This window comes from Telmatherina bonti (assembly GCF_933228915.1).
Source record: "Telmatherina bonti genome assembly, chromosome: 20".
NCBI classification, from domain to species: domain Eukaryota; kingdom Metazoa; phylum Chordata; class Actinopteri; order Atheriniformes; family Telmatherinidae; genus Telmatherina; species Telmatherina bonti.
In genome coordinates, this window is record NC_136618.1 from 19,279,239 (window position 1) to 19,351,327 (window position 72,089).

Sequence of the window (72,089 nt, forward strand, 5' to 3'; positions counted from 1 at the left end):
CTGAATGGTAATCATTTTCTGCTGGTGGGATTCCTGACAGCTATATCCTGAGTGGAGTAGAAATTACCGTCAGTGTCTTAAAAGCCCTACTTCAACACATGACAACAAGCTCCTCTTATCCCTGCTGTGATGCGGCAACATCCTGCAAGTGCTTTACATCTGATATATTCATCTTTGCCATTTCCACAGTTCATAACAATATGGAAAGAAAGAAGCGAATGATGTTTGGTGATGTGATGTAAATGCTTTTTTGGGGGAAATGTCAATAAGAAAAACAACACATATATTTTTCGAATGAAAAAAAAGCCTGACTGTGCTGACTTGTACTCAGACCATAGTTGGACAGTAAGTCACCAGAAACTCAGGTGTTTTAATAAAGCATCTTTTTTTTTTTTACTTGGTTTGGTTCCTTAAGTGTGTAAAACCCAAAACTTCAACACACTCAAACAGACTCAAGTGACTGACTTTGTTTTTCTATGTTTACTTGAGGAGTAGTTTTTGGCCTTGAAATTATTGATAAAAAAAAAAAAAAAAATTGAAATAAAAAGGAAGCAAATGCAGAATTACAGGGCAGCTTCAGCCAGAATGTTTGTGAGTTTGCTGGTTTTTAGGCAAGTATTCTGCCAGATTATGGTTATTAATATAAATACACTGCTGAATCATAAGAACATACAATATTTTATTAAATCACTGAGAGTCTGACAGCTTCAGAAGAGCACTAAATGTGTTTGAACTTTCTCGAGACGTGCAATACCTGCATGAATGTTAGAACCTTGTTTTCTATACGCTCAGGTGATTTTGCTATTCTTATATTCATGAACTGCTTTGCATGATTTTTTTCCTTCTGCTAAAAAAACTGTCAGTGTAAAGATATTCACATGCAGCCACAACCAGTAGTGAAGCAAACTTCTCATATAGTATGCACATGATCACACGCCTGCTGTCTACTCTCCCTCCCAAAAATCTCCCATTTTACATAAAAATGCGGGAAAACCAAAAGCTTTTCTACCTGCAGATCAAAACAAAACACCTGACGAATACCTTCCAGTTAATCACGGATGTAGAATACACCTACAGCATAAAGGAACAAAGACTGCATTTCCAGAACTTTCTCTCCAGTACTGAGTCTCAACTTTCCTGCCGTTCCACCAAAGATAGCAACAACAGTGGATAGAGTTTCCTTACTTTTGCTGTCACAGAATCTTCCTTCATACACTCTCAGTACTTAATATCACTTGCTAATCATTTGCTAATGAGCAAAACAAACCAAAATAACAACAGTGTTATTAAGTCCAGCTTAACCTGAAGTCATTGCACATGCATCTGCTGGGGGTTTCACAGGACTGGCAGACACCAGCTCAGTTTCACAGCAGAGGGGTATGTGAAGCGAGTGTGACATATAGAGGGCAGGTGGTGCCAGTCATGTGGAGTACATGAGTGCAGTTCCAATCTGTAGTGTCTGAACTCTGTAATTGGTTCTTTTTCTTCAGCTATCTCCAAATTATGTCATCAGGCCTTACAGAGAACTCATTATTCAATGCAGCAAACAAACTGGAAATAGCACTCAATTCTATGGAGACCTGAGAAATGCATTCCAGGGAGGGACGTGAATCGCTGTGTGAAACCAACAAGAACCAACATGACACCTGGCATTTTACAGCTAAAGTGGATTGTTGCACACTACTGAACACAAAGGCGAGACACGCTTCTTAATTGTACAGGTTTGCGTATACTGAGAATAGAAGAAAATCACATATGGTTGTCAACAGTGGGCTAACTTTTTTAAGAAGCTGGTATTTCACTGAAAATGCTTTGGGCATTTTAAATGCTCATCTGCACTTCAAATAAATTTTCAAAAAGCTTTCTAAAGTAAAAAAAAATATATAAGAAAAAACTAAACAATCCTTCACTTGGAAAAGAAAATAACCAAAATCTCACATGCACAGGCAAAAAAAAAAAAAATCCTAAAAAGAATTTGATTCAGCTGAAGAATTAAGAAGTCATTTAAACACATATTAAGTTTGACACTGTCTAAAACTTTGAAAAGTGCTATGAGGGCTGCCTTTTGTTTTGGCACAAGTCACAGAAAAAACTCTTCTTTTTAGGGCAACAACTGCTATTAGTGCTGCTTTCCTGTCATCTTAGAGGTGTGGAGAAATATTCACAACAATCTGTTCAGAAGTCTAAGACATCCAGGTTCAAAGGCATCCACTGTGATGTGCAAGGTGACTGAATAAAACACAATATCTTGAGATGCACTACTGGCAGGCTGGACTTTACACTGCAGAATAATTTTAATGGATGCAAATGTTTGTTCAAAAAACAAAATTTGTAATTTTCTTCAATATTAAATAAAAAGAAAAAAAAACGATGGGATCTTGCTAAAAAAGTTACGACTATTATTAAAAATTGGTGTATCAAAGTCCTTAAAAAGGGGCGTTAACACCTGCATGGAAATACAGCGTGAACTTTCATGTACTTAGTTAAAGTTTGCACAAATATTTTAAAGACCGTAATTAATTAATAGTTAAAGGCCACAATGATTTAGTATTGAATATAAAAGGACTCAAAGGAATACAATCTGGAAATGGGGTGGTACCATTCACATCACAGTCGGATTCCAGAGGTTATATGCCTAAGTCCTGTTAAGAGCATCAAAAGGCCAAATGCTGAACACTGAGCACTTCTGCATGACTATTTAGAAACACAGCCAGAGTTTAAGCACACAAACATGAAAAATATCAATTTCACATTTGGTTTAACACTTTCACACTTTGTGTCATTGACACCCAGAGAGCAGGGTGGTGGAAGACAAAACACAGCTCCTGGATAAGGATCATGTTAATGCCTATCAATTAGGATCAAAAAGGGATTAACCGGCATGGTTGCAGCGGTGGGATGGGAGCCCATGCAAAGCCACTGAATACTAGGGGTCGCACCCCCGACTTCATTAGGCCTGACCTTTCCACGCCATTGTGTGACAAGAGAGATCCTTCAGTCTGTGGATGCAGTCTTAGCCACCTTAGAAGGCTTGTGGAGAGTCAAATATGAGACATGCAGAAAAGCTGTTAGAGATCAGTGAAATATGAAATATTCACTTTCAAAGTCCAGAGAGACTTATTAGGTTACGGCAACTTGGTGCAGGTGGGTATTTACTCATCAACCCCCCCGTTCCCTGCAAAGGAAATCATTTTCTTTTTCACCTTAGAGAGAAGTGAGATTTACTAATTAGTCATGGTGCAGCCTCCCCTCACTATGATGTACTGCAGGGTTGACGAGTTTTAACTCTGCCTTGCTGTCTTAATTCACAAAAGGTCAAATGGCAAAGTGAAAGCAGGTATTCAAGGTGTGTTAGAATAAGCCCCAATTAAGGAAAAATGCAAGTACGCCCTCAAGTCTTATATATCCCACTTTGGGGGAAACTTTTTGCAAAGCTCCACTGCTGGGAAAATTGTAAGGAGACAGCACGTTAGGAGCACTTCTCCAAACTATTCAAAACATTTTTAAAGTGATATGAAGTCAATGAATCAAGTTACAAATTTTCCAAGCATTTTTACATCTTAGCAGCTTCAAGAATAAAAATAATGGCAAAATAACACCATTTGCCTTTAACATCAGCCAATGAATCTGATACAATCCCAGCTCCACATTAAAATTGCCACATAGGTTCAGAAAAGCACTTTGTGCTTCAAGTTCAACCTTTCTTTTTAGGTGTTAAACATTTTTTTGCCATGTGTAAATCCCTAGTAGAGCAGGGTGGACCTATGTTAGAAAACTTACAGGGATCAATTAACTACAACAATAAAAACGATCTTTTTTTTTTTTTTTTTTACAAAGAGGCCCAAATAGCAATGCATTGCATGCAAATTTTAAACATTCTGGTCTCATGAACAACACTGTGCAGTGGGCTTAAACAGGGGTTAGGTGGGAAATCATAACTCAGACCACATTATTCGTCTGCACTGGCAATGCTTCAATCCAGAAGTGAGCATTCACGTCAAAAGTGTCGAGGAACTCAGTGAAACTCAGAGTTAAATGTGCTGAAGTTCTTCCCAGGTAGAAGTTTCTTCCCAGAAGGTAAGTACCTGTTCAGGCTGCTGCTCAGATCAAACAGGGATGCAGCATCAGACTGCAGTCAAACAGTGGTCACCCTGACCCTCTTTGTACCATTTATTAGGGAGATATAGATGAGCACACCCCATGTAAAAGTCAGCAAAGGATTTGCAGTCAAATGAAAACAGGAAGTACTGCTGAAGCTGTCACTGCTAAGCTGCTGGCTGGGAACGGACATGCAACATGTGCACATCTGAAGACTGGCTGGATCTCAAACAGTTAGGAACAAATGCAGGCAACTACGCAACATTTATACTCCCACAGACGAGAGCACTGGCCTTTCATAAAGCTCAAAAATAACAACTGACATTTACATTATATTCAAAGTGGATTTTTGGGCAGCCCTGTTTAAATGAGGACCTACTATTCATGTGATGATGTGGCTTCAGTTTACATTCAAAACCTGTGCTTAGTTTGTGGCGATAAAAAATGCCTATTACATCCCAAAAATGATGTTAAAATGTACAAAAAATACATTTTAGAACACCGAAAAGAACATTTTACAAAAAAAAAACAAAAAACCCAAAACTACATGTGTGAATCCAGATGATGATCAAATGCTATTTTTAATTCATTATGGCTTCATGAACAGAATGTAAACAGTGATTAGTTGATTAAGACAAAAAGCATAAACGATTATCACCATATAACTAGAAAATATTTGTGTTTGGACAAATTGTCAAATTTAATTAAACTATAAAGTTGCAAAACAATTTAAATTTTTTACTTTAAGTAATCTAAAGTGTAACTACAAAGTTAAACTGCTCCCACAAGCAAAAGCAAATGTGAAGAAGTTAACTTGTGTCTTTTCGCCAAAAGTCAACAGGTTCGAGTGTGAAATAATAGGAGAAAAAAAATCTACTCAGTCTGACATTAATCTATAGGTTTGGCAATTCCAACCTGCCTCCTTTCCTCATGACACCATAACACATACATAAACCCAAAGGTTCCTTTTTCCCCGGCAACAGAGCAGAGGCCCAGCTTAATGTTACTGACAGCTACTGTTGTGTTACGCGGAATCAGAACATTATCTGGCTTTCACATGAGGTCTTAACAGTGAAGGAAAACAAGTATTCAAGTAGGCAAATGTTACTTAAACCTCTCCATGACCCAAACTAGTAGTCCTATGTCACAAAATGCTCTACTATTAAATAAATGTTGCAATGGGTTGTCTTATATCAATGTGTATTTACAGCGAGTACGCTTTCATTAAGGTTTAAATTGCAATTTTCAATTCATGTAACTTAAAATCATTTTAATTATAAATAAACACAATATTAAATGAATATTTTGTAATATTTTCTCGCTTATTTATATAGTTTACGGTGTAAAAAAAACTGTCACACACGAACAATTAATATAACTAAGAATTAATGTAGATATATGGTCACACAAATCGGGAAAATAAATATTTGAATATTGACTTTGTTAAACAATTAAATATTGCAAAATTTATTTAGTATTAAGGTTTCGGACGCATTCGTTGAAATACATTATTATTGACGATGAAAATATATTTTTTTAAATATTAGATTTAGATTCAGGAAATAAAAGAATTTAACGCAACCAAAACTATTTCTTTTTTCCAAAAGCATATTCCCTAAAAAAATGTAAAAGACAAAATATGTGTCAAATGCTAAAAATGTATTCTTATTAATGAATTTATGTCGTAATTTCGAATTTGTATTGATTTGTAACAATAAAAAGTACAAACTGCGCGTCACACACTATTTCAAAAAGCACAATTTGATATTCAAACGTTATGTTATTGTAATATTTTTCAATTCAATAAATGCTTCGTTTTCTTAATTTACATTTTATCATTCCTATGCCTGTCAAAAAACAACTTCAAAACCCTAAGGACAATCTTAAAAACAGTATCACTAACGAATATTATTAAAATAAAATAAAATACTAAATAGAAAATAAAAATACACTTCAACGCTACGGTGACAGTAAATTAACCAATAAATTACGTTACAATTGTAACCTCTTGCATCCTTTTTGTGCATAATAATTTTCTAATTTCTGCCACAAAAAAAGTTTGCCGACTCTGAAAAAGTTTTGTCTTTTTCTTACAGGAATTAAGCTAAAATCAGATTATCTTTACTATAAACTAGAGTACAAATCTTTCCTGTTTCTAAAACCTAAAATGGATGCTGATGGCTTTAAGTTTTTGATGGCTAAGCCCAGCTAAGGGTCACAGCTGTGCAGCTGTGCTCTCGGGGAACGAGCAAGTGGGTCCATGTTTTGGCAGGCAGCCAGGAGACATTTTAAAATACAGGGAAAGCCTTGATTAAAAATATGGCGCACCAGTGGCAAATAAAACTGTGTCATTACGCAGCAACGACTGCTGAAATAAACATCCCTCCATTTACAGCTGACAGAAGCAGGTGCTGCTGTTGTTTCGAGCAAGGCTTTGAAGCCCGCTCAGATTTTGTCTTGCATTTGCTAAGAAACAGATCCAAAAATCTTTTCATTAAAGCCAAGGAAGCATTAGAAGCTAGACACAAGCCTGATTTTACCAGGCACCATCATGATGCTACACCCTGTGACCTCACTGTGGGTGGAGACAATGGACCAATAGAAATACAGAATGGATATTTCAGAGTGTCTCTTGCATCAGCATTTACAAGCTAAGCCTCAAGTGAAAGTTATGACTTCAATACCATGATTATGTTATGAAGAGATCAAAAATCAGCGTTAATAAAATATGATTGCAGCTGAGTGAGTGAGTGACAACGGTGAATTTGATTAGCCAATTCTCAACATCACATCATGCAGAACTAGCATTTCAAGCTGGAGCTCAACCTATGTAAATACTGCTGCGTGTGGTGGAGTGATATTTCCCTCAGGCAATCACATTCACTCACTAGAGCATCTTAAAGCATTCCTAGAATTGCTTTTCTCAACTTTAAACGAGTCCAAATGTGCTTTAATGAACAGGTCAACACAGTTCTTACCATTTGGGTGGGTATGTTCCTGGACTGAAGACATGAAGGCATGACAGGCTACAACAAACCCCGAATCTCCTGTGAGAATGAAAAGAGAAATGTATGAGCAAACAACTGTGAGTCTCAGTAACAGCACTGTATGTTGCAAAGAATTCAAACTGTCTTGTTTAAATAGTCAAAATTTATACATAAATCAAGTCTTGTATAGGCTACAAGTATTACTGAAATATTTTCAAGTCAAAATGGAAATTTTTAGCGGAAGTTAACGATCCCAAAAATGGCTTTAAAACAACGGAGCTGCAGTTGGTTGCTCAGATATTCATAACTGAAACACATGCTTTAGGTATAATTATATAATTAGATTTTAGAATAGATTTAAGTAATATGTCATTTTAACCGATCATCTGCATAAGGCTATCTTAGACCATCTAAATCCTCAATTAGTTTGTGGTCATGATTACAAGTATTAAGTATTATATTTAAATAAATAAGCCGCACATATGTAAAACATAAAATAGATTCTATAATTTAAAAATAATGGTCAGAGGAAAAACAAGCTGCTTACTGCTGTGTACATTAACAAATACATTTAATAATGTTACTGTATTTGCATCTTTATTGTCAGAAAAACAAAGTTAATTTAAAAGCCTTAAATTCTCCTTTTGCATGCATTTCTTACCTTCCTAATTGCAATTCTTGTCATATTTGTAAGAGAATGGATCAGGTTTTGGACAGGCCTGCAAAAACACTGCATGTTTTAATTATTGCACGACTCAGTTAACGTACAATCAACAACCTCTCAAAAATCATTAGTTAAAAAGACAAGATGAGATTAAAAGAGTAGTATGACAGCAGGCAAGTTTGCACCGAGTAGGTGATAATGAAGAGATCTGTCTAGGCTGGTCAATGATTTGGCAAACAGATAAACATCACAGACTTATTGAGTGGAAGTAACTTATAATGTCAGAGTGAAGCTTGGGGCACTTTTAAAAGCCAAAGTTAATTTTATCTACTACCTTGTTCATGCAAAAAGGTGGAAAACTTATTAAAGCTGATTTTATTTTACCTATTTATAATTATAATTATGTAAAAATCTAATATCTTGTTACTATAGGCAGCTATTTACTGTTTACAAAAGCAAATTTGCACTGTAACTAAAGCAATGTTCCACTAATTAGAAACTTGCCGCTTATATACCAAGACTTTATCTGTGAATAAGTAATTTTGTTTTAATCACACTGCATATCATTGCACATTGGTAATCGTGCTGTAAAGATAAATGTCACTGGTTTTTACAATAGTAATGAATAAGATCTAAATCAATCAGCTGCAAAGCATCATAACACCTAAACTTAAATTAGTAACAGGTTGCCTCTATGTACTAGTAATACATTCTAATAGACTAGATTCTAATTCAATTATATTTAAATAGAACTCCAAAAGTATGTAAATAGGTATACACAGAAAATTATAAAGCAGGTGGTTTGATGATGTCTCAAAATATAATTGAAAATGCTGAAAATTTTATTCCTAGTTGTGGCTTGTTAGCTTTACTTTTTCTTTTGTATATCCTGCAAAGTAGTACAGATACTCACTGTACGTATGAGTACAGTTAGTTAATGAAAATTATTCGACAGATGTAGCTGTCAAAACAGGCTGTTTTTTCAACTGATGACTTCTTAAAATACATACAAATATATCATAAAAACATAAAGCTGAAGCCATGCATCTAAGATGCAAAAATGATGTGGGTCTTCAAGTTGTGTCATGTCCTGCAAGCTTCTGACTTTGATGAATCAGACAAAATGGCTACCAAATGTTCCAAGAACATACAGATATGTACCACTTGAGAAATCCAGACCAAACACAAAATAAATATGTAGAAAATCTCTATGTAAGACTGTTTGGTAACAGTGTTACAATTACTAAGGGATGCTAACTGCTGAAAATAGGCCTACTCATAGCAAATTTAGGCTAGAAAAAGTTATAAAAAAAGACTTCACATTTACTATGTATACTTTTTTATGGGGGGAGGGGGGGGCTCTAATTGCTTAGGCATTTGATGTCCTTAACATTCCTTTTATATACAGTGTATCACCATCGTTCCCAAGTTTCTTTGCTCCTCATTTTATAATATACGTCATGGCAATAGCATTTTAGCAGCCATCTTGTCCCAAAAGAGCAGACACTGGAAGGAGGGAGGAAGGCTCTCCAAGTCATATGACTGCACTGTCTGCAGACAACTGCAGTGACAAGGCAAAGCATCTAGACAAGTCTGTGGCAGCAGCAAATCAGGTACACCGACACAGTCGCACACAGCTTATTTTGATTTGTGTTAAATCCTTATTAACATATGTTTTTAAATGTGTTCACTTTAGACTGAAACGTAAAGCATTTTATATACAAATTGAACACTGTATGACGATTAACATCGTCAGCCATGGACAGGCATTGTTCAAACCAGACTCATTATATATTCCAAGCTAGAAGAAAAGGTGTAAATGGTTTACAAAATACTATTTGTTTGATGATCCAGAGTTGTGAGTGAAATATGTAAAGTTTGTTTTGTGTGTGTTTTAATACGAAAACACTTTATAAGATAGAGCTAAATTCCTGTTATAATTTCACAGAAAGTGTTTTACTTTAAAGTTATGCCAAGAGAAGTTAAAAGATGTACAGTATATAAAATTTAAACCATAAAGAAACTCCATAGCAATGGCATATATTGAGGACACAACCAGTCATTAAATCCAGTTCCTTCATTCTAACCAACATTACTTTAATTTCAATCTTCCACAACAAACCTTTCTTTTATATGTTGTCTTCTGGAAGGTGCACTGTTGGACTCCAGTGATGAAGGACAATTTCCTACAGAGCATAAACACGAATAGGAAAAGAAAATAATGAGACACATAATTCATAGGCTACACCATAAAAATGCGTTTGTTTAGTAGCCTAAACTTGAATTGTGCTTGCTTTACATGACTCTCCGATGCTTTGTTATCAATGTGATAGTGTGACTTTAAAATGGTTCCATTGAATGCAGGTTTTAACCCCCAAGTGTTTGCTGAGTTAACAAATTGCTTAAGCGTGCGTGGGGTTTAAAAAAAACTTGGCGTCAGCAAAGGTGCGTCACCTGCGCATCTTCCTGAAGTAGTGCGAGGTCAAGTCCATCGGCTATGCTAATATTTGAAATGTTTACACAAAAAAACGCCTCAGTCAAATACAGCATAAATAATTTAAATAACAAATAAAAACATCATCATTCATACAGTTTGTTGACAGGAGCAATTATTAGCCATATAATTATTTTTTGCAGCACAGCAAACATTTACAAATAAACACCATTAAAAACAGTGTAATGCAGCAGTATCCACTGGCTACACGTTACCATGGCGCTTGCCTTGCCTACCTGTGCATAAAGAGCTGTCTGCTGATAGACTGCAGAAGAAAAAACTTTCACAGCGTTTATAAAAAAATAAAAATATATATATATATATATATATATATAAAGACATATATATAGATTTCGCCTGAGCGTAGCAATTCGTGGGCGAGGACGTCTGAGGAGGAGAGCGAAGATCCCATTTCCCACCAGGCGTGTTCCTTGTAAATGCGCAGAGCCATGTAAAAAACTCCATTTCCAATTTTATCAATTTCAGACAGACTCCAGACAGTCTCCTAACGGTTACGTGCCTGGTTCCCCTGCGCGTGCACGCCGAATGGCGCGGGAAGCGGTGATTACTGATCCGGAGTGACAGCGCCAGCGACCAATAGAAAAGAGGATTCGATGGTAGCAACCAATCACCGTAGCCGATAAATATGCTGTCCCACCCCACCTCCTCCTCTTCGCCCGTCTGTTGACAGTGAGTGCACTGAATAAAACAACAGTCTGAGTTAAGCAGTTCATTGCACTGAGATGTGGGTCACTGACTGCAGCTTATTCACTATGGGAAAACAGCAGAGGCGAATGGTATTATATGTTAGTGAGAAATCACATAATGTTTGCTCCATTCAAGGTGAATGCAATTTAACGTCACCAATATACTTAAATGTACAATTTATATTGCACAATTACTTGGCTGTAAGATAGATAGATAGATAGATAGATAGATAGATTATTGAAGTAACTGATACCATTTGAAAGATGGATGTATGTTGAACTAAACAGCTGCACCTCATTGCATTCATTTTTCTAATGGAGCATCTTAATAACTGTTCAAACTCCAACCCCAAGTCTGACAGAGTTCATTTATCTGTACCATACAAAAGGTATTTACTTCTCCAAAAATAAAGTTTTTCATTAACAAAAAATTTGTTGCAGACACTTGCGCTCCCACTCCTTCATTCTCACATTGCTTTCTTTATACAGGTGCTGATCCTCAAAAACTGACATCAAAACCTTTTTTTTTTGTCTCACACAAAACAACTTCCAAGTCGGAATTTAAATTCTGTCAAAGTCTACACAAGCCATACAGACAAGTTTGTTGTAAAGAATCCCTGTCCTTTGGATGGGAAATAACAAGTCTTGTCTTCTTCAGCTTTGCACCCTTTAATTTGCATTGTTATGGAAAACCACTGGATTTGGACAGAGCACAGAATCATTGAGGTCACCATAATAGAGTGTGACAGCTCTCCTTTTCAAATCTATTTGGAAGTAAAATCAAAATTCCTGGGAAAGTAAATCCAGGGAGCATAAAAATATCCCATACAGCTTTGGAAACAGATGTGTGGAGTGAACTTTTAATAAGGGTGGAATAAATATTAATAATAATTGCACCTGCTGTATATTATATACTTCAATAGAAATTGCTTTGTTTATGCTATATTCACCAGTAGCTCTACAAAACAGCAAAAGGTCTGAATAAAGTGGATGTCATATTGTAAAACAGAAAAGGAATACATGAGCCATATTGTATATTCAGTCCAGACAGTCCATTAAAATTCAGATCTTTTTTTCCCAAGAAAGTCCTTTTACGCTTTCTCAAATTAAAAATCTCATGACTGATCCTCTCCATCGCCTTGCCTTTCAGATACTGACCTTGCGGTGCTACAAAATAGCCTCTTCCTCACTGCGGGATCTCATAATGAGCCAATACAATGAGGCTTCAGTTCAAGTTCACTGCTCACCTCTCTTTGGTGTCTCTCCGGATCTTTGTTGACGTTTGTCAGCCCAGGAGGAATTTGGGGGTTAGAACTCTGCCCAACAGAAGATTCAGACAACTTTGACTCCCAGACCTGAGCATAAAAGAGGAAAAAGGTTTGCTCAGAGATAAACAGATTTTGGCCCTACAGGCAAGAAAAACAAAGAAGTGACTTGAAGTAAGTCAGGTCATATTTTTAATTTCAACTACAATTATCCATACATGAAAAGACAACATTTATACATCAGATATTCTTGCTTGAACACTGAAATTGAAAATGAAGAAAATTATACTTTTGAATTTGGATGCACTTGACAGAGTGAACCACTAATGGTTTGAAAAAGATGGCATTCATGTGTGAATAAAGATCTGTCAAATCTATCTATCTATCTATCTATCTATCTATCTATCTATCTATCTATCTATCTATCTATCTATCTATCCTGCAGTTAAGTAATTGTGCAAAAGTGTAAATTGTACATTTATTTTGACAATACACTCACAGTAAAGAAACAGTGCAAACAATCAGCAAACATATGCTGGTAGAATGTGAGTATGCAAATAGGTGAGTAAAGATAGCAGGGTTTTAGAGCATCAATAAATTTCAATTTGAGATGATAAAAATACCAGTAGGGAAATTAAGCAGATGTTGATCCTAAACTCTCTTATGTCTGTATAAAGTTTAATTAAAAAAAATGTCCACTGACCACAAATTTTCAGAAAACTATGGTTCTCTCAGTCACTCTGTTGCTTTAAAACCTTCATGATGGGCTGTAATGTTTGGGATGGAGTGCTGCTGGTTTGCAATAGAGCTGCTTTTCAGCTTCAATTTTTACTAAATGAGTTAAGCTTTTCTTGTTATTACTTCTCTTCTATGGATTAAGTTGACAAAGTTCTGCTAAATCTGACATCCAGAGAAGATGCATTTCCATGATGAAAGCAGTGCAGCTAGTTGGTTGTGCTAGTCCAAAGGTAATACTTGTAGCTGCTGTCTTTATGACATTCAAGTGTTAAGGCTGTTGTGTCAGAGTCTACTACGAGACAAAAAATTGTGGAGGGAAAAAACCTAGTTTTTGTCAACTAAAAAAAACAAAAACAAATTCATTGCCATATACTATTATTTTTTAGTGATGCCTATTTGGTTTAAGCAGTATTGAAAGAACTACGCGTTTTATCCAAAATTAACTTCATCCCCCCTACCTAGAGACTAAATAAAGTAAATGTGGTAGCAAAGAGAAAATGTACAGAACGATATCAGATTCAGTGTTTTCTGCCTGTGTGTTTACTTTTCTAGCAGACAGCTCCGGTGCAACACATCAGTGGAGAGACCTGCTGCTGTTTCTCCACCCACAATGCATCATCGCAGCGGGCACGTCCCTGCCATGTTTGTATTTGGTCGTGTTTAGAGATTGCCGCACTGAAAAGAAGCTGTACACATGTTAATATTCCATTTTAGTACTAAAGATGTTGAAGCACTGAAGAATAAAGACACTCTTCATTTTTGTAGTCAGACTTTAAGCGAGACGGACCTTGCACAATGTCAACCAACGCACAGGGTGAGTAGCACGATTTGTCGACGCTGCAAAGTTAGCTTTGAGCTACATCCAGCTAACATCGCTAGCTCCAATCATTTGAAATGGTGAAACCTCGGTAGGCCGCACTGTGGATCAGAGCAAACGTTGGCTGCGTGACTGCTACAACAATAACACAGAGAAGTGTTTTATATCATGTAAAAATGAATTGGTTTGAACAGACAATATAATGTTAGACAAATTAGCGACGTGTTAGAGCTGAGAGTAAACAAAAACATTGAACATTCAGGCAACAAAGACGAAGGTTAGTTAGCACGTCTAAAAAAATGGCTAATGGGCTAAGGGAAAAACACACATTTAAAAAAAAAAACCAAACAAAAAAAAAACCCCTGAGTTATTTTAATTGGCTTTAACGTATGGTCCCCAGATGCCTTATAACTCTGCTACTGATTTCAAGGACTGTTGTAATAGTGTTGTAAAGTAAATAATTGCTCTATCGTGGTTGGCGTCAATGTTCGTATATAGCGTGACCCACAGCAGTGCTTGTATCGTTACTAGCCTGCTAACTGGGATTGCACGATGTTGTCCTTTACCAGAAATTTATGTTTTAAAACGCGTGGTTGAGCTTGTTGTCCGCTTAATGTTTTCAAATATAGTGATAAAATATATTTGATGGCCTTGTCGTCATGGTTCCTACAGACCTTGAAAGATCGTGTATGCGAGCATGAGTGCATTGCACTATGACGCAGTTTACGCGGCGCGTTTGATTGCCACATTTTATTTTAACATGGATGTAATTTATTATTATTATTATTATTATTATTATTATTATTATTATTATTATTATCGTGAGGTTGTATTGATCGTTGGACGATAATAAGCAAGTAAAGCTTAAGTAACCGTAAAAATGTGACAAGGGCTGGGTAAAATCACGCACCATGCCTGTGCGCACAGACTTTCAGCTACAAGTTACATCACTAAGGTACAGGTTCCAATTCACTGAAATTTTCCTATACAAACTAAGCTGTTTGATTAATACTTAATAGTGTTTTTATTGGACGTGTAGGACATATTCAGCAGTTTCAGCCAGTGGAAAGAAGCTGTTGATATAGCATCAGTTTCTTATGCATCATTTGGCAGATGACAATTTTAACAAGCTAAACTGATGGGGGTTTTTTTTGTTGTTTTTTTATATATATCTTTGGAGCTGTGCAAAAATTTGTCACCAAAACTGTGGATGCTGTGCCAGTTTCTGCAGCACTGTTAAACCATACACACACACACCTCTAATTGCGGAGATTATCTTGTATTACTCCATGAATCTGTGTGCTCTTTACCATGTTGGCCTACTGGCAGGTGGAGCTGTAAAATGTTATCCCTTTCTGACACTTAAATCATCAACAACATTTCAAGTGATCACTGTATTTGTAATATACAGAGACACTTCAATTTTATTGTTGAATTTTTTCACAATTTTTTTTTCACAACTCTTCAATTTATGCAGAAACTGGTGCTATAATTTGCAGTAGGAAGTTTTAACTGTTGACCTGCACCAGTAAAACTGTTAAGTCAACATAGGCTGATGTTACAGTATGCAGGAAGAATGCACATAGATGCAGCAATGCAGGGCTCATCAGAGAGACCGTGTTTGGGGATCCTTCTTTCACTCACTCAGTACAAGTTTGCAAGGTCACAATTCTTCTGCAATTTTTTTCTTTTTACATATTTAGATCTGACTTCTAGAGCTTCAGGCTCAAAGCATCATGTTTAGTTCATTTTTTTGTGTTTTAGAATTATTACATATCAGCTCTCACTGCTGTGGCTGACAGCTACTTATGTAATGTACTCCATACCCCCAACATGGGTTACCATGTCAGAGTATATCCACTGGAATACAGTAAAATATTTAAAGGCTTATTTTCTCCTAAAAGAAAACCATATTATTAGTGAAAACAAGAGGACATCAATGTAATTAATCTTGGAAACTAAACTCTAGAAAAGTATTGTCTGATTTGTAGCTTTGCAAGAAATATAAACTACAGTGAGCATTTGTACATCTATTTTAATAGAGTTATGCAGGTAAATATCTCAGAGCCCATCAGATATTGATCATCAACACCTGTATCAATAATCATAGTAAGGTGAGTCAAGGTAAAGCCCCCCGAATTCACTTTAGAAACACCATGAATTTTAAAAGCTTGACCCCCAAGATGGTATGTCATTGAAAGAGTGAATACTTTACTATAGAACCTCCTGTACCTTCTTGGAAACTATCAGATTTATTTCATGATTCATTTCAAAGAAAGGCAGAGTCAATCTACATAGGTGCATTTTTTTAAGTTGGAAGAAAACGGCAAAAGTTAGACATGATAAATTATGATGGTGGCCTTTTTTTTGGTTTGCTGCTCTTTGGCTTCTAGCTCACAAAGCTTTTGTCACACAGTAATGAGACACACTTTGTAATCAGTAGTCTGCTTTCATATGACCCCTTGATCATGCGGTTTGCTTGAAGTGGTTATAATAGCAGAAGCTTTTCATTGGAAAGTGTTGTCCTGTAAGAGCCAGAGTAGATCTACTCCAGTGTTGCATCAAGAACTTAATATCCATCACAGGAGCATGCATAGCTAGCTAAGAAAGCTCAATCTACCCATCATGATGATAATTTTTCAGATGTATTATGTCACCACTCCAATATTTGTTGCCTTTGTCAGTATCTTATCAGAGATCTGAACTTAAAAAATGTTTAAAGCAACACAACTGAATGGGATTTTCCAAGGTTTAATTCTTTATCTATCCCGAGTGTTTTTCTTCTGCATTTCAGTTGTTTATGGAACTGTTTATACACATTTTTGTAGTATTCAGCTCACACTGTTTTATTTCATACACCCTATGTGCTGCTACTAGCAAAATGCTTGTTGTGTTTGTAGTGTTTTTTTTTAAGCTGGCTCAATAAAGGAGAATGAAAAGAAAGAATAATACTCTGTGATTTCACAGCTCAATGCACTCAGATGTTGTTTAAAGTATTTGTTTATTTTCACACATATTATTCCCACTGTAATGCTGTAACAGATTGACTACCTGTTATTGCTACAGAGTGGTGTGAATTAGGGCTGGGCGATATGATGAAATATATTGTTTGGACAATAGAAACTGTCTGTTGTTTCATATGAGGATCTATTGTTTACGCCACAATAAGGTGCTTTATTGCAGTATTTTATGTTACAGCATGCACGCTACGGTAGCAGATGCGTTTCAGAGGAGGGTAATTCACTACAAGATGACCAGCCAACCAAAACTGAAGAGCTTGTTCATAAAAGAGGGGAAATTTCTGTCGCATGGATGCGGTTTGGATATAAAAAAGACTGATGTGGAACCGACAAACTCCTAACTCATTTTATCACTTGCGCAAGAATCAGGATAAAGAACACAGAGCAAAGAATATAATACGAGCAAAAGCAGCGTCAAGTGGTGGCGGAGGCGCTCTTAATGAACTCCAAATACAAATGCTGCAACATGTATTTACCTGATAAATGTCTTACAGCCATAGTTACCGCAGATGGAAGGAGATCACTGCTGCCGTTGCCAAGCACATCTGACAAATAACTGATGACTGACACAAAATTACACAAACATTTTTAAATTGATATGTATATCGTGATGGGGATATAAATGAGCTACATTGGGATATGAGATTTTGGTTGTATCGCCCAGGCCTAGGGTAAATACATGATTCAGCAGAACTGACTTTAAAGTTGCAAAGATTTACATCCTGTTGATTAAGGTTGTATATAATTCATTAAATTTATCAAACCATTACCAAGTCGTCCAGATTATACACAATTTTAATGTCTCTTGCAGCACAAGGGGAGTATCTCACTTTTAAGTATTTGTGTTTCTGTCCCCTGTGGACATGAGGCCTGTACTACAAAACTAGATTTTCTCTTATTCAGGTCAATTCTGGGTCTGAAGAACTGCTAACCTGCTCAGAGCAGGTTATGTTCTGGATAAGACATCAAGTATAAAACCACCACCTCCTGGCCAATCACTTGTCTTGGAAAATGCTGTGCACATTCTTGGTATGTTGGTGCGCAGATTTTGTGAGTAGCGGTTAGGAGAAAAAGTGTTATTTGGGATAGCTGTATCTTTTCGATGAGCAAATAAAGCCTTGTCGATGTCTGCTTTGAAGTATGTTTTTGTTTTTGTTATTGACTGATACCAAGTCTGTTAAGCTCCACAAGGGTTCCATCTGAAATAATGAGGTCAATAATAATGTTCACACATGGCAGACCTGCAGAACCATGAATTTACAACTACTGGTGCCAGCGAGGAATTAATGTTCCAATACAAAATGTGCTCACTCCAGGTGCTGAACCTCAGAAGAACTGTATGGAAGATATAAAGGAAAGGGAGGAACTGAGGAGGCTTTGTCTAAATCCTCTAGACAGGAATAAAGTGAAATTGGGTGATCAGAGTGCTGTCTGTTTATATTGCTTGATGAAATGCGAACTTATACATTAAGACAGTAAGTAGTTTTCTGCTACTGACTGTTGCAACATTGTTGCTTTTGGTCTGAATGATGTGTTTAATTCTTCGTATTTCTAAAGAATAATTGTCCGCTCCTCCATGGTGAAGTAGACTGCTCTACAAGGTTCCCTGTGTTTGCAAATGATCCAAGGCTGCAAACACCACCCCTTTTTATGTGAGCATGCACTGATCTTCATTGGAAAAGCCTGGGTTGAATTACCAAATTGATGATTGGCTTCGTAGTGCCATTTATCTGGATTGCCAATGTCTGGGTTATTCAGCCCAGGGAATGGATGTATGTTAATCTCACTTCGTAGTACAGATCTCTGATCTCCTCAAGGCTGGGAAGCTGGGGGAAAGCCTGATCTCTACACAGTGCAAGCTGAGAAAAGAAGAAGTAGACAAGTTTTCTGCTGGTAATATGGTAGCACATAAGATTTGTCCTAAACTTCTTATTTTGTTAAAAGGTATATTAAAATTATAATTTAAACTAGAAAAGCACCTGGATAGTGCAAACCTCCGCCAAGGCCTTAAAGTGTCTGGATCCAAACAGTGATCCGGATCACCACCAAAATTTAATCAGTTCTTCCTTTTTACATTTCCAACAACTCTTGAAACTTTCATGAAAATCTGTCCATAACTTTATATTGAACACTAACAGACAAACCGATAAATGCCGGGTAAAACATAACCTCCTTGGCAGAGGTAATAAATTAAATTTGGTAAAGATTTTTTTGTATCATATTGTTGTTACTATCAGTTAATGGCCTAGCATGGGATACACTATAAAACATTGATTAACCCATGTAAACTGTGATTGCCATAAGACTTTTTAAATTGAATTCAAATCACGAAATTTCTATTACAGAAGATCTTTTAATTAGACTTACAGAGAACGTTTTCTGATGGACAGGAGGTGGTCATCCGGGACAATAATTTCTTAATCTGTTATTGCAGTGGCTCTCTGGATTTATTCTTTTTGCAAATTTCTCTTGTTCTTAAAAGCATGTATATGTGTGAGGGGAGTGCGTGTTGGGGGGGTATGCATGTATATGTGTGTGTGGTTTGGTGGTGGGGGGGTGGTGTCCTGTACCCGGGGGCGCAGCTGGTGCGCTGGGGTGCGACCTGGCTGCCGCTGGGTGGCGGTCTGGGGATCCTGGTCCTCCGTCGGTGTGGGCTGTGCCCTCTGCCTGCGGGGGCGGGGGGCTGCTCACGGGCTCTTGGGGCCCTGGGGCCTGCGCTCTGTCTGCCCTAGGTGGCCGGTGCCCGGCGGGATCGGCCCTTGCCGGCCTGGGCCTGCTGGGACCTGTTCCCCCTGACTGCGGGGGACTCTGGTTGGGCACCTCCTTCGCCACCTCCTGGGCAGATGCATGGCTGGCTCTGGAGTGGGGGGGTTGGGATCTGTACCTGGGGGTGACTGTCGGTTACCTGGGTCTCTGGGTTCTCCTGGCCTTCCTCTAGCTGTAGGCGGGCGGGGTCACATTGGCATGATCACTCTTCTCTAAACACGTTCCACTCTGAATGTTCTGCATGAATGTTCTGCATGTGTCACAGTCACTGAGTCATCCAGCAAGTTTATTCACTAACAGCAGGTACCTCTCTTTCTGTCTTTTTGACTTAACTTGCTAGTTTCTGGTCCTCATGATTGTCAACGGTTTTGTTCTCCACGAATCTAGAGTTGGCTTGTGTGGGTGTATATATTTATGTGTGTGGGTGGGTATGTGTGTGTACTTATGTGTATGTGTATGTATGTATGTGTATGGATATGTATATATGTATGCATATGTGTGAGTGTATGTGTATGTGTGTATGTGTATATGTATGTGTATGTATATGAGTATGTATATGTGTATATATGTATATATATATATGTGTGTGTATGTATGTGTATATGTGTATATATGTATATATATATGTGTGTGTATGTATGTGTATATGTATGTATGTATATCTATCTTTATGTATGCATGTATGTGTACATGTGTGTGTATGCATGTGTATGTATGTGTATATGTATGTATATATATATAATGTATGTGCGAGTGTATATACATATATATGTAGGTGGGTATGTATGTGCATATACATGTATGCATTGATCTCTTTCTTTTGTTTTTTTTTTTTGTTTTTTTTTATGTTCTCTTTTCTGTTCTCTTTCTGCCCCTTTCCTGTCCTTTCCGGTCGGGTCCAGCAGCATAAACTCTGTAATACAAGCTATTATCCAAAACAAATTGAAAAATAAAATAAGAATCAAGAAATACAAGGGGATCATTACATCTACAAAAGTTCCCCTTGGCAAAATAAATTTGCTCAGCAGAACACAGCATCCAGAACATCAGTCTGCTTGCTTAAATGCTGGACAAGACAAAAAAAAAGAAAAAAAGAAAAAAAAAAAGCATTTGTCAATGTTGGCTGTTGCTGTGGTTCGTTGCACTTCTCCTTTAAAACAAACTCATTGTGCTTTTTAGACTTTATGGCAATCCAAAAGACAACTTATCAGATACCTTTCCTCTCTCTGGACTCCACTCCTAAACTTGTTGGAGGCTCTCAACGTTTACCATGCCTTCCTGTGGGCTTAACTAATGAAATATAATTTAATTAGGCCCGGCCTTTCTCCTCATCACCACACTCTGCATGCTATGTTCACATGCAGAAACGATGTTTGACAGCAGAGTAGCCTCCACTGCTGTGCTTCTGTAGGGGATAATGCAGGTGCAATTAAGTCATTTTCATATTGTCCCTGTGGAAAGATTCAATTCTTTGCATTTTGAAGGCGTGGCTCTAAAAATATGGCTGTCAGACCACGGCAGCTAGTGGGATTTTCTCACGAGTAATAAGGGCATATTGCTAACATAACTCTGATGCTAAATGTTAACACAACAGTGACTTATGTGGAGCTACATCTCCGCTTACCAATTCAAAACAATTGTCATGCAAGATAACATAACATCTTGTGTCTTTGTGTGGAGGTGGTTATAATACGGACGAGCATCATAAAAAAAATTAATAAATAAAAAGATTCTGTCTCGGTAATATTGGATGGTGTTAGACAGAAACACTCGCTGATCCCCTTGGTTTGGCAGGATTGGCAAATATATCCAATGCTAATGTCAGTATCAGCTCAACTCTACTGATTTTATTTGTACACGTGAATCCAGTGTAGTGTCAAAGTACATGTTGGTGTGTTCAGATTTATCATTAAAAGCACAGCTTCACTGAAATTAAAAATGAAGAAACTTAAAATTAACAAAAAGACTTGAAAAAACAAAGACTTATTCAGAGAATTGTAATTATAAAACGGCTGCAAAAATAATTTCAGGCCTTAAAGAGAAATCCCTGTTGCTCTCCTAGTCTTAAGTAAAGAGCCTCCGGAAATTAACTCAAGAATTAATCCTAAAGTCAGAGACAAATGACTTGTCAGGAATATGTGTAGCTTGATTGCTGTGTGTTATTTATTAGTATATATCCCATTATACATACATGGCACATTATGTACCTGCATATTTACATCTCTCGCTAAGGGTGTAACAATACATGAATTTAAATTGATAAATCAATACAATTATTGACAAGCCAAAAACATTGATCCAAGTTGAAAACATCAATCAATCAATCACTGATACAGTAATTATTGTAAGACCTGCTTAAAAAAAGAATATGATAACAAAATGGATAAAATATCAAAGCCCTGTGCAGAAGTTCTTTTCTTTTTTCTTTTCTAAAATAATTCTTAGTAAATAATTCAGTTTCTTGTTTTGAAGGATGATAGCTGCTGACAAGAAGAACCTCTTGTACCGTCACGTTTTGCAGCAGACCTAAAGAATCATCTTACTCTATTGTTTCCTCACTATGTTGTGTAGAGGGTGTGAAGAATTGTCAATTATGTTCAGCAACTTGAGCAGCATTCTTGTCTGGACGATCATCTCCATGGGCCCTAGAGTCATCTTTAGCATAGAGCCAGTTTTTTTTAAACAAGTTGCAGGTTAGAGCCCCTTATGAGTTAGTGCTCAGAAAAAAAAGTTTTAAATAAAAGTATATAGATAAATACACCATTATGAGTTGTTTTTTTGTATGTAAGAGTAAACTTACTTTCTTTTACTTTTGGTCAGTGTTTCTCAATTCCTTCAAAACTTTCAAGATGGCGCATGGACGTAGCGGGAGTTCGTTTCTTCTACGATTAGGTTCAGAAACCAACATCGAGCTGTCAATAACGCCATGTAGCCTCAGGTTTTTACAACAAAGACGACACGGGTCATTTGTCTTTTGTACTGCACGCTAGGGCTTGGCGATACGACCAGAATCTCATATCACGGTATAGCTCATTTCATATCCCCATAACGATATACATAACGATATAAAATTGTTTGTGAAATTTTGTGTCAGTCATCAGTTATGTGTCAGATGTGCTTGGCAACGGCAGCAGTGATCTCCTTCCATCTGCGGGATCTATGGCCGTATGATGTTTCACTGTTGCAGTGTTTGCGTCTGGAGTTTATCATGAGAGCTTTCGCCACCACTTGACGCTGCTTTTGCGGCTTGTGCTCGTTGTCTCTATTTATTCTGTATTCTTTATCCGGATTCTTGTGCAGGTGATAAAATGAGTGACCGGTAGTTGTGTCAGAGTCTGTTGTTGGGACTGTGAGCTAGTCTGTTGTCGGTTCCACGTCAGTCTTTTTAAAACCAAACCGCATCCATGTGACGCAAATTTCCCCTCTTTTATGAACAAGCTTATCGGTTTTGGTTGGCTGGTCATCTTTTAGTGAATTATCTTGCTCTGAAACACATCTGCTACTGTCTTTCTCCATGTCTGTTTATATATTAGATGCCGTAAAGCGCATCTTGATGCAAAATACTGCAGTAAAGCACCTTATTGTGGTGTAAAAGATAGAGCCTCATATGAAATGATAGACATTTTCTATCGTCCAAAAGATCTATATCGTCACATCATCCATCCCTACCGCACGTCGTTTTATTTTCTTCTGTTGCGTTCGCTCGACTGAACACTTCCGGACATTGTAGGTTGCCGCTTTACTGACGTCACACTCTGATTGGTTTACTCTGCGCTTGTTTGTCCCGCCCTAGAAATCCGTTGATGTGAGTGAGTCCCCAGACTATGCTGCTACAGCGAGAGTCTGGCTTGCCAGGCTAGTGATCTCCAGCTTCATTACTGTCAGTGCCTTCCTAAATCCTTGTAAACATAAGGCATGTAAATGGATAAAGAATATTTTATGTATTACTCAGTCACTAAGCTGTAAACATGCATCACAGTTGTAAACTTATCAAAGTGGATGCTTCTTCAGAAGCTAAGTTTTACAAAAAGCATTGCTTACCCCGACTAGTGCAGCCTCCACAAATAATTTAGCATGTCAATAATAAATTGCAACACGAAACTTCTGAAAACACACAAACTCTGAATAATACACTGCTCTACCTGGTAATTAGCTACTCTCACTCTAAGCTGCAGCAGTACCTTGTATACAACTCCCTGTTGTTCCATCAAATGGCAATGTTGGAGAAAAAAGCTGCTTGTAGAAACTTTGTTTAAAAATGTCACTTTCCCAGTTAAATCTGTGCTTTTGTGTCCTATGAAATATTTAGTCATATTTAGACAAAATCTGAGTTTTGTAAAAACCTAAAACATGCTCATTAGTGTCTCTGCTGTGCTGCAGAGGAGATTGCTCTTTTGACAACAGACTTACAAACAGTATGCAACATCTTGTTGCAGACACTGTGGGATCTTAGAAACAGTCAGCTCTGTCCCTTTATTCAGGCGGCTTTTGTTTTACATTTCCAGATTTCCAGTCAGTCGGTTGTCGAACTGAACTCTCGGGTATTTGTAGTCTTCTACCTCTTCTCCCAGAATGGAAATATGGCTTTCCTTGCTCCTGTTCCTTCTGAAATCCACTTTTTTTTTTTTTTTTTTTAAATAAATGAATGGATGATTGTTTTTATTTTATATCATGTTCAAGATGAGGTGATTCCTTTCCCACCATGCCACAAAGTTTCTCCTTTTTTTTCATCTGAGATATACCTTGAGATTGTATATTTGCAGATAGGATGTTTTGGAAGTGATCAGTTTCATTTTGTGCCTATTTTCAGGAGTTGATGTGTATCGATGATAAAGTCAGCCTCTACTAACTTGTTCATAATAACTGTAAGTTATTATAAACAAGACAGTCTGTACTTTGGGACTGTAAGTGGGAGTTACGTTTACATTTTATCCTGTTGTAATGTATGCAAAAAATAATTATTTTTTGTTTGATTGTAAAAAAAAAAAAAAAAAAAAAAAGCTTAATATGCAGAAAGTGGCACAATTATTTTCAGTAAAACAGTGTATCTATTATTTAAATGTCTGGTTGCACTAAGGAATAAATTGTATTTTGAAATGGTTTTTGCTTTTTGTGATTTGATAAGAATGGGAAAGGAATTTTGTCAAATCAGAATGTGATATTGTTTCATGACAACGTTGGGCTCTGAAATCAGATTTGATTGAAATTGTATTTTGGCAGCATGTATTATATAAAATTGTGTCACATGGGTAAAACATGGAATTTTTAGCCTCTGAAATAATATTATGTATCAGGATCAAACTTGTGATCCCAGTCTCCCACGGTGTCCGCATCCTTGCTTTTTCCATCTGACACTAATGGGAGTGATATGTAGGGGTGGACTTATTCACTATTTAATCTATGTATCTAATTCAATTATTCATATTTGTTAAAAAAAAAAAAAAAAAAAGAAAAACAACAACTATTATTTCTCATCATGATTAAAAGATAGAAACGAAGCTGTAAAATATGTCAGGAAGCTAACACCGCATGCATTACGAAGCTACATGCTAGCCTTGCAGCCATTGTTACAAATTGTGAGATTTACTCATTGGGTTTGAAGGCTAAAATTCCTAAATGCTGATTTATTCTTAATTTCTCATAAAACGTTAAATTCTGTTAAGTGTTGGAGTCTCGCAGAATAATGTACTTGTGTCTTTTGTCGAATAGATGGAGCTCTGACTGTTCAGTCCTCTGTCCTCACTGTTGTTGTACTTTACCTGTTACACCGTCTTTTCAGTTTGCAAAAGAGACTTTTATACTGTATGTTTGTTAGCAATAACATAGCTGTAGTTATGCTAACCTAGCATAGTATTAGCTTACATTTTAAAAGCCACCAAGTAACTTGAGAAATAGCATAAGTACATAAATTTTGGTGTCTAAGGGGATGTTTCAAGGGTTCCAAAGGATTCCAAAAAGATGACCAAGATTGTAATGATGTAAATGGATTGTGATATTAGCTTGAAATATACACAACATTGTTAGCATAAGGATTGTAACTTGGTAGGCTATTGGGGGTTTTTCTCATGTGAGTGAGCCTAGGACTTGGTGAAGATCCGCTGTCTCTGAGTGCTTCTAGTGTTATTTGTTCTCAGCACATTCCACTAGGGCTATGCGATATATCAAATATACTGAATATATACCATAAATGTTTCCCTTAAATTATATAAATAACATGGTTATTTTGTGAATATGGAGCACAAACTGTTAGAGCAACATTTTAGGCCATCTACGCGTGTTTTTCTTTGTTTAGCTTGTCTTACTGACAGCAGATAGGTCACTCTCCTTCCCAGCCAGACAACTTCCATACCCACATCCGTTCTGTTGTTTTAGGAAAAAATGAATAAAAAACATGCAGCTAGCTAGCTAGAAAGTTAGTTTACAACCATTCAGCATTGCATTTGGCAGTATCTACGAGTATTTCCAATCGTACTATTGGTATTGGCACAATTTTATCAGAAATGACTGCTGTGAGCAAGAGACTGATGGTGTGCTGTGTGTGTTTCCCGAAGGATGTGAAGTTCTTAGTATGGAAAAGCAAGAAAACCCTTCTTAATTCTTCTTCTCCGCTAGTTGCTTTTTTTAAATAAGAGCTAAGCTTCAACAAGATATTTTTGTCTGTTTTACGGGTAGTTGTGCCTTTTTTCCAGCTGTAAGGATTTTAGGTCACCTGTGTGTGTAGTTCAACATGACATGTACAGACATGACATGAAATGATGTAATTCCATGTCAAAATAGAAGAAAAGATGAGGCTCTTTAGTTTTTATAACTAGAAAATCACTCAAAGAGCACAGACCTCCGCAAAGCAGCTCATTGTCACCCATATTGTGATGCATCCTTGTGATTTATTTTGAAAATTCCACTGTGTATAATCGCTTCCAGATCACTCCCAAAATTGAATGGAATCTAAGCAAGACCAAGACCCATTCTTTGAAAAATATGAATACATAAAAAATCTGGGAAGTAGTTTCTATTTAAAGTTGCCAACAGACTGACAAACGCAGGTAAAAATTACATCTTTGGCAGGGGTATTAAAAGAAACTAATGCAAATGTGTTCTAGAGGAAAGGGGACCTTAGATTACTTCTCTTGTGATCTGGTGTAAAACCAAAATAACCTAAATAATAAAATGAATATAGAATAATTGAATAGAAAAACATCCAAGATGTTGAGTAATTATAGAAAGCAAACCTGATCTTCCAGGGCTGGCAAGATTTGTTGTTGGAAGATTGGGGCACTCCCCTGATAAAATAGCCAAATAAAACATTTGCTGAAAGGGAGAAATAAAAAAAAGAAGTTAAATTTAGTAGAGTTTAGCTAATAACAGTAATTTGCATTGCAATGTTGAATTCAACATTTAGATAGTGTTTTAAAGGAGAAATCAACACATTGAGATGTATATCTTGTATCTGGATGAAGCCAAATATGTTGTGATATCAGTTATTGGCTATATCACCCAGCTGTACATTATGGAATGTAATAAATAAAAATATACAGCTGGAATATTTCATTCATTATGTTCGAAGACGTGGTGTTGCATGTATTGCTTTGAGTAGTGTAATACAGTGTTTTCTAAGACCTGGTCCTCGGGGCTCACTGCCCTGCATGCTTTAGTTTCTACCTGCTCAAGTACATCTAATGCAGATTAATTTATCTGCTTGCCAAGTTCTATGAAAACCTGATAATGAACCATTGATTTGAGTCAGATGTATTAAAGTAGTATTACCTATAACATGTGCAGGACAGTGGGCCCCGTGGACCAGGATTAAGAAACACTGGTGTAATGGACAATAGCATAAATCTTACTTTTAATAGCACTTTTTTATTATTACTTTTTATTTTTTGTAATTTATTATTACTTTTATGTATTACTTTTTATTATTTTCTATAGAAGTAGTTTAACCTCACAATCTAACGTCTGCATATGGTCATGTGTAGATTGTGTGTTTTTGCACATGTATGTTTGACATAGAAACGGTGAATAGAGCCTTACTCAAGACAATAGTATTTTTCGTATTTTAAAAATTGTAAAATGATCATTTGATTGTACTGCCAGATGTACAGAACACTGGCTTTTGTTAATATACCTTGGCAGGTCGCCCAGGCATTAGCATTGTATGTATAAACACTTGGCCCCTACTGTTAACAAATATGTTGCTACCATACATAGATACATAAATTTGAAATTGTTTGGCTTTAACCAGGTTCTTGCTTACTGTCTAATACAGTTGATTCAAGAATGAATCTTTAAGGGAAACTCTCTTTCTGTTGCAGATTTTGATTTTGATGAATATGACAAACCAGGTGCTGAGCGGTCACGCAGAAGGAGAGGTGAAGATGATACTCTGGAGAGGTAAGACATCACAATCCATTTTTAGAGAAATAGTGCTGGTCTGTATTGAGTTTGCAAGTATTGCAATTTTATGTCCTTATAAGGGTGGATAATATCCTTTTTACCAGTTTATCGTTCTGTTTAAGTTGGGATGCAATGCGCTGTGAAAACTAATCTACTAAACAGCTTTTCGATGAATAATGAAAGCAGCTACTTTTCTTTAGAATGGTAAAAATTTACATTTCTTTAGCAAAAGAAATTATATATTTTCCAAACTTTACTCCTTCGTTTTTCTGGAAAATTTAAACCACTTGATGAGAAATATTTTCACTGAAAAGTGACCAACTCTTGTGATCTAATGATATGACTTATACTGTAGGTAACTGTGATAAAGAATTAGTGACAGGCCCCCTTTTGGTTTGCTGTTGTGTGTAATCTTACTATTTAAAATGTTATTTGTCTTGTCTTCCAGCGATTTGGAAGATGATTTGTTGGAAGAAGATTGGCTGTCTAGTAAAAAGGTGAGATTAATCTATAACAGTTTGAATTATGCCTTTTGTGTGTGAATTTTATGCTCACAAAGGAAAATTATGGAAGACTGAAATAGCCAAAATCAAAAATAATTACATACATGTAAAAATGGTTCAAAAAGCAAATTCATATAACAATAAATTATGCAAAAATATTTTTAAAATGACAAATTTTTACTTAGTCATTTTCAACTGTTTTAATTTAACTTATCTTTATTTACTTTTTTTTTTTTAATGTATTTTTGAGTTTAATTAATTTTGTGCTTTTAAAAATGTTTATATTAAATTTGTATGCCTCTATTTGTTACATTATTTGCTTATAACAAATTTGTTATCACCAAAATAGTTTATTTATAATTTTGAGCATCAGAAATTGCTGACTTTAGACATGAAATTGAACGAGATTTTTTGCCACGTTGCTCTTTTAGCTGAAACTCTTTTTACTGATGACAGACCGTTTGCTGTTTGGTGTGGACGTTCAGCCTCCTTAATTCCATTGAAGTTGGGACATTGTGTAAAACATCAGGACCAAAATAGGCTACTCTCAGACTGTAGAGCATAACTGAGCCATCCTTAATTCTGTTATCATACAAGTTTTGCTTACTTATAAGTACAAATATACAATAAAATAAATAAATTCAACTACTCTGATGTTATTTTATTTGATTAATCATGCTCTACAATCCAAGAGGAGCTCTTTTATCTTCATCAGCAGTGGATGTGGTGGACTGGAGAGAAGAAAAAAATTAACGTTTGTGGAATGTCTAGAAATATTTTATATCAAAGATCCAGGCAGCAATCTTTGAGCATCATAGCCACCTTTATCAGAAAATTCATCCTGTTCCTTTATTGATATGCATGTCAACAGCTGGACCACCCTCTCAGTTAGTATATCCCCACCAAACAATCAACAATTCCTCTGTGATTTTCTGCTAAGAGACCAATGGGACAAAATTAGAGATAGAAATTTATTTCACATTTCATAAGTTTCTTAATAAAAATTATTTATTAGTATGTTTTTGTATAAGTTATTGTCATAAAATTTTCTTGGACATTTTTTCTATCTTTGTATTTATTTTGTGTTCTGGCACTTTCCGTCCTCCATAGAAAATAACATCCGAAACATTAGGTGATTGTAAAGGCAGGACATTTTAGAGAGTAGTCGTGAGGAGGGCGCTTGTAGCAGGTGGCTCCTCCACAGGGGGAATTGTTGATGTGAACCAGGAGGAAGTACAGTGGACAAAAACGCACTATCTTGACCTGCCCAGATTGCTTTCACCACATGGGAATAAAGCATCCTTTGGGGTTGGAGGTGGCCCCCTGCCCCCACACCTTTAACACACACAACACAGACACACAACTGAGGATGAATAAAGCACTATTTTAAAATGGCATACTATAATGTTCCTTTGTTTTTGTTCCAGAATCCTTTAGAAGTGTCAGATGAAGAGTTAAACGATGACCTTCTTCAAAGTGATGATGACGATGTAAATATAAGGTAATTTAAGTCAGTGTTATGTTTACATATTTCTCTCTTTAAGCCCAGTTCATCTTCAGCTTTTGCTTTTTTTATTCTTCTGAGTTGTTTTTTGGCTATTATTTTTTAGGCCCAAGCACCAAAAGCAGTGCGAAGGCTTATTAAAACCCATGTGTTATTATTTTTGTTGTTTTTGTCATCAGTGGTCAGGATGTCAGCCTCAATGCCCCATACAGCATGGGTACATCCTATGACCAGCAGGACAACTCACAGGAAGCAGACTACACAGATGATGTTGTGAACCTGGGTGCAGAGGGCTATGAAGAAGGGGATGTAGAGGAGGAAGGGTACCAGCAAGAGGGGGAAGAGGAGTACACAGAAGAATACAGTCAGGATGACACTACAGAGATGGCTGAAGACCAAATCGATTACTCTGGGGAGCTAGCTGAGGGTGACGATGGCTACCAAGATGAAGTGCTAGACATCCAAATCACTGAGCCCTTAGACGGTGAATTTCAAGTGAGTTCTCATGTTTGCTCAATCTCATGTAAAAGCCTTTGCATGCACATGCACACACATATTCTCCCACTCTCTTTTCTGTCCAACTCTATTGTGTCCAAGAGATAATGTCAGTTTCTTGTCTCTCTAAGGGGGCAGTTGGGATTGAAAATCTATTCAAGAGAAGGAGATGTTGGTTGGCGTTTTTGGACAGGGGACGATTAGATTCATTATCACCTCTTGCCAGCAAATTTCTCCATCTTGCTGACAAAGTTTTGTTGACAGCTTGTTTGGCGTGAGGTAATGCTCTGCTGTCGCCTCCAAATCCCTGTGCCATTGTGACCTTGGGCTCTGTATCTTTGGGGGAGGAAGAAGCTGCTTTGTGTTGGGGAGATGTGCTGCCAATCGGCAGAGGTTAATGTGGGGGGCTTTTTTCTCTAGCTTTAGACTGGATCTGATAAAGTCTCATGCAGGTGAAAAGATTATTGACCTTCCTGAGGACACTCCATACAGTTTTCTAATGATTGATGTGAGTTTCTCTTTTATTCGTTTCCCTTTCCTCTTAGCCTGTGCTAAGAGGATCAAAGATAAGAGCAGATCCATGTGCAAATGCCTGTTATGGTCCATTTACCATGGCGTGATTGTGTTTGGCACCTGACAGAGATATATTAGCCTACCTCCTTTCTACAAACAAAGATAAGATTTTGACCTTCTTAGCCCAAGTGGCTGCCTATTTTGGATTTTGGGAAATGTCTGTAGCTGTGGATGTGTATTTGAATTACGTGCATTTGCTGTTTACAAGGTCACTAAACTGCTTGGCCTTGACATTTTGCTCACCATGGTATTCATCAAGCATTATGTGAAACAGTTTAAAGGATTAAGCTGTTGTGTTCCCTAGGGGCCGTCTGTCCATTTGTCTGGTTTGCTAAGAGTAGTTTTTCTCCCAGCATTTATGTACTGCTGTTGGCAGGTTAATATAGTACAACACAAAACACGATTGTTACCTCCAGTTGGGTTGTGTAATGTAATTCATGACAATAACAGTAAATTTTTTTTACACTGGTAAACACGTCTTATTTAGCGATTAACATTTGTTATTTGGAGTACTGAAGTACTACCTACTCATTTATCGGCTGCCTGGAACAGTGTTGAATTTTCTGCAGTCGCAGCATCATTTATATGTAATATATTGACTGCACTGAAAGTAAAAACAATGTTATGGAACCCAAAAAATGTTATCTCTCAGAATCTCTGCATCTTTCCCACATATTTTAACACAGAGTCATGAACTTACAGTGTGACCAATAACAGAGTGATTTGTGAGGAGTCAGTCAATGATATTTTCAACATCACTGAAGCAAGAAGGAGTGTTTTTATCTGCGTCTGCATTTCTGTATATCATGTCAAACATTTTACATCTCATTGAATTTCAAATGCTGTCAGGAATAGTAATGAAGCCTTGCTCCCACTGTTATGGTAATTTACTTTCAGAAGGGGTGGGGTTCCCTGGTGCCTCCCCAAATCCTTACTATAGGATTTTGGTGTCAGTGCTCTGTATGTTTTTTTTTTGCCTCTTTTAATATAGTTCAAGTTTTATCGGTATAAAATGCCAACTATTTATTAATTCAGCCCACTTCTACTTCATTTAACCAGAAGTCTTTTATGCTTATTTGCTTTTGTTTACAACAATATTGGAAGGATGAAAAGGTGTTTTTATTTTCAGCTCAATCTCAAGGAGATTATTTATCCTGTAATGGCTTTATTTAAGTGGTTGATTATTAATGATAATGAGCTCTGCTGTTCCTTCATCAATACTTGCCTTGTAAATCAACTTTAAAGGATGAAGAACCTTATGCTTTTGAAGAGCATGGAACCATGCAGGAAAAGCATACCGAGGAGCCAGAAGTAGAAGAACAACAAGATAAAGAAGACACCACGAAAGAACCTCATATCTGCGACACAGAGGAGGTAAACAAAGAAAATTTTGTTTTGAATGATGACATTTCTTTCTTAATACTCTTGAAATAAATAAATGGTACAATTAATCCTTGAGGTGCAATGGTATATATCTAAAGGGGTCACCACAATGAATCATTGGCTTCCAACCACAGAGCCAATATGGAAGCCCTATTTGCAGTTGTACTGTGGCACATGTTTGCCCTTCCTGATGCAGCCCTCTGCCTTTATCCATCCTTTTCCTCAGATAACATGTTTGCTCCCCTTGGGGCTTTAGTGTACAGGAGCAGGACTCGAACTGCCGATCTTCAGATCACAGAATAACTGTCCCTACTTTCTGAGCCACTGAAGAAATACTGAATATCAAAATTTATTGACCACTTTTATATAGTGGTATAAAATAAGCATTAAAAGCATATTGTTTTATCTTTTCTGAAGATACTCGGTAGGTCTGTTCAGACAGTTGCTTTTTGCTGCTGTTGTCTGTTCAGGTCGCTCGACTGTACTGTGTCCAGGAAGCGTTCTGTCTAGGTGCTTACGCTGGAGATACTTGGACATGTTGCATGCTTCTTTAGTTTATGGGAGACATTTCAAAACATGTTTACTGACAGTGAAATGTCTATTAACTGTTGTCACGGCCTTCCCGTCTTACCCTACTGCAAAACCACAATTACCCCACACTAAAGATTTGAACGAAGCCTGTGCATCTTTAAACTTCTTTCTGTCAAGCCCGCTAGAGCCATTTTCACATGTCTGTGTGAGCCACAATCAAGTTCCAGTAAGAAGAGTGAGTGATTGACTTGGGGCACAACAGTGATAAGACATTAACTTGCAGGGGTGAGCTTTCATTCATTACAGTGGCCTGTAAAGCTGTTAATAAAGCAGTAGCACAAACACTACTGCAAAACCGAAAACCTGCGGGACAGGAGGGTGGATTGTCCTGTGCATGGTGGACCGATCAGTTTGGTATTTTACTCCTGTTGCAACCATATTGAATACAGATGCATTAAATAAAAATCGGTATGAGTTATGTAATACAGTACAGAAAAAAACTGAATACATTTAGTCATGTCTCCTAACTTTTTAGAATTTGCATGCAGTAAAAACTGTAAGAAAAATACTTGGACTTGTGATTTTAACATCAGAAAATGTCCCCCAGGGTGAAAATGAAACTATGCTTGATGACGAAACAAGGGAGGAATCGAATGAGGAAGAGGATGACGATGAAGAGTCTGGCCGAATGCGCTTCAAATCTGAGCGGAAGGATGGGGCTATTGTGCGATTGGCAGATGCAAGCAGCAAAAGGAGGAACATCCCTGAAACACTCGGTACAAACTATTATGCCTCATTCACTGACAGAAAGTAAATCTCAATATAAGTCACTGTTACTGGTACGCATGACCTTTGTACTGTATTTTTTATTTGTAAATTACTTTTCATTTAATTTAATTTTGCATTGAATTAGCAGGTATTTCACTAGGTCAGTTTTTCCAGACGACTAATGGATTTCCGTTTTCATTTCTTCAGAGCTGTCAGAAAAAGCAAAGAAAGATTTGATGGAGTTCGAGGAACAAGAGCGGCAGAAGAGGCAGAACCGTTACGGTGGCCGAGGTAGAGGAGGAGGACGAGGAGGCAGAGGAAGAGGCGGTTTCTCTGGGTTTGCGATGGCAGATTTTAGAGGAGGAAAGAGAGGAAGAATGCATGACCACATGCTCCCCCTAATGGTAAACATGAACATACAGGTAAACTTTTGTACAGTTATCTGCCCTCTCTACGGTAAAGGGATAATAGCTTTTACTCCACTAACCATACTAAAGCAGCTACTGAAAATTAGAAAAAGGGAACATAAAGGCTTTTCACATATTTTGGATTTTATTACTGGATGACATAAGATTTTATGAAGGCTACATTTATTACACTACCAATTAACCTTTTTACTATACATAAGAGATTGCACATATTCACAGTCAAAACACTTTGAGCACAGTTTGAGCTGCTTCATGAGAAATTGCCGCATAGTATAAATTGTTAAGACAAAAGCAGACTTTAGATTAATAAGTCTTTTTATTTTTCAACACACAAAGACTTTAGCTACTGTATGTAGGCTGTTTTTAAACTTGTAGCCCAAGGCCACAGGTAAGGAAACTGTTTTTTCCAACTGTTCACAGCTGGAGAGAGTCCGTAGAGTGAAAGTATTTCTTCTCAAGGCCACATGACATTTAACTCCAGCACTGGATTATTTTTGGCTTTTATTAATTAATGATAATAAGCTGTGAAATTCAAAACACAAACGCTAGAAGTGAAAATTTAATGGCAGATAGATGACATGAAAACAACACAAACATTCTGCTGACTGCTGTTAATGAGGCCATGCTTTTTGCAATATACTGTAGTTGTCAGTTTTACCATTTGACTAATTTGGTCAGTGGCATGTTTGTTTGTTAGTTTGACCAATTATCATGGACCAGTATGAAACACCACTTTAGTAAACATGGTTCCACACTAACTTTTTTATTTTGGCTGCACTGGTGCCAGTTAATTCCATTTAGTGCCACAAAATTTTGTTGAACCTAAATTTTGCTGTGCCTCTGGTGCCGCTTTATTTAATTGTAGCATCGCCAAAATAAGTTTTCAGTGTCTGCCATTTCCCCAAATGAATTGTGAAAGTGTTGTGCAGTTGCTTAAGGTGGAGTGGCTCTCCCTGGCGTTTTCATATTCATTCAAGTGAACATCCTCCAAACACAATCTGCTTTTGTGTGGATGTTGGTCCTTAAGCAAGGCAGGCAGTCAGGTGGTGAGCCTCCTAATGTAGCCTCTTCCTTGCTTTATTCCTTCACTTTTTTTTCCCTTCTTCTTGGGTTTATTTATAGTTTGAACTAACTAGCAAAGAATATGATATAGGTAACAACATTAGTGTTGTTAACTAGTCATCATATAGATATTACCTGCGTGAAAAAGCATTACTCAACTGTCTTTGTTTATTTGTTTATGCCTTTTGCTGGCTCCGGCTAGTTTGCTAAACGTGATTCTGACACACATCATGCAGCACTGCTCAGCAGCACATGTCCTATCAGTGATCCAATGGAGCATACATAAGCTTATAGTGTGTTTAAAGACACCTCGGATAAACCTGTGAAAAATTCTTAATAACGGATTGAGCGGGTTAACTGCTGTAAAAAGCACGTTGAACATGTCCCACCACATTAGTTTTGTCTGTGCTTCCTCAGGTTCCTTTCTCTTCCCTTAAAAATACTGAATCATGAAAACTTCCTGACATCACTCTGGTTTTCCAAATGTAACTGATGCAGGTTGGAACTAAATGGACGGTTTTGATAAACAGCTAATCGAGGTGGTAAGAAAGTATGATAATATATAGTCGAAGTGGTAAATAAAGACACGATACTGCTGCATGCACAACCTCACCCTGCAATGGAGGAAGTTTCATGTTAAATATGAAATAACCTGGCTAAAGTCTGGCTAAATATGGCACACAGACTGCCATTCTGTATGCTATAGTGCTGGACAGGACAGGGTTAAAAAAAAAAAGAAATAACAGGGTCAGTACTTTATTATAAATAAAGACAAATATACCACCTCACTTCTTTTGCAAACAAAGCTTCTCGTGGAGTGTGAATTGACCTAAATCAACTTTTTTCTTCCTCTTTCTTCTTCTGAAAAACGGAACAAAATTCTGGTTTTTCATGGCGTATAGCTTTACTCCACTCTGTCACCTCTTTCACACTCAAGCAAGCTGCTGTAGAACTGGAAAGGAAGTTGAGACTCCAGTGTTTAAGTCATTTGCAGAGCAGTGTCACATTTTCTGAGTACATCACACTTATATTATTGGATTAAAATAAAAATTCTTGGATTTAAAAAAAAAAAAACGTTCATACACAAAACAGTACCGAAACCAAACCGGAATTGTGGCCCAGAAACTGGGGTATGGACCGTACTGTGGCTGTGACCGTACATGACTTTTTTTGTCATGATTTATTTTTAAAAATCTAAACGTCACCTAAATTTCTACAGGTTCTGAAGAAAACATGCATTACATTAAACAAGACTTTAGGAAAATTTTATTTGCGTAACTTCACTCTTGAAAATAAAGTTAATTACTGTATCTTTACACAAGTTGAAACAGTGATGATAGACTCTTCATAAAGAAATGTGTTTTGACAAGTGTTTTTTCTCCTCTTTGTCTCTCTTTCCCAATTAACAGCCATCTTCCCGAATGCCATCTCCTTATAATCAACAGTCTCAGTCCCATCAACACCACCCTTCACGTCCAAGTGGGCCTCCTCTCTTTCAAGAGCATGGGCGTCCCATCCCTCAGCAGCCTCTTCAACCCCTCATTCCCCATCACATGGCTCATCGTTCCCCACCACTGCGACCCCAGATGGAGCCACCACCACGAATGATGAGTTCACCACCACCAAACTTTGCTCAGCATCATCAGCAGCAGCCCATGCAACCCAAAAACATCCACATCAACCCCCACTTCAGGGGACCTGCACAGTCCTCTGTACAAGGTAGGCAAGCCCAGCAAATGTCCTTAGTCAAATTTCACTTTGAGCTTATTTAGAAATAATTCCCTTTTTTTTTTTGTTTTTGTTTTTGTAAATTGACTAAAGTTAAGTTGTGTGTCCTTTAGCAAGGAGAGATATAACAAGAACTTTAAAATAAGTTATTTTATACCTCACAAATTGTGCAAACATTGAATTGGAGGGATAGACATGAGGGGTTAAATACGTTTGTACCTCAAAGATGTTTTTAAGACACTACCAGTTACTTTTGAGTATTTAATTGCATTGGATAATTCAACAGATGTGTCCTGCATCATTAAAAACAAATTAAAGGTGCATGGTTTATCTTCCACTCATAAATGGCACAAATAACATTCTTAAAAACTAATGCAATTATTACCATTTCTTTAAAAAAAACAAAAACAAAAAAAAAAACATGTTTATTTTAATATAACAAAAACTTTTGCTACAGTACTCAAAAAGATGTCATTTTCATTTGATGCTTTCTGAGAATGTTGTCCTTAAACTGTCCTGAAAGGTGTCTGAGTTAGTGTGTCAGTGAATGATAGGCAAAAAGTTGTCTTTGCAGCTTATAGGTTTTCATCCTGTTAAATGGGTTATCTGTCCAGGCTAAGATTGTAATTTTGTTAACAAATCTTGTTATTTTTTGTAGTAAGGGTTGTGTTCCCTGGAGAAATATGTGTTCTGCAAGATCAGAGATTGCCTGTTGTTAGGTGTGTTAGTGTGTATTCGTGAATGCATTTGTGCATCTGTGGTATTTATTTACAGATATTCACTTAGGTGAAACACTGAAGTTGAATCTTCGTCCTTTTAGCTGCTGATATACAGTCTATGTTTGCCGTATTATTCATAAAGGTAGCAATGTGAAAATGAAGTTTATTGAATTACATTGTGTCAAATGTTGTGACGCAGCAGATGCCATTTTTTTTTCCTGAACAAATTGTTCCCATGTCTTTTATATTTTTCTTATGCTCCCTGATCTGTAGCTCGCAGTATAGAAATGTGAGGAGAAAATTGAACATGTACGCCTGAGAGCCTTCAGCTTGGAGATATCTCTTCCTCTGTGCAATCACACCCTCTGCCTGCTGCCTCTCATTTTGATTTTTCTCCCCTCCCCCTTCTTTCTTTTGCTCTCTGTTTCTGCCCCTCTCTCCCTCTTTCTCTCATTGCAGTGCCCTTGATGCCTCCTGCTCAGAGCCAGCCCAGACCTGCTGTGGGTCCTCAGAGGTTCCCTGTGAGTAGCAGCTGCTCCTTTACCTCCTTTTTGCCTCACTTTTCTCTCACTCTTCAAATGGTCAGCATCCTTTTTTGTGAGGCAGTATCATTACTTCAATTAGACTGTCTGCACTGGCCCAGTACTGTTAAAGCAAATCTGTAAACACTGATAGGAGTCTGGATGCACAACTGGAAATGCATGATATCAGCTTTAGGCAGTAGAATTTTTAGAGGCTGAAGCCAAAGTGATGGGACTTATTTAGTGGCTCGTCATGGATGGGCTAGGGCTCAGACTAGCCTGCTTGACACATAATGGAATTGTGAATACAGGATATGCGCCATTTAAAAATCACTCCCCACAAGTTTGAGTCCCAAAGGCACAGAGACCTTTTCCGAATGCTATCCGAATTAGTGAAACATATGGGTAGTTTGACAGTGTTAGAGTGAGCTCCTTGCTTTTTTTCCCCCACTTGATATTCTTAAGTGTGAATTTAATTTCAGACAAAGGTATCTTCAGTTAGTGGTTCTCTCAGAAAAGGTCCTTTCTATCACTCACAAGAACCCATCCAAGAGATGACAGAAACCTTTAAATAGCTGTATTGTGGGAACAGACTCAGTAAGCAGTCAGTCAGAGTGCCTCAACTTGCTCCATCTTTCTAGTTAATGATGCCTGGGCATCAGGTGGTTCTGGTACTGATCAACATCTTCATGGAAAGTGCATTTCATATGGATTTATGCAAATAAGCTATCAGATAATTGCTACAGCTGATTGCATTCATGTGGATATACAAATGAGCTAGGCTATTTCTTAAGAGTCACATTTGATCAAAAAATTTATTTTTATTTCCCTCTTTGCTAACTTTCATTGTCAGTACCATGCTATTCCTGTTCCCTGAAGTCTGCAGTCATGCTCAATAGTATAGCATGATTCAGATTTGGCTCTTATCAGACAGGAGAAGGTAGAATGGAAAGGGTATGCCGACAACCGGGCTGATGAACAGCATAGTGTTGGATTTCCCAGCTGTCAGTCGCATTTAGACTGGTGTTGCCAAGGACACAATTTGAAATGCAGGTGACATACCAGCCGTCAGCCTTTCATTTATCAGTGGGCACCTGATTACTCATGATTATCATACATTATCATCCCATCAAATTTAATTGTTTAAAGGCTAGGCAAATTGGGGGTCATAGCCTCAAGTATTAGCGCATAAAATCTTTGCTGGTGGAGGCTGGTTTTTAAATATTAATTTTGCAGCCAATTAAAGTCATTATTAAGAATAATTATTCTTTTCACAAATTTTCTCAGCAACAAAATATTTGCTCCCAATTTCATTTTATGCAACATATTTTCATTAAAATAACTGACCCATAAAACAACAAACAAAAAGTGAAACATTACTTTTTAAAATTAAAATTTGCATTTAGTAAAAATTCTGACAGCTCATGATCGTGCTGTTGTTTCTCTTTAAGGCTGCTTAAATCTGTTTTGTAGACATTGCCAAACTTTGCTACTGCATAAAAATGATCCAATTAACCTGCATGATGATCTGCTGGATGGAGAGTCTTGGCTTGCAGCCACCAGTAACCGGGCCTGCAGTGCTGGTGTTGGTTGACGCCGGTGGCAACGCAATGTGTGGGGAAGTGTTAATGAGGCAAGAGAGAGGTGGAGTGTGTTAAGGCTAAAAACAAACCATGGCCAGACAGCTAATCTTTTTGTTATCCTGCTGTCCAATAATTGTTTGCCAAGATTCTCGGCCCTTGTTGTATTTAGTGTTTCTGTCATTGATTGTTTCTTCTTCAACACAATTGACAAGATGAAAGGATCATAAAATGTCTCAGAGAAAAATAAGGCTTCTGTCAAGCACAAAAACCTTTTTATTTGTTGTCTGTATCCACTGATGCGATGTGCAGAGTTATAAGATCTTGGGTTACACAGTGTTGAAACGCAACAGCGAGGGTGTGAGCAATCGATTACCTAACTTCAGTAAAAGAACACAGTACGGGATATGAGCTAATCGATTGACAAAATGTTGAAATCTTATGCATGAAGATCTGTTGAGTTTGGGCATTGTTTCAAATTCATGAAATTGTTTTAATTCAATTTATTTTTAAGATTTATGAAGAGGTCCAACTTTGACAATCAGAATGTTTTTTGTCTTCGGTTTTAAACTAAAGATATTCGGTCTGTTGTGGATGAAGATGCTCAGTAAATATTTGCACTTTATTTATTTAACTGATGATGCAAAGTTTTCTAGACTGGCTGTCATATTTAGCATTTAATTATTACATCTTTTCTACTCACTGTTTTTAAAGCATATTCAGTTTCAGCTATATCCTTGTATAGGGCTGCACAATAATGGAAAAAATTGACTGATTTTTTTCTAGCTATATGTATGAGAACATGTTCAGTACATCTGCTTCCTGCATTGCAACATCTGCAGTGTGACTATTGAACATCTGTACATTGCGATGACAATGCTCAACTGATATATTGTGCAGCTCTACTGTTTAATGAACAAAAATAACCCTTAATAACTTTTGCCTCCTCTCATTTTTTACTTTGCTTTTCCCCTTAGTTTTCAGAGGTTTAAGCACTGTATGCATGTTGGATAAGATATTAATATAAAACCCTGAAACAAAGCATAATTTAAAAAAAACAAACAATTTTTTTCATTTTTAATTAAAAAAAAAAACTACATATTGTTTCCCTTTCTGTTATGTTTTATCTTAGTTAGGTCTTCTCAGCTTAATGCTGTCACTTCATCAATTACATATTGAGCAGCCAACACAGTTTTATCTAGGATTAGATGTGAAGGATGTGCTGTGTTATTCGAGAGGTATTATATGGACACTAGAGTCCTCATTGTGCAAACCTGGCTGCCTGACCTTTTTGAATAGCATGATTGTGCCTTCATTGTGATCCCCTGTCTCTGTAAGCCCCTTTGATTAACTTTATGTTAAGCAAGTTTTTAGGACTTTGGCCTTCTGGCTTTCTAAGACTTCTTCTGTTTAAATACCTCCATGCAGCAGTGGAATAAAGATGGATTAAACCTTGATTGCATCTTAAGTAATTTACAATAGGCTTGAAGGAGCCAAGCAACCCATTTGTGGAAGTGCCACGTGTTGAATAGCAGGTTAATTTTTCAACAAAGATGGCTGTTTAAAAGAATAAAGGAGGTGGTTATGAGAGGGATTCAAATTCCAAAGAGGGATTAAATGGTTGTTATCTAGTTTTCTTAGGTAAATAGATTGGGAGTATCGCGCATTTGATGAGTAGAAAGCTGTCGAACATACGAAGTGGTTGAAACAAAGATGAGGGCACTCATCCCCTCCTGAAATACTCTTTCCTTGTTAGAGACAGGCTTTTGAGGAGGATTTATCAACAGAGCCTCAAGGAGCATTAATGCAGGTTTGCTCATGAATTCATGCTGAAAGGTTTCTCTGATATTGGCATGCATATTGATGTTTACAACTCAAGATTCTACATCTCTTTAATAACCCCATCACTTCAATTGCAAGTGCTCCCTGCTCAATGCAATGCCTCAACAAATTCCCATTTTTTTATCAGTTTAATTTGCTTGTGATTATTGAGTTCCCAGAATGGCCTATAATTCATGAGTTTTATGTTTTCTCAGGGACCGGGAGATTTCCAGCAACACATGCCAGGTAATTTTGGTCAGCCCCAGCGGCCCCCTCATCACATGGAGCCCTTGAGGAGCCAGCCACCTCAAGGCCCCCAGGACAGAGAGCCCCTGTTTATGGGAGGTGAGACTCACACACAGCCTTGACGAGGGTTACAAAGCTCTCTTAGTTTATTTAACCCTATTCATCACCTCTAGCGCTATACCTAGAGGGTATGCTGCTAGCTTTCTGGTGCTGTTCTATTCGCAGAACTCATGTTAAATGCATGTGTGTATATATACATCTGAATGAACCTTGGAAATGGCATTAAACATACATATTTATGATCTTTTCATTCACATTGTGAATGCAGAATTAATAACCTGCAAGGTTATAAAACCTTTCACCTTGATAGAGTTGTCCGAGTTTCTCATGCCATAACCGTATACACATGTTGAAGGTGTTAAAGTTCCTGAAATGGACTCTCAAGGCAAAACATTGACAAGTCTACTTTGTTGTTGGTCTTCCTTATGTGGGCATAGAGTGTGCAGATTCAGGACGGTTTCCAGGGCAACGCATGTTTGATCACCAGGGCCCCAGCCCTCTGATGAACAGCAGCAACAACCTGCACCACCAGCAGCAGCTGTCTGGCCAGGGCCACATGGGCTTCGGCCTACCAGGACCACCCTTCAACCAGCCCGGCCAGGGCCCACTAGGACTTTTTCAGAGAGAATCCCCAAGACCAAACCTCCCTCCCCACCAAGGTCACCAGGGAATGGTGAACTTGAATCATCAAGGTGGACCCCCCAACCAGCCCAGGCCTTTCATGGGCCCCCGACAGCCTTTTGGCCAGCAGGGGAACCTTTTCCCCTCTCCACCAGTTCAGTTTGGGATGCAGGTACGGCTCAGAGTAAGTGATTTTATTGATTAACACGTCTGTGTCTTTGTGTCCTTGTGTCTTTGTGTTAACTAACAGTTGTAGCTCAGCTTTAGATGTCTCTTGGATTTGTTTTGTGAGTATTGGTGTTTTTCTTCTTCTTCTTAAATGGATGTTGCCACATTCACTGCTACTGAAGTGTTGATGGGGGGAAAACAATCACATCTATTTGTATTATGTGTTTATCTGTATTTGTCAAGAGACATAGACAAGAGCACCCTCTAGTGATTGAATTGCAATTGTACTGCTACAATGTGGATACAAGAGGACACCTAGTTGGGGGTTAATCATGCAGAAATGGCTCTATCTCATATTTGAATAGTATTGATAAGAAACAGTACACCACATATATATATATATATATATATATATATATATATATATATATATATATATATATATATTTAATTTTTTTTTGTAAAAGTGTTTCTTTCTCATTGATTTTTCAGGGCTTAATGCATGGCCCTCCAGCCTCTCAGCTTATACATCACGACCCGCTGTCACCCCATCCCATGCACCAGCAACAGCAACACCATCGGCAAGAGTTACCCCATCACCAGCAGCAACAGATGAACCTCAGTGAGTCTCGCCCCATGATGCATCATGGCCAGAATCCCTTCCATGGACATGGTGGCCCCAGGCAGATGAATCCCCGCCCTCAGAACCCCCAACAGCGGAACATGTCAAACAGGCAGAGATTGGTAAAACATTAACATATTAATTCTGGTCGGAGCGATTTTTTTTTTTTTTTTCCTTTTTTTTTTTTTCCATGGCTTTTATATTGTATTGTTTTAATCATCATATTATTTATATATTGTATTTTCTGAACAAAAAAAAATCCCAATTTGATGGAAAATATAGTCAAATGTATGATAAAGTCTGACAAATTTGTAAAATGTGGAAATTATTTCCTTCTCTGTAGAACACACCTGTTTCCAAACAGCAGCAGCGGAACAGCAACCTCCGGGAGCTCCCTGTAGCACCTGGTAACACAAACATGAACAGTGCACGCCCATCCCCAACCTCCCCCACTGCCAACATCAAGCCTGTTGCCAGGACAACACAGGGGATGCGTCCTGGTAACAGAGGAAGAGGCCAAGTTGCTGAAAGAACCGAATCACAGCCTAGGTGGGAAGGCAGGATGGCAGCTCATAAGGACATGCAAAGCGCACCATTAAGCGTGACACCCCAGGTCAGTGTTTGAGATTCCTTTTTGTTCTCTCAGGAACAAGAAATACTGACTAAAAATTTCAAATAATAAAGCCACTAATAATTTCAGTTTTTTTTTTATTCATTTTAATTTAAAAGTTTAAAACCTATGCACTGGTATATTGTTTGAGTTTGAAGCTAAATAGTCTGGTTTAAATAAGACACAGTGATTCATAGCTATACTTTTTAGTCAGACGGGCAGCTTACTAAAGTTGTTTTGAATTTGTATTTTGTGCCACAGGATCCTGATGAAGATGAGGAGACCCGGCAGTATCGTCTAAAGATTGAGGAGCAGAAACGTCTTCGGGAGGAGATTCTGAAAAGGAAGGAGATGCGACGGCAAATGCAGGCTGGTGTCCGAAAGAAAGAGCTTCTGGAAAGACTTAATGCTCAGACAAGCACCCAAAGTCAAGGCCCTACTCCTCCACTTTCTCAACCTGGCCAACCAAATCAGCAAAGACAACATCCTGAACAGCAACCAACAACGATGCAGCAGCCGGAACAGAAAAGGCAGCAACAACAACAGGCACAACAGCACAGACAGTTTCTGCAGGGAACACAATCATTAAATCATGCATTAAAGACTTCTAATCATGGTAATACTATCCCTGCAAGCAGTGTCACTCAGACCCAAACACCACGTCCTAATGTGAAGACACGCCTGCAGATGGTGAAAGGCAGCGCACAGCAGCCGCAGACCCCCGGCTCTGGTTCTGAACAGCTACAGCCTGAACAGAATCAGCAGCAGCAGCGAAGAAACAGCACACTGCATAGTGTAAACAGACCGGACGTTCATGTTCAGGATGTCCCAGTTACCCATAAAAACATCCCTGTGACTCCTTCAGCGAACCAAGGCCTGGCTCAGGCTCAAGGACTTAAACCCGGCGCGAAAAGAACTGTGATGCAGCGAGCCAAGAATTCTGGTACCGAAGGTCCGCTGGTGCCCCAAAAAGTCAGAGTTGTCAAACTTTCAGGACCGGTGAGAACATGATTTTATTTTCTTATGACACTTTCTTTTGTGTTTGACATTTATTTGATCCTCTTCTGCAGGTTTTACCCGCAAGGGAAACTAACACTAGCTTGAAAGGAAATGCCACTGATTGCCCTCGTCTGTCTGATTTGTAATCTAAAGGATATCTAACCTATGGGAGTGGAACGGTGATGTCTGTGTCATTTTGGCAAAATTGATCTGTAAAGAGTTCCACTGTTAAGCTTCAGGAACTGATATTTAAGTCACAACGTCTTTACATACCTTTTACCTTTATAGCACAGAAAAGCTGGAGGTATTAAAGACAGCAGTTTGACATTTATCTGTGGATTTGGGGACACCTCATCACTGCTCTTAAAGGTTGATATCCTCTTTTTAGGGTCGAGAAGCATTCTCTTAAAGATATTAAGTGAAATAAGAAAAGCTCAAAGAAGTCCAAAATTGTCACTGCTGCCTGTTTCGTACCCAGTTAAGTCACTGCTATGGCCTTAATTGCAGATTAATGTTTTATTGAAAAATCACAAAGACATGCATGTTAAGCATTATTACTTGTCAGCGATGAGACTGGTTGTTGGGATTTGATAGTATTTGGAATAAGCTGCTTTCTGACTTCTTCCCAGAGGATCGAAATCATAGACTGGCTCCAGATCAAGATAGCTGGGTGTCAGTATGTTAATGGAAACCTGTGCAGAGTTATCTGATTTACTGCATCCTGCATAAAAAATTGAAAAAAAAAAAAAAGTGGAGTAGGATGTGAAGTGGAGAAAAAGAGATGGAAACAGACAGAAGCAGTCAAGGCCCAGAGCTGCAGTGAGACTATTCTGTCTTTCACATTGTTCTCGTCATCAGCGGAAGCTTGACAATGTTATCTCCTTTCCTCTCTTATTTTTCTACCTCTCTTCCTCTCCGTTGGTTTTTTTTCCATCAAATCGTCGCTCAGGTGTGAGGCAACAAAAGATGCCAATCCAAGACTCTTGTAATTAATCTTTCTTGGTTGAAGGTTGGGCTGGAGAGGAGGGATAACATAATACCTGTGTAAAAAAGTTGCCACTTTTGAGGATTTGGATTTGTATAGCTTAGGAACGTTGATAAGAGGCAAATTATATTTTCATCAGGGATAATACAAAGCAGCGCAAAACACAAAAGCTTGTGAAGGGGGTGTGTGTGTGAGGGGGGATGGGGTACACATCGATGGGCTGTCGTTCCAGTGTAATGCAGCTTAGCATTTGATGGGTGCAATCAGGAGCTGTGATTTCTATAGAAGGGATTAATCCATTTACTCTCAACTGGGGACAGGTCAGAGATAGCGCTTCTTTTCTTCACATGTATTGATCTGTCACATCTTTCTGCAGAGTCGGGGAAGAGACGACCTTCAATTTCTGCCTGCATGTCAACACAGCTGAGCTGTGACTTTATTTGATAATGAGACCATCACCTTGTTGGGTTGATCTTTATTCTCCTAGCCTCTCTGATAGAAATCCAGTTTCAATGCTGGCTGAATTTCACTTTGCTTTGTAGAGAGCTTTGCACTTCTTCCAGGCCTTCATTTAAAAAAAAAACTTTGCTTTAATGACATTGAGTTTAAAAATTAAAAAATAGGCAAAAAAAAAAAAAAAATGGGCAAAAGATTTTGAATCTTGCAAAAGGATATCGTGGCTAAAATAAGTTTGTAACTTTAATTTAGTGTTGTCCTCTATGATTCCTTTTCAGAGTGGAAAAGGGCCCGAGGACCCCAGTGGCCCAGTGCAGCAGCAAGGTACCTGGCAAGAACCTCAGCTCAAGCAGGGTGTCCAAAGGAAGGTCACCATGACGGGACCACAGCAACATGGACCAGGCGGATCACCGCAGGATAGCCAAGGGGGTATGGGCAACCCACAGCAAAGCCGGGTTAGTTAAGAAATGATCTCTTTGCTACAGTTTTAAACCAAACAATGCTGTGTTTAAACAAGCTTTTGAAACACAGGCACAGCTGCTAAAACAAGCTATTTATTTATTTATTCTTGTTGTCAGAAGTACACTGTTTACTGCTGCAAAATGAAGGTTGCATCTGGTAAATACTATCACCTCCCAGTAGACAGTCCTGTTAGTTAGGATAATATGAAGAGATGGCCCTGTCCGACAGACTGTGCTGAGCAACAGTCTATAATAAGTAGGATTTCATGATTAGCCTGCAAATGTCACACAAAGCAGTATTGAAAATTTTCTCCAAGCATCCTTGCAGATTATTGTTGATTTGTCTTTTTTTGTTTACAAGTTGTAGCTGTCAGTTTTCAAGTCTCCATGTAAAGTGGCGGTTTGATAAATGCTTATTTCTCTGCAGAAAATCTGAGCAGGTCTGTCTCCTGTAGCACATGTGCAAGTCCACCCTAGTTGTTCCCAACACCTGTCCAAGCTCAAGTTAGGGTTAGAGTGGAGGATGCAGGAATCAAAGCTGAAAAATAACTTTACAGCTGCTCTTGAAATGTAATTGATTATGTTTCATGACAACTCTGTTATAAAAACAAACAAAAAAAGGCTAAATATATACTGAGAAGTTCTGGTCCTGGCATTTGGTTGCAGGAAAACAGGATAGTATGCCAGTTGCAAGAGTAATGACAAGCTGAAAACAGTGTAACATGGGGCTACACAAAGTCCCCTGGCCTCTCTGCACGCCTGTCACCGTCAGGCTCCTGTCACAGATACTACACTCCCTCATGCTGACAGTGAAAAGCTGCCACCACTACGCTTGCATGGCTCCTCTCTCTTTCTGCTTCCCCACCCCCAGCACACATACACACGAACCCACTACCTCCTCTCTTATTTGGGGTCTCAACCCCCCCCTCCTTTTCTCTGCAGCTGGGGAAACATACCTCTCACTCACAAGCTCGTATGAAGATATGTCATCCGACATGCATCATCTTCTACTTTGACATTCTATGTAGAAATATGATGAGTCAATCATGTGAAAGTCTTGGGTGCTGCGGAAGGAAAACATCCAATTTTTAAACGTACCTTTGTGCTGAGACATCTCTCCACATGGATGATGCTATCACCATGACTGTTTAAGGAAGAACTGCTCTTTTTTTTTCTTTCCTGGTTTTTCTGTGAACTGTTTCTCACATTTTTCTAACATGTGGACAAAGCTTCTTATACCTGCTGCTGTTCTTAGGTGGTTGTGTCAGGGCGAGGCCGAGGTCGAGGAGCTGGCCAGATGGGTCGAGGTCGAGGTAGAGGAGCTGGTCAGATGGGTCGAAGTCATCCAGTGTCCACCAGACAGAGCCAAAGAGGTGCAGACAACTTGCGCAGCACTGTTTCCATTGAAGGCCTCTCCACATCTACAACTGAATATCAGCTTAAGAACCTCCTCATGTCCATCGGCCCCATAGAGGTAAGCATCAAATAGAAATTCCTCTATAGACTTCAAATTTGATTGTATTTTTGTTCAACAGTTTGGCTTAAAGAGTTGTAAAAAACAAATAGTTGCAGCAGTCAGCTAAATGTTAACACTTATTAAGAGTCCTCAGGCTTAAAACAAAACATACAGATTTACTTGGACCTATCAATAAGAAAATAACATTGTCTTATATGTGATCCAATAGCGCCCTCTGTTGAGGTGATTTGGTAGCTTGTGTTAAAAAAAAGAGAAAGTAATTATCTCCTTTCTCCTCACCCACCCCCACTCCCCCTTGTGGAAGAGATGAGTATCAAGTTGCATTGAGTTTGTCCTTGTCTGTGTCTGCTGCAGATGTTCGAAATGTTGCCCCAGCAGAGGAAAGCAATTGCCAAATTTTCTAATTCTCAGCATGCTGCAAGTTTTCAAATGAGCTTCCATAGGTAATACATGTTCCTTCGGTTTTTTTTAAAAAATATTTATTGCTGTGATAGTTTCATGATTAAAAACTATTCCAGATACTTACATTTTCATGGTGTGCTTCTCTTGATGTTTGAAGTATTAGTATCTAAGTACACTGGCTTAAACATTATTATCACGATTATTACACAGGCACATGATTGATTTGTCCCACATTGATGTGTCACTCATTGATGGATGAAGAGCCTGACAGAGCCAGGCAACAAGTCTGTTAAAAGAAGTCTATTTTTCCTGATGTGGGAGTGTCTCGGATACTGCTCCACCCTGGATCAGGATTATTTAGTCTCCTCACTGGTGTCATTCATCGTCTCTGGAGAGTTCATCATTCGTCTCCCACCAACTTGGACCAGTGGACACAAAAGACATGAACTGTGAGCATGCGTGTGTTTGACTTTGCCCTAACAAGTGGTGAAATTTGTAAATTGGCACTGAAAAGACACTGGGCAGTGAATCCTTCTTGTAGTTTCTGAACATTTTTTCTTATGATTATTTTATTTTCCTGCATCTTATCAGGACACTTAAAAGAACTTAACATGCGATAATGGTTGCTCCCATCTTCAGTAAGTTAAGAAGAAAATGTAAAATCACATTTGAGCGCTATATTTGGATGCGACCACTTTGTTATATTTTGTTCTTTTTTAAATATTTGTGGTTTGATATTTTTGTGTAGAGAATGGTTGTGGCTGAAGGTGGTCAGTTCTCTGTGTAGCCTCTGCCTTAGCAGTGTTTCTTTTCCTGTAGATGGCAGTATTTTAGCACTTAGTGCTACGTCCGTACAACTCAAGTCTGTGCTCAGGTGGCTTTCTCAGTTGGTTTTCTGGTCAGTGGCACAACCTAGTGGGGATGTTGCATACAGGCTGTAAAGTAGCCTCTGTGTGATGATTTAATATTTAATAGGAGAGACTGAAAGCCGTTCAGTAGACATAGTCTAGATTTCCTGTGGTTTGGAGACTTAGTAAAGGTTGTTTAGATTCTCTGGTGCTATGTTGGTGCATTTCCCTGGATTTAAAGTTCAGCTCATTTGTTTTGGTCTTTTTGTTGCTTCTGATGAAGGTGTTTTAACTGTAAACTGAATGCATTTAGTCTAAGTCTGCCTTATTGATATGTTTTAGTTGTATAACTGATTATGGAGTGGTAAGATTTCGGTTTCAGCTCTGTGCGAAGCGTGCATCGAGGAGAAGCTTAAAGGTTGTTTTTTGTTCCTGTGTTTTTATGTTTGTTTTTTTTTTTTGGTTGGGTGGATGTGGTTTTTTTTTTTTAACTTAATGACAAGTTTATTGGTTATAGTTGGGAAATGTCATTTTTTTTAGGTTATTAGGGATTGCTTTCTATTCTTATTGTAATGAAGACAAGTTTTTGTGAAGTTGTACTTAGATGTATTCTTTTCTCATTGGAATTAGAATAAGTGAGATCACAGTTTAACAATTTTGTTGCCCTCTTATTGGGAGGGCCAGCATATGTGGGGGAAATCCTTTTGATAATTTTCACTGAGCCTTTGTTTGAATAAGAGAGAAGAAAGGAAAAAGAGATTCAGCCGAAATATTTGTTGTGTTGGGTAAATATGCATCATCACGGATACATTCTTCCAAATAAAACGATAAGCAATTCTCATAAAGACTCGAGGTTTTCAAGCATGTTTAAGAAGGAAGTCGTTAAACTTCATGGTTGCACACCAACAAATTTGTCTCTTTATTTTTACTTCCCCTAGTATTAACAAACATTTTAGTATGTTACAATATCACTGTAAAATGAAATCCTCCAAATCCTTTTTTACTTCTGGATTTCTGTGAAATTGTGGGAAATTTTTCATTATTACAGTTTGTTCTCATTTTGCGTTTTTCTTTATTTCTTTCCTCTTTATTACTGCGCAGTTTTCTTTCTTCTTGTTTCAGATCTGTTTTTCTAAAATTATTTATGACATCTTTTATTCATGTTAGTCAAGACTGTGCATCTTTCAAATACTTTAACAAAAATAGAAGTTAAGGGGGCAACCATTATCTGTCATGATCGTGTGCATAAGTAAGCCAGAAATTTCTATCCCGCTCAGTTTTATTTATTTTTTTGTCTGGTGTTTTTTTCATGTTGTATCAAGTTCAACGTTTTTATATGATGTGTCCGGAGATAAATCATTTTACAAGTGATTTCCTTCCATGTTAGAACCAAATTCACAAATAACTGGACCACATTTCTGTTAATAACACATTTGGTTTAAGAGATAAAGGATTAAAAGAAAATAATAAAAACATGGCCAATATACCGTGAACATGCAGGTATGTGAAGCCGGTTAAACTTTAGCCTGAATATGTGTGGTTGTGTGTGATGTCCATGTGTCTGGTGCCTTTTTAAATGATCTTTATTTTGTGCCACATTTTAACAGTTGGTAATTTACAGAATCTGTAAGTTAATAGGTATACATCTTGCAACACACACACACACACACACACACACACACACACACACACACACACACACACACACACACACACACACACACACACATATATATATATATATATATATATATATATATATATATACACACACAGAAACACATTTTTACCTTTTAGTTTTTTAAGATTTCCATATTTTGAATGATTTAAAGATTTACAAATAATATGTTTAAAGAAACAAACCTCACAACTGAAGGGAAACATCACTAAATTTTAGTACTGAGTTTACACTTTTTATAATGAGAAAAAGTTGACACTTTGGCCAGCAAATTTAACTGTGATGACAAGCTCATGTGCAGCCGTGTGAACTAGCAAAACTACTTTTACTTTCCTGAAATATTACGTGACTTCACTATTCAAACTAGAGCTAAGGATGCAAGCAATTTGAGATTGCATTGAAAAATGCTCTATTTTCTCTTATAAAATCTCTCCTGCGCTGCTCATCTGCATGACATCACAGATTAAGTTTCTGATATTTACATTGTTTATTTTCACAAATATTTGACGTTGTCTAATCTGTTCATGTAAGTAATACTCATACCTTTATTGGTATTTCCCGTAAAATTAATGATTACTTGGAATTACTCAACAAAGTTTAAAACCAGTTAAGTAAATGAGAATGTTGCCAGTAAAGTCAGTGTTTATCAGTGGTAAGGAGACGCAAAAAAGGAATCTAAAAATGTCTCAAGGTGCCTCCTTGTAAAACTGGAGGGTTGCATGGTTTTAAGCTTTTCTTTTTTGTATGTTGCACAGTTGTGTCTAAAGTGACGTTGTTTTCTTCCCTTTATTTTTACTTGTTTAGCTACTGTGGAGATGTTTTTGTTTACTGACCTTATTTACTGGGTTTGAAGTTGAGGCTGAAACTTCAGGTTTGAATGTTGTGGTGAATCCTGTGGATTTGGAAAAGTATGGGCTATGCCTGTTACAGTGATAATGCTATAAGACATTGTGTCTTGTAGTCCCAGAACAGATTCATGTTGAATCTATTTGTACTTTAAATTGAAGAGTTATTCACAGTCGCATACTGGGAACCTTAGTATAGTGGAGTAACTTTATAAGTAAACTTAAGCTTACTGCGTAGGCTGTTTAACTGGGAACAGGCTCATTTATTGTGCCACCTGCAATAAGGATATATGTTAGTTTATGTAATTTTGACATCAGTGGGATTTAGCTGTTCATCAGTTAAATGTTCTTATTATGGCTTGTATTGGTAGATATCCCAATGATTACACCATCTTGAGGTCAAATATCCAACTGGGTTGGGTTCTAGACACCACTAACAACTCTTTTCATCAGGTCCGCATGGTGTTTTAAGGATTAAATTGTTTTTGCTGGTCCGCTAAAATAATAAATATTCTTTATTTCTTTTTTCCAGGTTAAATTCACATCAACTTAGCAGGGATCACAAACGTGGTTTTAACTTAAGAGACCATATCAAGGGTTAAGCATGCTTTCCTAAATCAACACAGTTAGAAGCAGTCTGTGAAATAATGCTAAGTAGTCATGCCTCATTTGCTTGCTATGTAACAGCTCTTTTTGTTCATGTTATCTTATAATTTTGTTAATCCAGCAACCTTTATTATCTAATTATTTAGTAGAGAAAATATTCATCATAGCAGTTCAGTTTTAAAGAAGTGCTGTTTTCCTCCACCAAGACAAGATCTGTGATGAAGGTATTTAATTGTTCCTGCTGCTGTGTAGCAAGTGTGCAAAAAAAACAAGCTAAATCTCATTCAATTTAGCTGAAAACCACTATATTAGGTGAAGATCTTTGGGTATTATGACCACAATTACCCCTTCGGTCTTGCTGCTGTGTTCTTGTGTGTAACATTTTCTGCAGTGTAGTTTCTTCCTTAAGTTCTGCTCAACATCAATGGAGCTTCAGGTCTTCTTCATTCTTGGTCCTAAATTACAAGTCAGCATTATTTGTTGACAAATGGCAAATGCAAAATAAATAAATAAATTTCAAATGAAAATCCTTAAAGTTAAAGATCTACCAAAAGGTTGAGGAAAAGCATGCCTGACTACTGGTATGGTCCAACACGTGGGACTGTTTGAGGTTTCAGATGTTTTGTGCTGCTGTAGAAACTCACTTGCCGTGAGCAGATGTTCCTGCAACATCACAACAGAGTAATATCTGACCTTAACGGCTTCATTTTCTTTTTTTTTTTTTCTTTAGCAGAGCACCACCAAGAGGAGAGGAGCTGAGCTGTATCACCTTTTCAATTTCATTCACTTAACACTTTAGGTTTCATTTCAGCTGTGTAGTCTCCAGTCTGGGAAGGAAACTTTCACTTCAACTTCTTTCCCTAAACAGCTGCTGCCCCTCCATCTCTGCTTCTCCAGACTTTTCCATTTTTCCAACTTACTGGACATAAATCTGACATTCAGCACGTCTTTTTGTCAATTCTGCTGCTTTTAAACCAACTTTTCTACCAAGCAGGGTGGCCTTCCTGGATTACCATTGTTTTAGCCCTGTGGATGGAAGTTTCTATCTCTGTGTCGGCAGCCGGGGTCACAGAGCAGACACGTAGCTCTAAAGCAAGCTGCTTTATGGCTTTCTTTGCACCCATCCCATCATCCCAGCTTCTTGACATTGTTTAGTTGGATTTCAAGAAAAGACACTACATTGGCCTCCTGATGTGGAACTATTGGGTGCACCAAATGATGACTGCAAATCCAATCTGTTGAGCTTTGACTGAATATGTTTACAAAGAAGTTGTATGTCATCCTTCACACGAATGTATCATAAAAAGTCATGATGTTTGTACAATGTTCTCATGTTGTGAACTGAGATTTTTCTACAACAATGTAAAGTCGGAAACGAAATCTTGAGAAAAGGAAATGTTAAATTTAAAAAAAAAAAAAAAAGGATACTAAATAAAATTCATGATACACACCAACTTCTTTCTTTTGTTGTTATTAAACTTAAAGCTGACCCTCACTTCTTTGGTTAAAAAGTTTAGTTCAAAATATGACGGCTAGAAAGGATCGAGGCCCTGTTCAAGCCTTGTATCCGAACCTTTGGTAATATGAAATTGAAATGTCAAGGGTTGAAATCACTGTGGGAAAAGTAAGCAGGATTTATTAGAATTGGATCCACAGAAAAGCATACAATACAAACCGTTAACGCACAAAGTCCTGCACAATAGTAAGCCGTCACTGAACTCTGGACTGCTTTCAATGATCAAGCAACAGGTTAGAAGACTGTTGCAAAGATTCAGGTTGCTTTATTTGTTTTCATAAAGTTTGTAAATGGCTTTAATGTACAGATTAAATGGAACTGGTGAAAACCAAGTACATGATAAGCCTGTAAAATAGTTTTGGGGGGAAAATTAAAATCACTTTCTTATTTTAGTTTAATGATGACTAATCAGTGTGTTGACGGACAGCACTGTTTCCACAGAGGGCCGAACACTTCCTGGACAGAACCAGCTTTACCATTTGCAGATCACTCTTTGAAACTGGGAGTTTTGTTTTGCAGAATGCCAGACTGTTCATGTTTGCAAATGTCAACATTTGTAAAAGCTGTTGTTGAGCTCCAGCAGACTGGGGGCCCCCAGAGGGATTAGCTGAGGTTCTGTTTACCTGCTCTGAGGAATGCTGCCCTGCATGGATGCTTTTGTATCTGACAGGGACCCAAGGTCACAGCACTGGGAGAGATGGGCTGCTTTGTCCCTCCCTGGAGTTTCCACCTCACAATATCAACAGCAAAACACAATGTGAGACAAGAAGATGGAATTCCTGCTCATGTTGCAACAGTGCCAAGAAACTTAAGTTCAATAGCCTCCACCCCCACCAGTGTGATAAGTTAGCGTGAAGAGTGACTAGGTAATAATTTTGTAGTTTTTGTAATGATTGCACTTTAAATTCCCATAATGTAGATGTATTTTAGTACATGTTGTGGTTCAGCTTCTCTGTATGCCTAAAATATATACTCAAAAGTTTATGACTAACTGAATAAATCAGCTTCAAAACAAATTTATATTTGTTCATTTATTAATTATCTTAAGCATTAAGTATGTAACACATGTTGCACGTTGTTACTATGCTTTAGTTTTATGTAAGGATTATAGTGTTGCTGTTTCTGAAGCATTTTTTTAATCAACAGTACCCACATGTCACCACACGGTGTCGCACTTGCACCGCGCAACAACCTCGGATCTCTGGCGAAAACTGACGTTGTCATCAATTTGACAAAGATGTACTCTGGAGAAGACAAACACAGCTCCAAAAGCTCAATATTAAGTGCTAAACGCACACTATAAATCTATGAAAATACTGGAGGATTATAGTGATTTGTTCAGACTAACAGAGCTGTGATTTCATCTGCAGTCTTTATTTGACCTGAAGCAGCAGACAAGACAGAGGCAGACTCGGGCCAACAAACACACTCCTGTTTAATTTGTCTGCGGGTTTGGAAGTTATTTGCGGAGGGCAGGCCTCGTTAAATTTTACATGGGCCCTCAACATTTCGCAAGCATGCAAAAGGTAGTTCAAAGCGCTATATGCATTTTGTGAGCGCCACCAAATAAGGCAAAATTGTTTGCTGGCCTCCCCAGCAGGCCAAACTAATTCAATTAACATGTTAAACAACTGTTTTATGTGAATTATAGACACCAAAAGCTAACCCTTTGCTGGTGATAAAGGTAACTCACTCATTTATTTATCTTTTTTTCTTTTTAATTTTATATCGTAATTTGGCCAAAAATGTCTCATCATGTGGTGTGAGCTCATTTGGACAAAGACATGTAACAACTGCAAGTTTGAAGATTTTCTTTATCTCGTTTTGTAATAAACATATAAATAATAAACTCTAGACATTTTTGACACATTGCCCTGTTATGAAAGTTAACTGGTATGGTCTGGCTATATAGACTATCCAAACTGTGCATCTGCCGCAGGTCATTTCTATATAAAACTATTTCCCTATTACAAAATATGAAAAGAAAAAAATAACATTTTAGTACATTTACATGAGTTACTTATTAATTTATTCAACAAAACTGTTTCAGTACTACTTTAACAGTTACTGAATTGTCAGAATCTGCATTTTGATATTTTTCTTGGAAGAAAACAGTAAAAATATAAACACGCACATACACACAAAAAGAAAACAGAGAATGCAGACATGAGGCAGAATATCTGTCCCTCTCCGACAACTTAAAACCAACAGTTTACAAAATAATAAAATTCTTAATAAACCAAAGCAGTACAAGATTTTTTTTCCAATACTTTCCCAGCTACTGTATTTAAATTAAAATATATTCTCATATTTTACACTATTTCAAATAACGAAATGTGATTCAGTAGCGATCTGTCAAAATCTAATTTACAATTCTGTGTATAAAAATATAATTTATGGAACCCCGCCAAGTTTGTTCTCCCCAAAATATAACAGTCAGTCGCACACATTATGCACATATGAACATTACAACCGGTCAAAGTTAGCTCCTTTCTACATGATCCTTGTTCTCTTTGCGGTATTTTTTTTTCTTTCTTTTTTTTTCTTTGATTTTTTTTCATTCTTTTTTTTTTTTTTTTTTTTTTTTTTTTTTTTGAGATATATAAAAATAGATTATGCACAATATGCTGCTCCCACCGAGTCCATTTATGTGACAGCAGCAGAGTTCACATGAGAATAAATTATTCAAAGAGAAACTTTTTAAGGCTCCATTCATTCTTTGAAAGGGGACACATCATGGGAAAAAAATCACTGAAATAAATATCCCAACTCTGCTGGGGCCTTTGTCGTGTTTGTTCGTTTTTCTTTTCTTTTTTTTTTCTCATTATTCTTTTTATTATTTCATGTTTTTTAATCTACTGAATAGTTCACGTGTCCTACATTTAAGTGTCATTCTGCTCCTAAAAGGGTTTCAACTCGGGTATACTGACATCTCGATTGAATGAATCGAGTGGCTGTCCAAGAGCCATGTCCCCAGTTGATAAAGGACTTTGGAGTACCAGTGCACTCCGTCGGTCTGTGCACTTTCTCGAGGCTGGGAGCTGAATAGCAACGAGGACACCCAGTGGGCGAGCCTGACAGGTGCGAGGACCCAATGCGCCAGGTCGTGGTCCTCGATCACTGCGTAACAGGACGCAAGGACCTGGTCCACCACAATGGTCCCTTGTGTGGTCACCGGTGCAAAGGAGCTCTCGTGCTTTTGTGTGTAAATCCGTTTCACGTTCACCGGTACGAGCTGACTTCGCTCGGCATCAAACACGAACACCTTCTCCCCAGGTTGGACTTGACTGGCGAAAATTGCCGACATCCGTGTCTCCGCCTGCGTGGAGTTGTCGATGAAGACGAGATGCGTGGCGGTGAGGGTTAATCTCTGACCCGATTCGGTCTCGATCACGTAGAAGACCCTCTCAGTTGTCGAGTCTCGGTCTATGAACATAATGAAGTCGGTGTAAACCGGGTTTCCGTGGCTATCTGCTGCCAGAACCCTGTCGCCGGTTCGGAGAGCTTGGACCGCTTTCTTGGTGCCGTCCTGAAGGGAGACCATGGAAGATCCGGGGAAGCAGCCTCCTGACTTTGCTGCCACTGAGTTTTCTGTTGAAATAAAAGGTTATGTTGAAGTTTTATTGCGGATAAAACAGCATCTTTAAAAATCACAAAATGTTTAACTCGCCTTCGAAAGCGCATTCAGTGGATGTGAAGGATCCTTTGCATTATTATTTCTATTATTTATCTAATAATAATATCACAGGTGCATGGAGCCTTTACAGTTGTACAAAAAAAGCTCAGTAATGACCCCCCCTCCTTCTTTCCCCTGCCTCAACATCTTGGTAGGGCATATGTATTTTGCATATTGATGCTTGTCGGTTCCTTCATGCCAGATGCGTATTGGCTTGGCCCAAGTCGTCTGAGACGAGAAAATCTGAAAGCCTTGGCTCATCCAGTCTTAATTTAAAAAAAAAAAAAAAACCCAATAAAGAGCAGGCATTGTTATTCTAAATTAGCTTGTGGATCGAGCTACTCTCGGTAAAGAACACTTACGCCTTTCCCAGCTTCTCTTCCCATATTTACTCAGGTGCAGAAACCTCTATGTGACAATTCACACAAATAGGCGACTCACAACTACTATTTACCCAGTGGAGCCACTTTTCCAAGCCTCTCGAGCTGTAGATTTGAATTTAAATGAGGGCCTGGACTCTTAAATGCTTTCTGTTGTGCAACATCAATGCCCCCCCCCCCCCTGTCTACCACCTCTCACAGCTTTGTTGTCAGTCTTGATGACAATAATTTTGGCCTTGGTGGAGCTCTTCACATACCAGTCTCTAGGATCACACTGTCCTGCACACAGAAAAGGGGGTTTCCTACTCAGAATCTGGGGGCTTTTAATCTTCTTTTAAGATTCCCGAGCATGAAATAAGGTGACAACAGAAAACCAGATTTAGCCCGACCAATTCAACATTGTTCGGCCAAATCCTTTTGGTAAAGTCGCATGACCCCCAATGACACGTCGGCCTGGCCCATACTATGATCTCAAAACGTGTGTGTGGAATGATAACTAAGGGATTTATCAATAAAGTCTGGGCAAAGAAAAGCGCCATGGTTCATCAATCAGAAGAGAAACATTTTCTGAGCACCATAGGTGTCCTGTACTGAAGGCCTAGATTATTATAGCTTAAGAAGAATCTGACAATGAATAATTGAATGAGACATTTGAGAGGCAACAAAAAAAAAAGGAATTTTCCCACATATGATCAAATTAAAACCGTTCAAAAGCCAAATTGAACGTAATTTTCCCCAGCGGTTATTTCTTTCATCACCACTGCAGAGAGCAAATGTTGGCTTTTCTAGGTCATATTGAGAATTTGGTCGTGTTTCCCACCAGGAGACGGTGTGGGGCGATGTAAGATCAAGGAATAAGCTGCATGGAAAAAATGCTCTCAACGCCATAGGCTGAGATATGCCCATGCATATACTAGGAAGAATCTATTTGCAGTTTTATTAAATTAATCCTACTTTTATTCATGAAATTAAACTTTTTTTTTTTTTTTTGCTGTTTATGTGAATGCACACATGTAGACATAATTGCATTTCTGCTTTATTTTCCTCCTTATTTTTTTTTTCAATGAAAGCCCCATGTTTTTAAGTCTTATAAAATAATATGATCAAATCTAACCAACAGCTGATATAACCATAAGATCAAGAAACTAGTCCAACATTGTGCACGTGACACCCATACCTGCTTTCACGGAGCAGTGGATGTGAGCTTTAGACTCATAATAGACCCAGTCAAATCCGGCTTCCACCGCCAGCCTGGACAGAGTGCCGTATTTGCTCTTGTCTCTGTCTGAGGTGGTGATGTCGACGGCCCTGCCCTCATAGTGAAGGGACTCATCAAAGTGGTGTCCGTCCTCGTCCCAGCCCTCAGTGACCCGCAGCTTCACCCCAGGCCACTGGTTCATCACTGAGATGGCCAAAGAGTTCAGCTTGTCTTTACACCTCTGCGGGGATAGAGACATAGATTAGTGTGAGGTCTTGGGGAAAAAAAAAAAGTTGCATTTGCCAGCTAAACATTTCTCATACTGACACAGTTTGGATGTCAAAGACAAGCAGAGAAAAAAATGACTTAAATATGGTGGGGAAACAAAGAAAAAATGCCGCCTCTGCCCCACATGTAACCCCATACTGCAACCTCACGTTTGCATTTGCACGCTGTCTGCCATAATTACAAGTGAATATTATATTTGGACTCACTGAGGCCTCGCCCACATCTCTCCATCATCAACATCTGACGCCTCTGATTACTCCCAGCTGATGTGAAACGCTGGAACTGAATTGCAGCACTGCAGCTCTGATCCTGAGCTTGCATTTCTGTGTGAGCAGCAGCGTCAGAGGGCACATCTCGGGTAAGAAAAGTTGCTCATGAAATATTGATAAGGCACCGCATTCGCTTCACTGGCCTATAACATATGGGTCTTTGGTGTCGGAAGGTGCAAGCAGAGTCCCATTCTATCAAAAAGTGTTGCCTTAAAAACAACATTATTACATTATAATTTAATGGGCTATTAAACCGCGCAATGAGCGAGTGCTTCTCTTGCCTGTAACTTGTCAGTTTTCTTTAAATGAATAATTGATAAGCAGGTGTTATGAAGATGATCTTCCTTAAAATATCTCGAGCTTGTTCCACTAATAAGAACCTCCCCCAAAACTTTCTGCGCTCTCAATGAAGATGCTTGGCCTTCTCCAAGACAACTATTCTCAACGCCTAACCAATATGTCAAATAAAACATCACAAAGAGTCTTTTCAGTGCAGAAGCGTTGGGAAACTTTCATTATTCTCCTTCTGCAAAGTCCTGGAAACGTGACATGCCTCCCTAAGTGGAGGTGTTTTTGGCTGCTGACTGACAGACCTGTGAAATATCCAAGGACTGTGTGGTCGCACAGAGGAGCGTCTATGTATGACCTACTGTCCCTTTCCCTTATTCCCCCCCCTTACAGACAGCCTGAAAGTATTAAAACAAGAACGCTCAGACGGGATTAAGAGCAGAAAATGAAGTTTCATATGTCAACCTCTGTTTTATGAGGATATCACACTTGTAGAATGCGAATAAACCCAGTAAGGAAGAAAAAACATCCATAATGGAATTATTGGAGTCAAGAGCCGTAAAGCTTCATCTATTTATTAATTCATTAGGTCGTGTGCCGCAAATCAAGCCAAATTCTGTTCAGCCACCATGAAGCCCAGCAGGGAGCCTTGGACCGACGCTTTGTGCTTGGGGTAAAGTTGTTCAACAGCCTGCCTCTTAATCTTTTCACAAATGATTTGGTTAGAGGAAACACTTATCAGCTACCTGTCAAGACAAACAAGCCGCCAACTCATCTCTTTTGCAATGTGGGACAGCATGAGACTGCAGACTAACGCTGTTGCACTACAAAAAAAAAGCACTTTTAAAAACCATTTAATCAGGCACGGGAGCCTATTTCCCTGAAAGCAAAATGTGACATCATGGCTGACAGAGATCTACCTTTAGGTTTGGAAAGAGAGAGCCAAAGAAAGAAAGGAAGGAAGGAAGAAAGAGAAGAAAATTAGATACTTTGTCAAAGTAAAATATTGTTCATTTCTCATGGTTTCTGCTGAAAATCACTTTAACAAGTAAAACTTGATTTGAAAACACTAATAAGATTTAGCAATGTCATGTCCATTAACTTTGAAACAAAAGTTAACGATATGCTACGAAATGTGGATTAAGATGATATAATTGGTTCCAATCTGTAAACGACTGTTGAACGCATCTGCTGGCACCTTTCCTGGGACGAGCAGTACAGTAAAGCAGAACTCCCACTTAAAGAATACTCGCCCTGGCTAGACTTCACTTACTTAATTCATTATTTTATTTATTGCACACTTCTGACAGAGATACTACAGGCACGTGTCTTGTTTCTTGTAGAACTTCCGTTTAAAAAACGCCAGATAACGGAAGAAATCCGTCGTGCGTAAAATCCGTGCGTAAAAACCCACAGGATTCATGCACAAAGCCGCGGAACAGAGTAAATAAGGTTGGCACAGCGTAAATCCCCATGTGACAACGCTTATGTCACTCGCAGCTGCCTTCACTCTACACTGGTTTACATGCTTTAATTTGATGGCTTTACAATGTCATGCACCAACAAAGATCTAGCTTGTAACTTACTCTGAAGTTCAACCTGTTCTGTGCCAAGAATTTATTCTATGTACGCTTAATAGGAATTGGATTTTTTTATTTTTTTTTTGCTATAAATCCTCAGATGTTGCAGACGCTGAGTCAAAATGCATGACAACTTATACAAATATGCATGTAAACTAAAACAAACACCAATAAAGGCCACCAACCAGGACATAAAGGCCCCAGAAGCACCTGAAAGTCACGTCTGTTTTGATGCATATGCCTGCCAGTGCAGTAGGTGGAACGTTTTACTAGGAGATGATCTTTGACAAAGACAAATGTTTCTCAAAATTTAGAGAAATGATATTGAGATTAAGCTGTTTGGCGTCTTCTCAAAGAAGAGGAACCACAAAAATCATCATCGGGGTTCCCTGAATCCCCACTGTGGGTAGTACATCTTTACAGGCCAGTCATTTCATGATCCCAGTGCTTGAGAACCTATAGGTGTCTGCCAGAAGAGATGTGGAGAGGGTTGAGACCGCACGCACAGTGAATATTTCATCGGAGCTCGTGCTCATGCATGGTGCGAGGCACGGGTTCAGGGACTCCGGCGCGCGCCTGGGCTTCATCACCACCAGCACTACCACCATCACCACGGGCATTTTATTCTTACTGAGCCAATATCACCCAAGCGCCATGAATAATGCACCAGGATCTGAGTGCTAAAAGTCATGCTGAAGAGACGCGGCATGCTGTAGCCTGGAAAGAAATCAAGACATCTCTTCACTGCATTGTGAACCTCGTCTTATCTGCATAGGATCAACTATAAGGTTTGGTAACTGGGCTGCAAGAGGATGCTGTAGGAAAAGATGCCATCCTCCATAAAAGCGCCCTGTATAAAGGTACCATCAACATTTCTTTCCAACCAGGTCCTTGCGCTCATAAACTCCTGTGTTCAGGACTCTCTCAAAGAAATGTCTCAGTTTTCATGCACAGATGCACCGCACAATCTGAATTACAGCAGCCTGGGTAAGAAAATGTCTGAATGAGCAACGCCATGCCTGAATAAGCCCGGCTGTTTGAAGCGGTGCACAGTTCCAGCTTTCAGCGTTGGCATTAAAATAATTTGCCAAAACAAGCAGCAATAAATAAATAAAAAAACCAAAACCTTAAACAGATACCAAATACCCAAAGTCCTGATGAGATGCAATCTAACACAAATGCGCGCATGTAAAGAAACAAATCGGGCCTCATGGAGATACAAATATAGATATGAGGAGAGGGCACATTAATATTTTAAATACACTGTCACAATCATGAAGGCCGAGTGTCCTGACTGTCCGCCTGCACATCACTTCTCCAGCTGGATTTCTATATTCGCTTTCAGCCGGCAGCGTTTGCAAACTCCCATGTTGGTGCATAAAGTGCATCTGCTTTTACAGTGAAGTTAAAAGGCTCAGTGTGAAGAGTTCAGCGGCGGGTAAAACAGACTTCACTTAAGGTGCGCAATCAGTCTGACAAGGAGGTTGTTGCAGTGCGCAGTGATGGTGCGTTAGGAGACGGGCAGTAGGGGGGAAGGAAAAAAAAAGGTTATTCTGTCTCCTTACCTGAGTCATTAGCCTGTCGGCACCGGTGTTCTCCTCATCCTTGAATATGATGTCTGTGTTATAATTGGGAGTCAGTTCTTTAAATCGCTCGGAGTTTCTTGTAATCTTGCCTTCGTATCTTCCGCTTGCCCCAAGGGTCTTCTCGGCCACGTTGGGGATGAACTGCTTGTACGCAAGAGGTGTCAGCTTCTTCGGGTGCCTTCTCCTACCGTAGCCCCTGCCCGGTCCGCATCCCATCCCAGATGACACCAAGGACAAGCAGATGAGCCCGACCAAAACGATTTTGGTCCGAAGCAGCATTTTTGTTTCTTATTTATTGTTCTTTTTTTGTCCTTTAAGATCTCAAACGAGTCACCGCGGCTGTCTCAGCCGTCTGCCTCTCCCAGCTCCCGCAATGTCCTTGTCTCCTCTCCTATCTCGCTTTCGCCTGGTCTCTACCGCGGCAGGTGCGGAAATGAACGCCTCTGACAAACGGTAATAACGGGGTACATCGAAGGAGGGTCTAAACCAAAGTAATATTGGAATTGTAAGCCACGGGATCTGTAGACGAACTGCAGCCGCTTGTATGAGCCGACCGCTTTGTATTATAGCACCAATATATAGCAGGGGAGGGACTTAATTGGCTCGCCCAGGCAAACCCTCCTGATGTTGTCCCACAAAAAAATCTTAAAAAGATTTCTCCTACCTGAGGGTTTGCCTCCGTTGCAAAGAGGAGGGACTCCTTCATGGGAACACATCAATTATAAACCGCCCCCCCCCCCCCCCCCCCCCCCGTTGTCCAGCTTTCACAGGAAAGGAAGCACAGACAGGACAGCTCACACAACTGGATCCGAAGCACTGTAGTTAGATTAAGTGATTTCACTGCATCCAGACTGCGTTTCCCAAGCGAAACAAACTGCTCGTGGACACGCTCCGCGCACACCTAGACTTGTTAATTTTGGTGACTCCAGGTCCACTCCAAATTAAGAGACACATAAACTGAAAAAAAAAGTTTACTTTGTTTAGAAATGCTTGCTTCAGATTGGCACATTTGGCTCTTCCCTACAGTTTCATTTAGTGAAGGCACGTGCACGCAGTGCCAAAATGCGCAAAACGGATCAGGAGACACTTGGTGTCATTTGGGGGATTCAAAATCTCTTGCAGTTTGAACAAACATGTTGAAATTTACATTTAGGTTTTGTAGCTACTGCTCACATAAAACACAACTATTAACAGATGACAGAACATAATCTGGGTAAAATCTTTGCAGTGCGCGCATTGTGCGCCTGTGTTGCGCGTGATTTTTACGCATTTGGACCCTTGGAGACTTACAGTGCAGAAGCAGAGAAGACTTTAGAAACTTTTTTAAAATGATGTGCGACACTTAAAACCAATTATTACTTGAATTCCCATTAAAGATGCATAATTTTTTTTCTTTTTTTTTCTTTTTCAAGAGACTAAAGAACTTTAAATCAAAGAAAATCCATTCCTGCACTTTTTCCAGCATTCATTATCTGGCTTATACACAATATAAATACACCTGTTAACTCAAAATAAACACCCATATTTTTCTTTATTCCTTTGATTGAATGAGGGACAGTGTGTTTTTCATCCTCTTTTTTTCTTTTTTACATGTACTGCACCATCAAACCTAAAACATCCTTTTCAAGACACATGAGGACAGATTAAAAAATGTTTTAAAATGTTTTGGTGAGGATATATTTGTCTGATAATAAAGAGTAATTACAGAGAGAGGGCTGTTTTTGGGGAAACTTTAGCTCTCATCACACAGACAGTGTGTCACATGTGCTCTGAGGTGAGGACAGATACAGTATGCCAGCCTTTGGTGTGGCTTCAGTCTCATTAAACCTCACTCTGGCTGACCTCCAGTCTGGTGTTGTTCAAGCCTGTGCCAGGCTTGTGGGAACCAGAGAAGGTGTGACTACCTGCTGCTCACTGAGACCATGAGCGTCAACTGTTGGCTAAAACATAGTTATACACCTGGCACGTTGTTGTATAACCCTTAGCAAGAGGATCTACTTCCAGTGATGGGAATCATTCTGCAAATCACTGAAACCACAGTCTGTCTGTTTCTTTCTCCATATGATGGAGAATCGTAATGTTTTCTTTACTCTTTTCCATGCGCTGCTTCCATAGAGGTGCTTTTTAAACAGAGCGGACAACTACAGTGCCTCAAAGGATGCCAGGGATGGTGTTTGGCTCATGGGTCCGAGTGTTGGTTCAGGTGTCACAGCTCTGAGGTGCATCTTGGAGAGCCACACAAATGTTTCAGACGCATAGCGATGGAAAGAGGAGACAGCAAGAGCCTCAAGAGTCCCACAAAGGATACATAGATTCTTACTGATGATAAGGAAAATAATGGAGACTGAAAAGGGCTCTTCGTAAATTAACCAAGTGACAAAATGTGATGCCAAGTGAAATAAATAATGCAGAAATTGTAATGAATAATGTAGCCTAAAGAGCAAGTAGTGCTGATGGGTTTGAACTTGAGTTTCTCCCGCTGAGGAAACCAACCATCTCTCTGGCAGTCTTGGGACAAAGAGTATTTGCAAACATCATGCTTCAGTGTTTGGTTTTGGTCTGTGCTAATGCCAATTTGCGGAGTTAAAAGCTGAAGGAAAGAAAACCACTACAGACAGTTTAGATGAGATACATTTGAGGTGTGCATCTTTGAGAATTTATCTTCATGGTGTTGAAGGAAGAAAATGATCTGACATGAAGCATATATCTTCCAATATTATGTTTGATATGTTCTTATCCTTTCAATTTTTTTAACTTCAGTTTTACAAAAGAGCAAACTGGAGGTTCAGTTCATGAAATAATTCTTGAGGGATTGAAACCTGTTACACAATTCATATTAAGAAGCCTGTTGCATGTGATTGCTAATCCAGCATGAGGCGTGAAAACGGCCAGTGAGTCATCAGTTTCTGCCTCCTTCTCTGTCTGCAAAAACCCCCCAAACCTATAGACCTCACATGCACTCTTAACTGTTCCGATTCCTCCTCATGTACCGCTGGCTTTTTTAATGTGCCCCCTCTTCAGCCTGTCATTCAAATGAATTAAAAGATGTGCTTAGATTTGGACTAATCCACGCCCATGTTTGATTTCTTGTGCCACAGTCTCAATCAAGCATGAGTGGGATGCAAGTTTAACCAATGTAAGTCCCCCCAATTACCGCTTTAAAGCCTCCTCCTGTCTGAATGTTTTGTAACATTGTTAGACGGATTAGGACTACAGAATAATCATGCACAAACATATAAGTAGTTTTCCTTTGCTGCAAAAGGGTTTCCTTCCCTCCAGCCAAATAGAAAGCCGGCCCTACCACAACTCTTTGTGGGTTATTTCTTGCAGGTGGGGTTCACATTCAAACCTTTATCCTGTTTTGTACTTTTGGCAAACAGTTTATAGCACAGACATGTTGCCATCTATCCCATGAACATGTGTACTCTTTTGTCGCACTAATAAAGTGTGAATAGTCTTCCTTTAAATGGTTTATCTAAGCCGCACGCAGCAAGCATTATGAACAGAATCAGAATTCAGCTGAACAGATTCAGGTGCCCTGAGGCAAATCTGTCAAGTTCAATGAAAATTTCACAATACAGTATCTGGAATCACAGCCCTCAGCATGCCTCGGAGTCTGTAAAGGCATTTTATTTGCACTCTCCAGCCGCTCCCAATACTTAAACATTAAACACCAAGGCTAGACAGCTCAAAACTACTTTGAACTGCAGGGCAGGGTGAACTTTGTGGGAGGGGGAATGAGGTGAGTGAGAGGAGAGTGAGGGGCTGGTGCAATACTCGAGCAGGTGAGTCAGCGCTGACTGCCAGTCTTAGGCACACAATGACAAAGAAGGGAGTCAAGAGGTAGTGACAGTACATGTGTTGATAAGCCATAACTGATCTGAGTGTTTTTGATCCAGACTTCACATCTGAACAAGTTATTTCGTGTGTTTATCAGCCTCAGAAGTTTCTATACTTTTCTTTAATCACACACAGAAGGTTGATGAGGTGATATAAAAGAAAGCACAGCTTAATAGAAAAGTCACACACTCATATAACATCAATGTGATATAACATCAAGTGTCTCTTAGCTTAGCTTAACAAGAAGAAAGATTTGAACAAATGAAGGCTGATGATATCAACACCCGTTTTCTGTCAAGGAACATGGAAAACACTTTGTGCTTCTCAAGTGCTTTATAAATAAAATTTGATTTAAGTTTAAAGGTCAGACTGGCCATGTGTGACTTGATGACAAATAGATAAATATTGTGATGCTTCATGCCCGTCCAGTTAATTTACATATTTGGATCCCCAGTATGGCTACCAACAGAAGCTGACCTTCAGCCTTCATTGGTTGCTATTGGTTGACTTTATTGGAGTCATTTCTCTTCAAGGGTAAGAATTGGAATTTTATTCAAACCCTCTTGAGCTCAAATCTGTTTTTGATTAAATCGGTTTTATTTTTGATAATCTGAGATCGATTTATAAAATCCACAATCAGCCTTCCAACATGCATGAAGATTTCTCTGCTGACAACTAATTGGCATCTGTTTTAAGTTTTTTAAATATCTGGATCACTGATCAAGGTTTGAACTCTGTAGTGAGGGCTTTCTTTGTTAATAAGTGAACAATGAATGAATGAAGGAATGATTTAAATAATTAGTTAATAATTAGTTAACCAACAGCATGATTTTTTGTTGGGTCCACATATGAACAATGCAGATAATCATCAGGAGAACACACAGTGAGTGAACGTATGCAGATAATGTTTCTGTCATTTGGTGTGAATACGATCATGTAAAAGTAAAGAAAATGTTCATTTCAGGGTTAAAATGTAAGAGAAATGAGAAGTGATGAGACAATGGATTTCTTTTTGTAGGTTAGGTTGATGCTTAAAAGATAAAACAATTTGGACATAACTCAAGGTGATTGCAGCATCATTTTAGACTTTAGAAAATCCTCTCCGTAGCTGCAGTAGGCATCGCTGATCTTACAGGTGAAATAGAAATAGCTGTTTGCATGACAAGTGATTACCAGTCGTATCAGTTTTGTTGCATTAGCAAAGCAACACTGCAGAGTGCCTGCATGAAGAAATAAAAACTACCAGACTAAATTTCTTAAAACTTGGTTGAATAATGACATGTGGACAAAGAAGAGCCAGATCAGCTTGTGTAAATCTTGATCATGCCCCTTGTTAACTCACTATGTGGAACTGATGGAACTTTACTCCAGTAGACCTGCCTATGGCCGCATGTGAGCTCAGATTTTAAGTTTTTTTAAATATGCTTTCATTTTTCCATCTACAGGTTCATATAAAAGTGTTTCAATAAAAACACCTTGATGACTTGAAAACATCAAGTTGCGAAACATTGCTTTAAAGACCAAACATCTAAAAGTACTGGTTGTTCAAATTTACATAATAGGGATGAGCTATCTGCTTCAACATGAAATCCTTGGTTTTCATTAAAGCGAGGACACTGATTCTATCTCTCTAATGAGCCCTGAGTGCTTCAAATATGTGCCATATTACCCCGGGCTACTAAAATAGTGGTAATGACTTCCCTATGACTAAAATGAGAAATAGGAACACAACAAACAGCTAGCTTCAATCATGCCCTGTTAGCATGCTACACTACCCATGTCAACCACAGCAACCACCAGTCTGTCAGAGTCATTTCAAAATGCTAACATGGTAGTCAGGCATTCCTCTACTCAATCAGCTCTTTCTCATTTGTCTTGATAATATCTGCAAAACATATCTGTTTTCAAAAAAAGATACAGATGTTTATTTGTTCCTTTCCAAGCTCAAATATGGACTATTTAGTGATATCAGTTAAGTAGGTGACTCTATTTTCAGCCATAATGGATGTGTTTTCCCTTTAATTTAAACAATCTCAAGATGATATTCCACATATATATCAATTAAGCCAAAAGAGGAAGTGCTAGCATGCACAGTTAGTGTCAAAACAAAACTGATAGTTATCAGCACAGCAACTTATATCCTTCCTCGCATGTATGCTCATTCAAACTTTACTAATCCAGGAAACTACAGCAACTGATCAAAGTTGTTGCTTAGAAGGAACAAGGAAGCTGAATATAAGTGGCAGCAGTACCGCATATCAAATCAGTGTTGGCTTTGGATGAACACAGATCTTTATCAGCCAAATATTTGACAGGGATTCAGAGTGAAAGCAGCAATAAATTCTGAATCAACACTGCAGGATGTTTAATGATCAATGTGGGAGACAGAAGTAGCATGAGTCAGTGTTTTGTATCAGCTGTACTTCTCAGCATCACTGATGTTCTCATTTTGCTTTAAACATCCGAAAACATACAAAGAACTATTTTGCAGTCTCTTAATTTAAATATGCCATTCTGCTCATTTAGTTTTGGACTTTGGCACAATAACCATACATAGTTTGAAAAAGCACATTTTCCTCCTCTGTAATTTCTGTGTAGTGTCTAAGTTAAAGCGACACATCCATTGAGCTTTTATTCAATCAGACAAGGAAAAGACTATACACACTCATCCTGTCAGCACAGTACAAAATCAATGTTTCTGATCAGAGAGCAACACTGAATCTGGCAGACAAGTAGCAAGACATCAAAATATGTCATGATGTGTTAAATAACAATTACACTACTGCCTCCAAGTTTCCACTGGATGTATGTCACTATGCATGCTGTATGCAAGGTATGTGTATAACATCCTTGTAGGAGCTAACGAGCCCGCCTGTGTCAACAGAGTATGGAAAACGGTCTGTTTGGTGTCGAGAGTGTGAGTGAGCTCTGGGGAGGGGCACAAGCTGGTGCTGATGGGAAATGCCAAATGCTGCACTGACTGACAAGTCTGATTTGCACCCCGATTGCACTGCACCTCTTGATGACCCCTGCTGCTCAAAATCTGACACCTTGAATAACAAGATCCACCTTCAGACATCTTCGTTCTTTTGCTTTAACAAGCGGGAACTCTGAGAAAGGACTCATGAAAGGACCAAATCTCTTTATGGTAGCTTCATAAAAAACTGGGCTCTCATACCTATTTTTATGATTTGTTTAGCTGGCGTGGTTGTGTGGGCTCGGGGTTAATTTAACTTGCACAGCAGCAGCAGCTTCTGTTTGTGTCTCTTAAAAGAAGCTGTGTTGAACTGACGAGCACTAAAACTCCTTTGATGTATGATGAGCGATGGACAGATTCAGCTGATGGAAAACAGCTAAAGCAGTTAAAATGGTTGCTCGCTGTATTAACAAAGCTTAATCTATTCTTGGAAAAGTTTTAATCAGAGTTTTGTTAAATAAGTAGTAATAACTAAACAAAGTTAAAACTGAACAAAAATTGACTGACAAATCCAACTAAAACTATTTGAAATTAAAGCAAGTCTTTTTTCCTTTTTTTTTAAATTTTTTTAAGTCTTATGATTTTAGAATTCATTTAGCAGCTGAATAGCATGTTTTTCAGATCTTTTGCATTAGCCCTGTACCAGAATTATTTCCATTATTATGCCCGATATTATCAGCCTACTGATATTATCTACCAATATCACGTTAAAACCCAACATTATAAATTATTTGTATCATTTCAACTTTTTAAATAATAAAACTTTTACACAACAAAGACAAAACAGAACATTCTCAATTATTATAGATGTCTGTTAAGTATATAACGCCAAAGAAACTTTCAAATACACCGATAGGCCTATTGTCAGTGACAGAACACTGGAATCATTGTGTAAACATGCTAACTATGCAATACCTGGTTCAATAGCAATATAATTCTGTATATAGCAGATGTAAAAAAGCCCTATTGTTACATAATAATATTAAAAATAATAGTGATAATAATAATAATAATAATAATAATAATAATTTAACCATTCTTTAACCAGGAAGTCCTGTTGAGATCCGAAGATCTCTTTTCCGAGGGAGTCCTGACCAAGAGGCAAAATCTCAACACACCCAAGACAATTAAAGGTTAAAAACAACAACAGGTTAAATACTTCTTTTCCAGGTACTTCAGAATAGCATCAAACTGGGATAAAGTTATAAGATGTTGAAGTTCAATTGTCCTTTGCAGAGAGTTCCTGTCTTTAGGTGCCCGATACTGAAAAGCCTTTCTCTGTCCTGACACTAGGGACAGACAGCAAATACACGTCATGGTAACGGAGAGCATGAGGTCCATTCGACTTCCTCTGAAGATAAATACTTATATATATATATATATATATATATATATATATATATATATATATATATATATACATATATATATATATATATATATATATATATATAAATTTGTACCAGTGTGTCAGTTGCCAAAGCAGGCCAACCAACCTGTGAGTATAGGTCACAGCGATGAGTCCGTGGAAGGCATGAAACACTGAGTCCAACATGTTAAGAGCATGAAGTGGGCCATGTGTACATAAAATATCCCCATAATCCATAATAATAATAATAACTGGCATCCCACAACGTGACCATCTGATCACTATGATTAAAATGTATCAGTGTCACAAAGCATCAATAAAATAGTCAAAAACATAAGCTGAAAGACAGTGAAAGGGTCTGCAGCTGAGTGGGACTGTAGTTAAGTGCCAAGCAACGGTTTACATACATTTTTAATAGAAAGCATTTCTTTTAAATAAAAAGTGCTGTTATACACGTAAAAGTACAGATCTG

The 72,089-nt window shown here is 38.3% G+C and overlaps 2 protein-coding genes across 5 annotated transcripts; one reads left to right on the forward strand and one right to left on the reverse strand.

Moving 5' to 3' along the window:
* The first annotated feature begins 13,589 nt into the window (after positions 1 to 13,589).
* rbm33a (RNA binding motif protein 33a) lies at positions 13,590 to 54,091 on the forward strand. 4 transcript variants are annotated; one of them, XM_079259668.1, is made up of 19 exons: positions 13,590 to 13,767; positions 27,869 to 27,947; positions 28,399 to 28,447; positions 29,881 to 29,954; positions 30,137 to 30,452; positions 32,271 to 32,399; positions 33,547 to 33,715; positions 33,915 to 34,129; positions 36,607 to 36,916; positions 38,104 to 38,165; positions 41,782 to 41,911; positions 42,310 to 42,677; positions 43,154 to 43,405; positions 43,627 to 43,896; positions 44,155 to 44,892; positions 46,612 to 46,788; positions 48,050 to 48,268; positions 48,626 to 48,714; positions 48,884 to 54,091. In XM_079259668.1, exons 1-19 carry the CDS (start codon positions 13,749 to 13,751, stop codon positions 48,930 to 48,932), a joined length of 3,714 nt encoding a protein of 1,237 aa, XP_079115794.1. In that variant the 5' UTR covers positions 13,590 to 13,748; the 3' UTR covers positions 48,933 to 54,091. The 4 variants fall into 4 exon arrangements, with proteins under 4 accessions (XP_079115794.1, XP_079115795.1, XP_079115796.1 ...); XM_079259669.1 differs by having other exon boundaries at positions 42,310 to 42,665; XM_079259670.1 differs by having other exon boundaries at positions 33,915 to 34,111.
* A 2,986-nt stretch (positions 54,092 to 57,077) lies between these two features.
* Positions 57,078 to 63,710, reverse strand: shha (sonic hedgehog signaling molecule a; the record flags this gene model as incomplete). Its single annotated transcript, XM_079259893.1, has 3 exons — positions 57,078 to 57,757; positions 59,400 to 59,661; positions 63,411 to 63,710. The coding sequence occupies 3 exons, from the start codon at positions 63,708 to 63,710 to the stop codon at positions 57,078 to 57,080; spliced, it is 1,242 nt and encodes a 413-aa protein (XP_079116019.1).
* Positions 63,711 to 72,089: the final 8,379 nt, after the last annotated feature.

Coding starts and splice junctions, on each gene's coding strand:
- rbm33a (XM_079259668.1), top strand. Junction 27,948..28,398: donor GAAGATGATACTCTGGAGAG/GTAAGACATCAC, acceptor CTTGTCTTCCAG/CGATTTGGAAGATGATTTGT. Junction 32,400..33,546: donor ATATCTGCGACACAGAGGAG/GTAAACAAAGAA, acceptor AATGTCCCCCAG/GGTGAAAATGAAACTATGCT.